This window comes from Meleagris gallopavo, chromosome 1 (assembly GCF_905368555.1).
Source record: "Meleagris gallopavo chromosome 1, MGAL_WU_HG_1.1, whole genome shotgun sequence".
In the NCBI taxonomy this organism is placed as follows: Eukaryota; Metazoa; Chordata; class Aves; order Galliformes; family Phasianidae; genus Meleagris; species Meleagris gallopavo.
This window is the reverse complement of record NC_139404.1, coordinates 97,963,495-98,022,148: the sequence shown is the minus strand read 5'-3', so window position 1 is coordinate 98,022,148 and position 58,654 is coordinate 97,963,495. Positions and strand designations below refer to the sequence as shown.

General features: G+C 37.2%; 1 protein-coding gene and 1 long non-coding RNA gene across 4 annotated transcripts; both read right to left on the bottom strand.

Moving 5' to 3' along the window:
* Nucleotides 1–1,914: 1,914 nt before the first annotated feature.
* CHODL (chondrolectin) lies at nucleotides 1,915–27,858 on the bottom strand. Of its 3 annotated transcripts, XM_085241401.1 has the most exons (8): nucleotides 27,639–27,858; nucleotides 12,848–13,160; nucleotides 11,988–12,145; nucleotides 8,827–8,874; nucleotides 8,376–8,459; nucleotides 6,718–6,820; nucleotides 4,130–4,208; nucleotides 1,915–2,461 (listed from the first exon to the last, which is right to left on the bottom strand). In XM_085241401.1, exons 1-8 carry the CDS (start codon nucleotides 27,715–27,717, stop codon nucleotides 2,459–2,461), a joined length of 867 nt encoding a protein of 288 aa, XP_085097527.1. In that variant the 5' UTR covers nucleotides 27,718–27,858; the 3' UTR covers nucleotides 1,915–2,458. The 3 variants fall into 3 exon arrangements, with proteins under 3 accessions (XP_085097527.1, XP_010720652.2, XP_085097533.1); XM_010722350.3 differs by lacking the exon at nucleotides 4,130–4,208; XM_085241407.1 differs by lacking the exons at nucleotides 4,130–4,208; nucleotides 8,827–8,874.
* Nucleotides 27,859–28,849: 991 nt separating this feature from the next.
* On the bottom strand, nucleotides 28,850–42,243 carry LOC146545531 (uncharacterized). The gene is made up of 3 exons (XR_014887705.1): nucleotides 39,485–42,243; nucleotides 38,308–38,458; nucleotides 28,850–30,074 (listed from the first exon to the last, which is right to left on the bottom strand). It is a non-coding gene; the product is annotated as an uncharacterized LOC146545531 (long non-coding RNA).
* Nucleotides 42,244–58,654: the final 16,411 nt, after the last annotated feature.

Below are 58,654 nucleotides of genomic sequence, written 5' to 3'. Positions count from 1 at the left end.
ACTATTACACCTATCTCCCTTTGGAATGCAAAACTAGGGAAATAAATATGAAAGAATTTGTATACATATGGGATTTATTGGTTGAGCATGCAAAATAAACGCCACCTTAAAGGTGGAACTAACTGATGTAAGACTGCACAGTTTATTGTCTGCACTCTCTTTTACAGAGGACTCTAAGACTGTTTTAATTTTACCTGGTATCTAGGAACTCAGATTCCTTCCTCTTAGGCTGGTGAAATGATATAGAAATATTTTGTCCAATAATCAGTATTTATTATTGATATGTGAAATCTAAGTTCATTATAATTAAACCATAGCATGCCATTTTCCATTCCTCTTTCACACACTTTAAGATTGGCCCACATTGATAAATGCCCAGCAGTCACCTCTGCCCTTTTGGAAAGACATCTGAAGGTGTTTGCATTCTCCTGACTGCAGCATGGAAATGACTCCAGTCACTTCTGCTGCACCAATCACAATATTGACTGCCAAGTGTCATTTGGAAGTACAAAGTATGAAGAAATGGCAGCTCTGTAGTTTTAGATTAAACATTACTCTTTCCTCCCCTATTTTCTTGAAGCAGTTAATCCATAAAGATCAAGTTCTGATTACCCCAAACATTCCCAAGGAAGATGAAGCTCTTGCCCTCAGGTGAGTTATTTAGGTCACGAAGAGAAAAACAACCCTGGTCTTGATGATCATGCAGGACTGTAGTATTTTTGTTTTATTTTTAATCATTATAAAGGAAGTTGAAGTAAGGGATTGAGCAAAAAAAGTTGTGGTTAAAAGAAAATCTACAGAATAGTGCAAGAAGGAATGGCAATGCTTGACCTGAACTACAGGAGCAGCTTCTTCAAAGAGGAAGTAAAAACATGGCATGACTTCAACTTTAAGATGCTTCCAAAAGAGTTGCAGTGATAGCATTGCACAACTAGTATTAGTGCTTTGGAACTTAAATATTTTTTTTTCTTTACTCAGAAAAATTGATACACATTTGTCCATGAATTTCAGAAGCTATAGTCAACATCAGCAAGCACAGTGCAGGCTTCACAAACTGTAATATGCTCTCACTTCTATCCAGCTCCCACCCAGCAGTAATTCTGCATTCCTATTAATGGAAAGCCTGACAAACTTGAACTTGTGCTTTTGAACTCTTGCTGCAAACTGCAGCAAAACCAGTTAGCCTTTCTTAAGCAGCACCAGACTGTCACTAACAAATCAGCTAGAGTGCTTTTGCTAGCACCCTGAGACACCATCCTAATAGCACAGAAAGCTCTTAAGGCATCAAAGAGAATGAACATTAATGATATTAGTAATATTTTTTTACAAAGGACTTTAAATGCATCAGGGTTACCTCTAGATCTACCAATTAACATAATTAACACTCTTCTAGCTAAGCCTCATTAAAGCTGGGATCAATCTCTCAGTGCCGTTTCCAAGAAAAGCCATTTGTCTTCCTTTTGATCCATTATTCCTAAAAAACTATTAACCATATTTAAATAATCTTTAAAATCTTCTTTACATAGATTTACTGAAAAAACTAATTCTATTCTTAAACTCTTGCCCATTGGGTTACTGAAATTTGTATTTTCTCTCTGAAAAAGTTAAAAATATTTTGCTTAACCACTGTAAAAAGAACTGTATTCAAAGGTACTTCGTTATTGTTTTATCATTTGCCAAGTGATTTATGTTGACCTTGGACCAATACGTCAAAAAGATATGGTGGTCACTCCCTGATAAAGTGGATTCACTATAAGTTCAAACCACTTTTGAATCCTTGAATTTTGTCATAGCTGATTAATTTTGCAATATGGCAGAAGTCTCTGCCAGCAAGCATAATTTATGTATACCAAAGTAATTTGTGCCTGAGAGTCAAAAACTGTCATAAGTGTGCAAATAAATACTAAACAAATATTTTGTATCAAACATTTATGCAAAGATAAATAATTGTTACACTGCAAAATTGTCAGTTTCATGTACAGTACATCAACTAGGTTACAATGGATAGAAGATTAAAGAAAACAGGAAGGTTTTGTTTGACTACAAACAATCTATCTTAAAATTGATATACATTATAGATACGTCCTCATAAAAATTTCAAATGCATTTTCAATTCATTACTCACAACTAGCTGACTTACATCTCTTAGCAAAATAAACACATACCCTTTATTTAGCATGGCATATTTTGTTACTGAATTAATAATCAAACATTATATAAAAATGATCTGAACATTTGCCTCAAGGGGGAGCTTACAGTTCATTCTTGTAGATCCTTTGCATTTTCAAGCCATTCCAAGCTAATGTTCTCAGACGACATTATAATACAGCCCAACTGCAAAATGTTATTTTTACTTTGCTTTCAGTCAGTAAATCATTATACCTCCATGCTACTGTCCTTCCTAGGGGTCTTTGAAATCCAAAGTGTGGACTGGTTCGGACTCGTTTTTGTTCTTCCTTTACTGAAAAATAAAAATATAAACTATTCTCAGTGCATATATACCTTTACAATTCTAATTCAGACTTGTGATCAGACCCAGATATTTCAGCCCCTATTTAAAGGCTGTCTTTGTTGGCATAGATGTCCCCTCCAGACAGGAGCCATGCCCATGCTGCACCAAACTTAGTGCCACAGTGGTGGGTCAAGGTAAGCAACTGTTATCAATGTTAGAGGACCACCCCATTTAGGAGAGCTCCTTCTATGCAGTGACATGATTTGGACGTATTTATTTTTCATTTTTCAGTTCACATTCATTCACGCTTACTCATACAGCATAGTCTTTTCCATCTTTGGCCAGAGACTAAAATCTCTCAGAAGATGACTGTGCTCTATAAACAGGTGTGAGTGAATGTGTGGACACTGTTTCACCAGCGCAATTCTCTTGAATACAAGGATGCACAAGGGACAGGAACATACATGTCCCCAACCCTACGTCCATGTGCTCAAGGTCCAGCCCACCCAACCAAAAGTGCTACCACATCCCTGACCATGCGCATGTGGAGGCTGCACCCCTGTGATCATGACACATTAATAGGTGCCAGCTTAGCCAGAAAGCCTCTTCCCTTCAGGGCTTGACCTAACTTCTAATGAAGCAATGGGATATGAATCAGACTCCTAGAATGAATGTCCGGTAGAAAGCTTCCTGAGGCCTTGTTTTCATTCAGTGCCATTGACAGTAGTTTTTGTGAGCTTGGTTTTGTTCTGTAAGTTTTTTCAGTAAAAATATAAAAGTCATCTGAATGTATTTGCTCTGGAACACTGCAAAACCAGTCACACTAATACTTACAGGGAACCCTGAGGTACCCTGTAGGTTGAAGGTAATTTTTCCATGTGGCTAGATCTTCTCAGGTGTGACTGCCACAATGCACTATCATTCCTCATTTAGATGTCAAGTAACTGCAGTCTACTGAAAAGAACAGGAATGGCATGAGCCACTGCAGCTGCATTGTGATCAAAATATTTTAGTCTCTGGCCAGAATATTTCATACTGATATACTGTCTGATTTAGTGAAAGGGAAAGTGGCCTTTGTGGCGCCATGTAATTCTGTATGTTGGAAGCCTGAGAGTCAAGATCCCAACAGTACTATACATTCAGTTTTACTCAGTTATTACTGGTGTGTAAATGTAAGCAAGTCTGGAATGATTTAAAATGCACTTTCAGGGAGCTGAATGGGATAGCAGTTTTCAGTCCCTCCAGACTTACCTCTGAAGCCCTACAAGTAATGCATTATATACCTGAGCCCATTGGAGTAATTGAAAAGCCTCCTATGATTTCAGTGGACTTTAGATCAGGCCACAATGCTATAAACTAAGCAACTGCGATGAATCAAGTAGTTTAAGTTCTTCTTTCTTTAAGAAACTTATTCACTACTGATTTCCAGATTAATAGAGCAAAATCAAGCATATTTTGTAAATTTCTGATGAAATGTTTTGAATAGCATTTTTGCTACACAGCAGGAAAAATTTCTAAATACCCTGGGCCAGATACAAGCTAATCTTCAGTTAACCTAAATTGTTTTTCAAAAGCTATACATCTATTTCAAGAAACAGGTTTTAGTACAGAAGGTGCAATAAATAGCACATTGCTGTTTTGATCATCAAATGCAATTGTAGAAACTGAGAAATATACCAGGTTGGAATTTAAACTTTCTGCAAGGCATTCAGATGATAATGGAGATGGGTCTTTGAAGCAGTTTCTCCTTGCTTCCCTGGAAGAAATGAAAGGGAGAGTATCTAAGCATGAAGCTGATCATTTCTGCTGGCTACAGGGAAGATGTTTTGCTTTGCCTTTATTACTACCCTTTAAGAGCCCAACACCAGGCAAAATTAGTCATGACCTTTCAAGCTAGGCATGTCCTGGTTGGCCATGGATTGTGGCTTTCAGAGGAAAGGTCACCATGTTGTGGAAGCCTAAAAAAGAATGAGAAGTCAAGTTCATTTGGAAAGTTGGGGATCCCTCCTTCCCCAGCAGGATAGTGTCCCTTTCCTAAAACTCCATACTGTCCAACTGATTACTGTAAGTGGTTGACTCTTTCTTTTATTTTCTTTTGCCCAAGAACTGTGTATTTTTGATGAACAAAAATGATTTGCAAGGTAAGTCATATATGGGAAAAAAAAAAAAATAAACACAGAAACTTTTAAAGACTTGTTTCAATTGATACAAACCAAATTGCTTCATTTTTGGTGATACTAAAATATTTGCTTCTGATTTAGATGTTTTTTAATGAAAAAAAAAGAAAAAAAAAGATTTTATTGTCCTTAAAAACTTTGGTGCTGGCCCATCTGGAAAAAACATTTGTTTATTTTTCAAGCTGGACTTCCTATATTTTTGTCATGTGATTTTTAATTCTTGAAAGTTCAGATTTATTACTTCTGGATGAACTTCTATATCATCAAAGGCCTGATTAAAGCCCACTGAAGTCAACACTACAATCTATTGATTTCAGTGGGCCACAAATCTCTCATTGTCCTCTTAGGATTATTTGAGAGCTTCAGCTTTTACAGCCCCTCTTTTTCTTTTTTTTTAATCTTAAAGGGAGAAATTGCTGCTGGAAAAGATGTGAAGATGCTTATCATTACACTTAGCAAGCAATTTAGGTCCACTGTAACATGTTCCAGATTTAAATTGTCCATGAAATTCCTACTGTTGTGCATAAAGTTCTTTTTTTTCACTTTTTTTACACTTTTTCCTTTGAGTTGCTATCTATTTTATTTTTAGTAATAATCTATTTTATATTGCAGAGCTTGTAGTACTTTTTCTATATGTTCATTTCTCTTGAGAAGATATATTATTAAGGATCACTGTGATCATTGGTGTACGTGAATACAGATTCAAACAGACTTTTACATTTGGAGTGTTTTCTCACTTGAAATAATGTATTTGTAGGAATGTACTAAATGAGAAGTAGAAATAAATAAATAAATAAATAGATTTCTAATTTCTAATTTCTTACAACTGTGATGTCAAATTTATCCATGTTGCTGCACTTCAAGAGAGATAACAGAGCCTGTGAATCTGTTCATTGCTCTTCCTGTTATTTTACCAAAATAATTTTTATCCATTAAAAAGTAGAATCATAGAATGGTTTGGGTTGAAAGGGACCCTTAAGATCATGTAGTTTCAACCCCCCTGCTATAGGCAAGGACATCTTCCTCTAGACAAGGTTGCTAAAAGCCCCATTCAGCCTGGCCTTGAATGCTTCCAGGGAGGGAGCATTCACAACCTCTCTGGGCAACTTGTTTCCGTGTCTTACCACCTTCACAGTAAAAAATTTCTTCCTGATATCTAGTCTATCTACCCTCTCCAAATCTACCCTCTTCCAGTTTAAAACCATTTCCCCTTGTCCTGTCTGAAATACTTCAGTTTAAATTTTTCTAGAGTACATTAACTTGAGAACACTCTGTGAAAATAATGCAGAATGAAAAAAGTCCTTGAAAGTTCCAGAAAGATTAGCTGAGAAAAAAATTACTCGCATATTTTCATATCTTGGCATACCATATTTTGAGAAAGAAGAAATGTCGAAAAGTATTTAAAGTGTGATTCAAAACATATCCTTTTCCATTGGCTGAAATATTTCCTATTTACATAATAAGACAGCTGTTTGACACTATCTCTATCAATGCATTCCCCTTCATTTTATCTTCTTTGACAGATCAATGATGTACAAAGAAGTTGCACTGGCATGTGGCTCAAAACAAGCTTTTTGTTTGTTTGTTTTCAATCTGCCTGCACCAGTGTTTCATCTTGATCTTATGGGATGTGCACTGAAGCAGCTCCTTGTCCCTCTCAGAACAAACTACCATTTTGCTCAGAAAGCAAGGTGACTCCTCGAGTCTGCCCTGTATCAGTGAGGATCCCACTGTTACTACTTAAAGCTCAGAAGCTACATAGGAGGTAAATCATGATGGAAAATATGAAGTAAAACTGCTGACAGGGACTCAGCAGATCAAATGGTCAGCAAAGATATCTTCTTCCAAACAAGTGAAGTCATAGGGGCAATATACTTAGAGAGACCTGGAATTATTTCAGCTTATTCTGGAAAAGTCTGAAGGTGAATGTTCAGCTCTAGCAGCTGTAAACTACTTGGATTTTAATAGATGATAAGATGCTTATTTGCATACTTGGAGGTAGATGTAAGCAGTCCTTCAGTATGAATAGCTTGCCAATGGAAACATGAATTCTGCATTGTCAGACCAGTTTCAATTAGTGTATTTTACCTTTTATGAAGCATCTGGAAACAGCAAGTCCCAAAAGCCACCAGAATTAACAGTAGTAATGGTATAGTTGGTATTACGACATAAATTAGATTTGGAATTATACCTACAAGACAAAAAGTTCTCATTAATGCCTCTCTTGTTGAAATACTCTTGACCATGTGAGTAAAAGTCTGGAATAAACTATCAAAATACATTATCTTACACAGAAGAATATTTATGCATTCCTTCTATAGGAAAAGCTAGTAAAAGATGACTCAATAAAATCAGTAATAAAATAGTTTCCCCAGTGAAATGTAAAACATACCTTCAAGTTTTAAATTTTGACATTTCCATTGTGTGTCAGTGCAAGATTTCCAATCTTGTGATTGAAAATTCAAGTATTTAAAAGATTTCTAGTCTATTATTTCTACAATATATATAACTTTTTGAGTTAGTTACTCTTATATATTGGATTCCAACTGCACAGGACTACTAAAGAAACAACCCCTGCTCTTTCTTCCCGTTCCCCTTGAAAGACATACATAAAATGTCCTCAGCTAATATGAAGACAGATAAAAGCTAAAAGTGCTTCCCTACAGATCCCTGAGCAAAAGGAGTGGGAAATGCTACAAGCTGTGACTCTGTTATCTGCCTAGAATAGAACATAGGGCTTACAGCTTCCAGGAAGTGTATGTTTCTTAGAAACTATATACCAATGTTTTATAACAGTATACACCTACGGTACATACTGTGGAGACTTTCTTATCCATTGTGCTCTTTTGAAAATATTTGTACATGCAAGAATAAATGTGAATGTTCAGGTTAGGTTTCTTTATTTGTATTAGTCTTTGTACAGTTTGTAGAAAATACTAGTATCATTTTCAAAATAGAGTTCATCAACATGTCCATTCCCCTGGAGATGCAAACAGTCAGTTAGGAAACTGGCTCAAATCCAGCCAGTAAGTACAGAAAGGGAGTGCCAACTTTCCATAATACCGTGCTGTGTCGTGTAAGAACCTGAGTTGCTCCCTGGAGATGTGCAGTTCCTTGAATTAAGGCCATGCTACAACCCTTCAAGAACAGCAGGACTCTGTTCAAGACATGATTTGCTAAGTGAGCATCCAAGAGCATTACAGCAAGCTCTCACTCAGCATTTAGCATTCCTTAAAACATGAGGTTCTTGAGAGATGCATGACACAGGGCTTATTCTACAGATAAGTGAGAACTCTGTGCCCTATCTGTTAGGAAATATTCCTTAGTGCCTTCTTTGTGATCCCTGGGTATCAGGTATAAAAGATATGTACCATGTGATACTTGTAGGAGAAGAGAATAGGAGACAAAGAACCAAAGCTATCACAGCTCTAGGAGATGCTCCACAGCTGGATGAACATTGGTGAAATCTTGTATCTTGATAGAGATCACTGGTGTCGCAGCTTCACTGCAGATTTTAAGGGCTACTGAACTGCAGGTTTGGATCAAAATTTGGGGATACGTGGAAATATTTTATTTCCAGAGCTACAGACAGGACAAAGTAGAACTCTTGAGCTGTTATTCAAAGTATTCTTTAGGGTATCTCCTAAGACAATAGATTGCTCCTTCTCACTAACAATATGGAAATCATTAATAATTTAAATGAGTCCACTGTTAATGTTTTTAGTATACCATTACATTCTTATTACCTGTTTCGGTAGCTATAACATGATACTGATCTTCTGGTTTGTTTGTGTCATATGGATTTCCTGCTGGCACCGTTGGAAAAATTCCTAAAAAGAATATCAGACCTCTTAGGAAATCAACATGCACAAAATAGACCTGCTACACTGTTTAAAAATTTAACCATAATTACATTTTAATTTATATTAGAAAAATGAACTTTTTCAGGATTAAACTGATAGAAGTAAATCTGTAAATAGGATTTCGTTGCAAAATTGGGATTTCATCTGGAACAGGAATTATGACCTATAATGAATGATAGCCACATTCACTATTAGTCTCCAAGATATATTTTTCATATGTTCCAGTACTAGCCTATACCTGATAAACTTAAGTAATTTTGCAGGTTCCTGTAAGTTATCCTTATCATTACACATTTATTATTGCAATTCAATTAAATGTTTCAAAATTTCTTACCGTAATCTGGCTCTGCTCTGTCTCCTAATTCTTTTTCTAAGACATTGTCTGTTAAATCAATATTTGAAATCAATCGTTGAAGAAAGAATGTGTGTAATAAAACAGATACTTTCATTATTTTGCATGCAGCATCACAGAAATAGATTTATCCTCCAAAACAATAGTTGCTTAATTTTTCAGCAGTCTTACCAATGATTATTTGCAAACTAGAGTCAATTTACTTCTACTTCATACATTTTCCTCTCCTGAGAAAAGGGCTACAGTTCATTCCAGTTCCAATTCTTAATGGCATCTGCTAAATTATTGCAAAATTACTGAGTCTTTTAATACTTGTGCTGAATAAGACTCTTAACATATCCAAAGTTTCACTTACATAGATGATACTAAGAGAATATAAGAGAGGAAATGTTCTTGATTAATACTTAAATCTGTTCATTTTTTAAAAAATAATTAAAGAATATCAGACTTAAAAAACCAGTAATGGATAGTGAATTCTAATGTTACACATAGGGAAGTGAAATTACCAAAAGACAAATGATAGTATCACATTCCTTGTAATGTGTAAGAAACCAGAGGAGAAATTCATGGCTTTGAGCTGCACTGCGGAGGTTTGCAAGTTTACTTATGGTGACCATTACAGCTAAAATTTTATGAAGATTACAGAAATAATAATCTCATATTGAAAGGATGAGCATAGGAGTGCAATCTGCATGATTGATGGAATAAAATAATTAATGTTGTGTCAAAATAATAGTGCTACTAGCCTGCAGTTTCAAGTGTCCTCTTATCACAAAATGCTGAGAGAAATCAAAGGGGCATAAACACCTTCTAGAACAAAAGGTTATGTTTGGCCATAGGTAAAGAAAGAGTGGTATCAAAATACCACTAAAAATTGAATTGCTCACTCTAGACAGTAGACAAAGAGATGAGTTTTTAATGTGATAGCATAATCAAACATACAAGAGATGGATGGGAAAAAATGCAGTTGCTATTATCAACCTATAATGAAATTTAAGATCGCCGAATGATCAATATGATTTAAAAGCAAACCAAACATTGCAACAGCATATGTTTAAAAAATGAATGTATGACTTGAGCGTGAATGCCTAATGAATGACTGCCCTGAACCTACTGCTGGTAAAATTAGGTACAACTTTGTCATGGCCACTTACAACATTTCCATTTTGGCCTACACCATATATTCAAAACAGACGAGAATGTTGTGAAAAACAATACATTCAGATAACGAAATGAAATTCAATATTTGTGTGCCCTTGTAATACTACTAGTAAATTGGCTGTGTTTTGTACTATAAATAGCTGAAGTTGAAGTTATTAGAGTTATTTGGAGAGGAAATAAAGGTTTTTCATAAGTCTTACGTATGGGTTTTAGGTAGCACATGTAGTTTTCTTATACCATGGTATTTCCTTTAGGTAATGAAAGAAATGTTATATACCCATTTATATGCATTTATACATCTATTCTTTTCCTCCATGTGATACAAAAATACATTTCTGGAGAATAGTCTGTTTTGCTAGCAAGCACAATTGCAGCCGCTTGGAAGGTAAATAGCTACAATTTTGCAGTACTGTATTTAGCTACATAACAATGCCAATCTTAGTAATTATGTATACATTGCTTGCCTTATTGATATAATGTTCCTTATTATACAAGAGTAACCTATTTCTATATGGTGAAAGAAATATAACTTCATTTTCATTGTTACTTTTATCATTTTGCTTTCTGCCAACCAAAAACAACCAACTTTTTTTTTTTTAATGGCGAAAGCAATAGAAATTAATAAATCTTTATCACACCATAGTTAGAATTGTAAGTAGTTTGCTATTGTGGAATGATGATTTCATTTACATTTCTGAGTTTTTAAAGTCATGAAATATACTCAAAACTGCACTATTTTAATCCAACCTGCATTTTCTGACACAAAAATATTTTTATTTTAATAACAAAACATGTTTTATTCTCTTATTTCAAATCAGTTGTGATCATCTGTGAAAGTGGTAAGGCTTTATATGACACAATTCCTTGAATGGCTCATGTGACTGAGATGATCACTGATCGCCATAAGACAGCAATAGTCATTACTAATTTTAGAAGCAGTAACAGATTTTGGAGGGTGAAATATGTGGATATATCTAGCCTTCCAAGTATTTAATATCTGCTTACAATATTAATTGCCATTAATAATGTCATTATGGCAATAGCCAGTGAGAGAACTATCTATCCACGAAAGCTGGTGGAAGAAAATAGCCTGGATCAATGACTGTGATCATTACTAGATCATGAATACAGAAAAAGCAGGTAGGAAATTATGCAGAATTGGTAGGTTAAATAGCTGCTAAAAGGAGGATTTTATATTAATTCTGACTTGCAGCTTAGTTTTTGAAAAGCAAAAACACTATACATTATTTGAAGATATGTGCATGATCCTGCTGAAAAACATGGCTTGATTTTCTGTAGGAACCATCAAAAGCAAAAGCCGTTACAGGTTTAACTTCAAAGTTTACTTCTCATGTCTTTTTACTGACTGCATAGTGTTCTAGTTCATAGTTTACATTCCCTCTGCTGAACCTATATCATGCCTGAAGTACATAGCATGACTTGTTTTTTTCTGCCACCATCTGCAGATGAAGATTTTTTTCCTACTGTTCTTTCTTTCATTAAGACAATACTGTTAGAAATAATTATCATATATAAGTTGATACAGAATTTCAGAGGTATGAAACTGCAAAAACGGCTTAAATTTTTGTGGTACGATCAAGAGATGGTTTGGCCATCCTACATGAGAACAAATAGGGGAAGGAGAAAATGGCCATTTAGAATAATTTTTTGAAGAATAAACTAGTAAATACAAGATTAAAGTAAATACAAATCAGTAATCCTGAGAAGGAAAGATAGTGAAGCTAACCTTGAAAAAGCATTCTTCTTGAACACAGATAGTTTCACTTACAATACTACTAGCTTTGATAAATTGCAACTCCAATTAATGTCAGGTCTGTCACTCACTCTCCAAAGGAATCAGTAACATTGGCAAGTGTAATAGTGTGGCCAGAAGACATTTGCAGCTTCTTTCTCAAAACAAGAGGCAATTGATTTTCTAAGGAAGCATCCCATCTGTGAGAGATGACTTTAGTTTCACCTACCTGGGCCATACTTGCAGATAAAATTGTGCTTCATGTTGCATCTATCATCATTCCATTGATAAAGATATGGCCCTCCCAGACCAGGGTTTGCTGTTGGCTGATGATACATGACAACACAGGCTTCACTTCCACAGGAAGGCTCATCTGTATACCAATTTCTAGCAGTAAATAAATAAAAACTTACAAATTTTGACAATAAAATTAATCAGAGTATCAAGGAGAACAGTTAATATCAATAAAAAAATGTGACTTCTTCTTCAACGATTACCAGCATTTCCCACAGCACCTCTATAAAAGGCATTTAGAAACTGGACTGCAAATTTCTGGATCTTGAAGTTCTGATCAAAACTATCTCAATAACATTCTGTTAGAAATAACACTGCTCTTTTACCTGTTTTCATTCCTATTTGGCGGTTTACAGACCCGCTTTGTCCTGAGGCCTGTGAGCTGCTGTTTTTCTGGCCTTATGCTTAATCACAAAATTAAAGCTTTTTCAAAAGACAGAGTAGAAACAGAACAGTTTGCATTAAGCAACCTGCATTAATTTACTTGCTGGCTAGCTGCCTGACTTGTGGTGGCCAATCTTGCAGAATTTATTTGAAATGGAAGCAAAGAAAATTGTAGGCTGCCATCCCCTATGCCATCCCTTCACAGATTAAAATTCAAAACCCTGGCTGCCAGCTCTCCTTTGGCTGGAGAAGTTAAGGAGTTATTCTATTAACTTCAAAGGGCAGCAAGTGGGTCCCTTCCAACCCAACCCGTTCTGTGATTTTACGATTCTATGATATTTTTTTTACCAGACACTTCTCTCTTCATTTATTTCCATTATACCTGCTCAATAAGCAGCTTTAGAGACTTACCTGAAGGGTGAAATACTTCCATCAGCCCAATGGTAGAGGTCAGGGCAAGCACTGGAGGTGGCCAGTCCATCACCGCTTCTCCACAACCCAATCCAGAAATCACCATCAGAAATCCCAGAGCCTGACTTAGTAAGGTTCTGTAACATGTTTTCTATTAGTTGCTGCTCAGCTTCACTTTCCAAGCTCAGTAAAGCCCCGCCATCCATTTCACAAGCTTGGCGGGCCTCCTGAAAGCCCACGCGTCTAGACAAGTCCTGGAAATAAGCTATCTTGTAGCAGGAACGCTTGAAGCCACCATAGCACACCTTTTGACCTGAAAAAAGGTAGACACATGACAAATGTGAAAAAGGAAAAAATAAATAAAATAATACAGCATATCATGAATACAGGGATATAGGTGAGTAGGCACTTATTGTGCCCCCTCCTGAAAGGACTCACAGTAAAACAGTGGCGTTGCTGAAAACCTTAGCTTGAATTTAACATGGCTCATATTGTACAGTTCACTGGAATCTATGCTTTCTTCCCACGCTCATTAAGCCTTCTGAGACACTGAAGATTCCCACTGACTTCAAGAAATGTTTCTCTGCTTTTAAAGAGAAAGCTTTTTTAAAGCTAGAATTTGGAGGGTATTTTTGTAATTAATGGGCCAACTCCACTTCTCATTGCTAAGGAAAGCTATTTGACCAGTAAAGAAACAAAACTTCTCAGTGTTAGAAGCAGGAAGAAGCTAACACGTTCTTGGTTCTGCTATCTGACCTTGAGAAGCTGCTTTCACAAGGACCTCATAGTTACTCTCTGCTACTCTCTGTCATATCCAAATGCAACCCCTAAGTCTGTGCACAGAAGGAGAATGCTCCTTAAAGGGTCAATGTCAAAGAAGTAAATGACTTCTTCAGTTCAAAAAGAGTTAGTAAAAACAAGAGGAAGCAATAAACATATAGGCTCAAGCCTGACAAGTCTAATGTCATGCAGAAAACTAGGAGATAAACATTTGTCTGACACCAACTGGCAATCAAGAAAATGCATGCAAACAGGGCTTTGCAACTCATAAGGATGCAAACCTGGGGGCTCAGGGTGTTGGGGGTTTGCGGAACTGTGTACACTGATGATGGGCGGTTCAGGGTTAATAAACAGGGAGGAATGGGGAGGAAAAGATGGAAAGGGATAAAAAACAGTCACGTAAAATTGGGCCTGGTCAGTACTCTTGACTGACTGAGCCCTGCAGGTAGACACTGCAGTCCTGTCATTATTAATTTTTTTCTTAACTATTTATCTGTTTATTATCACATTTCACTCCAAGTATAGGGATGCTCTTAGCACCAGCTCCTAAAGCAGGCAGGGTTTCCACCTCAGCCAGGCCTCTCTTACCGCCAGCAGCAGGAGTGGTGCCAGTCCTAAAAATCAGTTCTGGGGAGGCACCAGCATGAGACAAGGGCAGGCTCCACGTCAGTGGCTGGAGCTGGGCAGTAGATCCCAGCCCAGGTGCCAGCTACTAAGGGGCTGAGTGTAACTTAACTCAGTGTGCATGAAATGTATGTGTAAGTTGCTCCAAAAGTAATGCCTCCTATTGTAGCTTCTATGGAAACAAATAGATACAAAGAGCACAATGACACTATTTGATACAGCAAATTCTCAGCTATAAAACACTATTTGTCAACATAGCCACCACCATCAACTATGCATTTTCACCAATGATGGAGATTGCTTGTCACGCTTGTAAAAATCTGCACCAGCAGAGGTGACCCACTGTTTCACAGCTGCTATAATGGTGTCATTGCTAGGAAAATGTTGCCTATGCAGTCCCTCTTTCATTGGCCCAAACAGATGGAAGTCAGAAGGCGTCAGATCTGGATTATATGGTGGGTGCGGTAGGACAATCCAGCTAAGTCTGGAAATGTACTCCACAGTCCTCAAACTGGTATGGGGCGTCGTGTTATTGTGCTGTAAGAAAAAGGTTGCCTTCTCCTTTGGGCTGAGTCTGCAAGTTTGAGCCTTCCACTTAGTCAGCATTGCAACATAGCAGTCACAAGTGATGGTTTGTCCAGGTTCCAGGAAATCCATCAAAATCATCCCTTTCCTATCCCAAAAGGCAGTGCACATCACTTTACCCACTGAGGGCTGTGTCTCAAAACGTTTTCTTCATATTTCCTCATTTCATGCACTAACATTTTGACTTGCTCACAGCAGTTACACCACATCTCGTTTCCAGTAATGATGCAATTCAGGACCTTCAGCCTTGAGCCTCATATTGGTTTAATAGGTCTCGACAAACTTGCATATAGTGTTCTTTATTTTCCTGTGTGAGCATCTGTGGAACTCACCAGGTACATACTTTACGATATTCCAATGTTGCCACCATTGTTTCCAATGCATTGAAGCAGGTATCTCTGCTTATCTCTGTCGTCACTGCTGAAACTCAGCACCCATTGCCTCACTGTGATCACATCCACAGTTCAGAAATGTGCAGAATCAATTAACGTCAATAGGTGCAATTTTTTCCACATGGAGGAATTCAGTTCCACAACTTTGCTCCACACATGCTTCCACATCAGATGCCATTTTGTCAGACTGCTCCTCTGCTGCCATGTGTCACACAGCAACAAAACTGAATGGACTGTACAACCTCTACTGACAAACCAACAATGTACACCTCTGAAGTTACAGGCCAACATGAGGCAGGCATTACTTGCAGAGTAACCCTCATATTTACCAGCAAACTTGAAGAAGTTTGCTGGAGAAGTTGGAGAACCAATGACTACTGAGGCCTCAGGTCTTGGCTAGGGTATCAAGCAGGTAGGGAGCTCAGGGAGATTAGTAAATGCAGTATGCAAGAGAGATGAGTGTGGGAGCGCTGCACGTGTGCAGCAAGCTTCAAGCTCAGCCTGTGAGTAGGTGACTCGTGAAATAGGTAAGGAGTCTGGGATCTGGGTGGACAGTAGGGCCCTGCCAGTACTCAAGGAAAGCACAAGCATGCATGCATGTGTCAGTCCCACAAGCGGATGCTGTTGAAGGCAGCACCTTCTCTGCAGCCGTCTGTGTGGTCAGCCTTGTCTGCGTGCCTCTGGGACATATGCTCAGTTTTGCTACAGACTGAATGAATCTGCAAGTAGGAAAATGGCAGCCATGTCCTCCAAGTCCAGACAGAGATCCCAAGCACCAGGCTGGACTTTACAAGTCCAGCAAGTCAGGCAGAAGTCCATGAATCAGAGGTGCTGGAGACGGCAGCCATGACCCTAATGTCCCTTAACATAGCAAGAGAAGTTCCAGACAATAGCAGATACCTCAATGCTATCAAGATACTGAATAATGCCTATGATGCCTTCAAAAAGCACTGGATCTACTGCATTCACAGAAGGTTTCCCTTCTTTTCGTAGTTAGAAGTGTGGAAAAATATCAAAAAGCAATGACAAAATAATGGTTTTTTCGTTCCAGTTCTTTGGCAGAGAAAGACACCCTGTTCCTGAAAAGGAAAAACAATTATCTTCAACAAGAGGGATTCTCTAGAGCTTATTCAACATATACAAAATATGGAATGAACAGACTCACTAAGCAGATGCTACTGAACTCCAGTGAGTTTATTTGGCGGACAGAGGAAGGGTTCAAAAAGTGAACATAAAGACGTGATCACCTCATGACTTTTAGCTAAATCTGAAAGTAACTTCTATTTTTGGAATCTGTTTTTATTCTCAAAGTGCAGTAGGAGTATACTACATTTAATTTTTCAGTGTTTCCTGTGATTCTTGTGAACCTTCCTCAAAAAATCTGAAACCTTTTTCTTTATGACAGTCTATTACAGTTCATCTTGAGCAAACATCCTCACTAAAAAAAGCCTTTTACTTAGGCTTAGCAGACAGACTTCTGACGTCTGTTTATCAAATGCAGGAACAAGAAAAATCTAATGTAAGAGCAAACAAGCCATCAATCAGGTTCAGCGACCAGTAAGACTCTACCTTCTTGGACTTTCTCTGATAATGTCCTGACAACTCTACAGTTTGTCTTTATTTCTTCACTGACATTTTGCTTCATTCAAATAAGTGAAGAGCCTTGATATCAGTGAATCTACAAATAGCTAAAGTCAAGCTGGGCAAGGCTGCTGAAGAATCAAGGGGAAGACACTTCATTAGAGATGCATGTAAAATAAGGGATTTCTTTATAGCACTTCTTTGGGAAAAAAAAAAACAAACACCTATTATCCAAATAACAAAGCAATGTCTGAATGTACAGAAGTATGAAATGCAAGATTGAAAGCTGCATATGAAATAACAGCTCATCTCTTTCATATATAATATAATTCAAATTTTGCTGATGTGATCACAAACCTTCTTGTTTTCCTCAGAACCTTTGTCTCATTGACAAGATGGAGTGCACAGTAAAGGAGAATTCTGACTCTCATCACTGTGAATGAGTGACTACGGCTTACTGCCAGAGTACACATATGTACATAGGAGTGCAAACATCCAAAGGCTAGCACTGAATTATGTAAGACAGTAATAATCATTTATATGGAGATTGGACTCTCCCTGTAACTAAAGATTGAATTCAAAGCTTGAATTCATGAAGTAGAAGCAGATTTATGGAGATTGCTTGGTCCATTGTCTTCTTCTTTTTACTTCCCAGACAGCTTTCAGAAAAAAATCTTTTACAATTCCTCTCTTTCTGTGCATATATTTCTCTTTGATAATAAGTAGTAAGTTATGAGCAAATTCAGGTAACAAAATATCTCTATCATGGTTTCACTCAAGTAGAAATGTTCAAACCACCAGCATGACTAGTTTGGTCACTTCAGATGTCAATGCCTCTGCTGCAGCTCCCTTTCCTCGGAAAGTAACCACCTTTCCCTTCATAGCATCACACTTCCAGCCTCCCTGTTCCTTATGTTTCTCATGTGCCTGAAATGCTCTCTCATGTTCCATTCTCATGCACATTCCCTTCTGTTCTTCTGTTACCTGAATTGAAGGACCTTTCCAACAGGAGAAATGGGTCTTTGCTGGCCAACTGACCAAGCTTCTTATCTTCCAGTTAAATGTGTCATTATCAGTCAGATGCTGCAAGGAGACTCAAGTTACCAAATGGTATGTGATGTTTCTGAGCTGCTATAAAGCCTGTGTCCATAAGCTATAAGCTGCACTGTATACTCATGTAACTTCAATTCTGGACTAGTGTGAACATCTCCATTGCGCCCACCAAGCTGAGTAAAACACATAAGGCTGCACGCAGTGAGGAAAAGGACAGGTATTTGTGATGCACAGTGGCAGCAGAATTGTGCAATCGGTGCTACTGTAGCATTTGGTATGTACCTGCTTTGTGCAGCCCAGTAACTCCGTTAAGTACTCTGAGTAAGGTGCTCTCTTGGGAGGTCCAGAATACAGAAACAAAGGACCAATCTGTACACAAGTGTTTATCTGAAATCTTTAGTGAACTAAAACCTTGAAGGATCATCAAGTCAAACTCCTGGCTCCACACAGGACCACCTAAAAATCAACCCCATGTCTGTCAATAGAGTTCAAACGCTTCTTGAACTCCAGCAGGCCCAGTGCTACGACCACTGCCCTGCCCCAGTGCCTCTTCACATTTGTTACTCTCTACACAAAAGAAATGGTTCCTTCCCTATAGGCTGATCATTTGTGCAAGAATACGTGTCAAAACAAAAATAGAGAAAACAGCAAGCAACCAAGAAATATTTGGGTGTAAGACTTATCCTTTAAGAATGAAGCATGTGATGCAGTGTAGTAAGCTTTCTGAAAGAAGCTCTGAATTTTCTTTTGTTCCAGTTAATTTACTTCCTGTGTTTAGAAAAAATTCAGAGAGGGTCATTGCCTTTCTTCTTTCAAAGGGGACTTTTATCTGCTGTTGCAGATCTAGTTCAATGTGTTAATGGAAATCTGCAGTTGTACGTTAATAGCTGGCAAATCAGCTGACATTTTAGTGTTCTTTTAAAAGCATGCTGAGATGTCAAGCATTAAAGCAACATTTTTTACAGCTTTGTCTCCCTACTAATTTATGAACTACAAAGCAAAAATAATTCACTAGTGAAAATGAGAGAATGGACCACACTGTAAAGCAGATAAGTATGGAAACATTAACTATAGCATTTTTCAAACATCTTTATCAAACATCATTATAGCTGTCAACACCCTACTGTTAGTTCTCAAACAACATTGGCTATTTCAACTTTATAAATTTAATTCCAATTTTCCTATCGCAACTGAATAGAAACTAGTTTTGTGAGTTAGAATTAATCAGGCTTGGATACTGCTCAACATGAATAAACACAGGTAAGTATGGTCTTTGCAACCTTTCCATAAAGTCTACCCTAGGCTGCTTTAGCTGAAAAAACCTTGAAGGAAAGCAATGTTTCATCACAGCACATCCAGAAAGAAAAAAAGATGTGAATGTATTTAGTCTTCCCTTGAGCATGAGACTAAAGATCTAACCAATGCAGTAAACAAAATTAAATAATTTATTCTCACTGTTATCCTTTACAAATGCTCAAATTGGTATTTCAACCAACCCTATCTGACTACCTATAGATACTTATAGATACTTATATCCTTCTTTTCATGGAGTCAGTTGGCTCCTTAACTCTTACCTAACCTCCCCTCGCCCAAGCAGCTGCCCTCAGACCTTGCTCAGAAGTAGGCATATAGACAGGCACTTGAATTGTTGCCATTAACACTCACATTACCTTTTCATCATCACCAGAGCACCAGAAAGTCTGTTGAGGGTAGAGTGCTGCACTGAACTAACAGAAAGAAAAACTGCTCTCCCACTATTGCACTGCAGAACAAGTTTAGGTCTCCCCAGACGTTCTCATCAGGGAACAAACCTGGAGAAGTTTATAATTTTCTCCTTGTCCTGCACACACCAGCCATAAAGCATAGCTCTGCCCCTGGTCCCTCAGCCCTCTCAGCCTTAGCAATTCTATTTGCCTACTGCAAGTTGATTTAAAAATCCCTTTCTTTCACTTAGTCTCACCATTCCTGCAGCTGAAGAAAGCAAGGACACAATATCTATGCTAAGAAACACTAAGCGCTATCATGTTATTTTTTCATACTTAGGTGTCACAGTAGCTCCCTAATAAAATACTTCCATAACAACATTGAAATAAATCTAGCTTTTCGTTCAAATATTGATACGTAGTTAAAACATTTCTGCAGATAATTTAGCAAGAAAGGAGATTTCCCTAAAGAAAAGCAGAAGCAAACAAATACTAGGTACTTCACTCAGGAATATCTTTGTTATGTTTTAATAGTGGCTCCTCATTTAAAAGAAAAAATAGGTTCCTTTAGGTTTATCATGATAGAATTTATAGCAATGTCACTGAGAACAAAGGTTACTGATAGTATCCATCTCAAAGACCCATCTCCGTAAGTGCCAACCACATCCCTATGGGCCACGAGGGGCACAGGGTTTATCCTGTGTCATGAACATGACTCAGCTTGAAGTTTTGGAAATCCCAGATAAAAGACAAGCTCCCTACTTGTAAATCCCATCTCCCTCTTGAACATTTTTGACTAAGGTACAACCCAAGGCTCACTTCAGCTACAATTAGCACTTATCTAGATTTGTGGTAACAGTAGCTGAATGTGTACAGCATCTGTAAAGAGAACAAATGGATGCACAAAGCTTGCTGTAGAAAGTCCATTATGTTTTTATATGGTGACTTATAAGATAACGAATTCAGTGGAAAACACAGAGGAACATTCGGTGCAAACACACGTGGTACTTTCAACACTAACCAAAGTCCCAAAGACCAGAATGAGGCTAACAGAGGCCTCTGAAAGTAAAGTAATAAAGACATGGAGACTTAAAGAGATTAAAAAATAACAGCAGAAGTCTCTGTAAATTAATTAAAATATTCTACTACTTTAATAATACTTTCCTGCTTGTGTTATGAAAACAGATTTTGGTCCAGAGCTTATGTGAGCACACTGACTTTGGAGGCGTGTCTACGAGCCAGAATTTTTTACAATATTTTTCATAGTAAGTGATAAATTCTCAGGTATTAGCATATAAAACCAGTAGAGGCAGAGAATAGAATTTGCCTCTTTTTATATGTGCTTTCTGTTCTCTCTCAAATGTAGATCGAGTAATCTATCTTTGGCTACTAACTATCCTATATCACATGGATCAGAAAAGGTGATGACAGAGGCACTCAGACACCTGCCAAACACCAATCTCTAAAATTAATGCAACTCCTGCACAGAAAGAAAATGGGGAAGATGGAAGTTGCAAGTAAACAGTACTGTATCATACATGTTTGTTCATACTGAGATTTAGTGCACCTGAACAGAATACAAAGTAACATAAGACACATTTGTCCCAGTCCAGTCCAGGAATTCTTTATTTTCTTATTTTGCCATGAGAAGTGGAGTTTTCAACTATATGCCGGCCTTTACTATTTATGCTGTTGAGTTGCCAAGTGCTTTGGGAGACAGGGATTTTTCTGGGTTATTTCTGAATAATGAAAGCTCTCAGATCCGTAACACCTACGCTTTTACAAAACCGAGCAACCAGAAAGGGGACAACTCTGTTTGTAAGGTGACATTGTCCAGTGCTCATTTGATGATTAAAGATCATTACTTGTAACTGCCATTCTCCCTTATACCTGGACTTTGCCGTCTGGCTGAAAGAGAAACAAACAAACAAAAAATTAAATGATTTTCAATAGGCTCCCTGCACATTGCAGAAAGATGCTGGTAAGTAAAATAGGAAGTTAAAGTGTCTATATATAAACACTGATCACAAGTATTGATCTGAATGGATTATTATGGGGAGATTTATTAAACCCAAGTAGTCAGAAGTTCTATCCTCAGAATTTGCACATTTCTAGGTCATGAAAAGATGGAAGCAAAGGTTTCTTGTCCCGCAAAAGATGGGTTAGTATTTCACTGTGTTGGTTAAAGTGCTGGAAGAATCTGTATTTCTCAGAGCAGACAAGTCAGCTTGGATTTTCAAAACTGGGGATGTGGTGTTTCAGTCACTAGCTTGTTCCTGATGTACTCAGGACTGGAACATTTGTCCTCATGAAAGGCTGCCATCTTCCCCAAGCAGTAACAGGCTTATTGACTTCTTTCAGATAAAATAACTGTTATTTCTCATAGTTAGCTTCTCAGCACTGGCACAAATGGCATGCTGCTAACAGAGCCATAAAGAAGTAGCTTGATATCTAATCTCATTAGAAGCTAATCAACATTTTGCCATCCATAATTATCCATGTGGAAGAACATACAGTTGACAGAATCAATACAACGTGTGTTCTATTGGGAAATAAATATCCATTTTTATAGAACAATCAAGTAATATTAATTGCTGGTTTGCATGATATGTCAGTTTTGAAAAAAATATATTTCTTAATTATTTCCTGAATACTTTTTTTTCCACCCCAGTAAAATCACTGAAGCTTTGAAAGTTTCCCTCTCATTAAAGTGAAAAATACCTACTTCTTGGCATCAATTCACTTTCACATCATAAATTAAAAGCTCGAGATGTATTTAGTTTTTCCTATAATAACTTTTTTCTTCTGATCGTGTGAACTTTATGAGCATATATCACAGAACTGATCATAGAAGACAGCCACTTGCTTGTATAAGGAGCCAGTGTACAACAGCACACAGGGATTCATCATGTGTGCAAAGTCAATGTAGTTGCCAAGTGAACCCTCTAAAAGTTTCAACTTGACTTCTCTTTTTCTCTGTTGAGAAGGAAGAGACTGGTATCAGATCTAATTTTCGCCCTTTCTGTCTTTGATAAGTCTAGCAATATCATCACTGCAAGCAACCAGCTTCTTGGCCCCACTATGCATGAGGACAATGCCAACTGAGCATCAGCATCCACACAGGTACATTCAACAATAGGCTTGCATTTCAACATGACACAATGTGAATCGTCTCAACTGATAATAATAAGAAGCTTGTTAAAAAATCTGCAATGCTAGTCAAAATATAATGCATGAGAAGTATTGATCAATCATATTAACTTCCACAGATTCACACAAGGAAACCAATGATGACACACATGTCAGTGAAGTCTACTTGAGCCTGTTCAGAGTCAGAGGAAATTCAAGGTGTTAAAAAGACCCACACATCTACAAGTCTGCTCCAGGATGTAAATTATTTAGCCAAGACTTAAAACACTGCTGAAACTGTTAGCAGTGCTTTGCCTTGATATTTTTATTTTTCTGAAGTCTTTCACAAATGCACAAATCATATATTTTTACACAGAATTATCTAGGTTGGAGAAGAACTTCAGGAATTATCAAGTCCATCCATCAACCTGACCTACCAAGTCCTGTCACTAATTCATGTCCCTTAGTGCAATGTCCATAAAAACAGCTCCAGGGATGGGGATTTCCTTGGGTAGTGTGTGCCAATGCTCAGTCACCTTCTCCATGAAGCAATTCTTCCCAATGTTCAGTCAGAACCTCCTCTGGCATAATTTGAGACCATTTCCTGGCATTCAACCAGTTGTCAAAAGAGATCATTTGCGAAAAAGAGCTTAACACCCTCCTCATTGCAATCTACTTTCAGTTAGTTGTAGAGAGCAATGAGGTGTGTATGTCTCAGCCTAAAGACACCAAGAAAACTCCATTTATTTCAGACATGTCAGCAGTTTAACAAAAAGGCTGAAGTACTAACAGAATCAATCTTGCAAGAAAACTGGCAAATTAAGTCTCTCCATCTATAGTTTTCAGTGTGGCTAAAAAAACAGAAAGGATTTCCTAGATCATGTTAAGACAGGCATAACATGGCAGCTAGTAAGTTGTTTTTAGCATTTTGTGAAATAGACCTGACAGAAACTGCAGGGTCTGAGTAGCTCAAGCTTCATGTCTGCCTGCCTAGGAGAGCAGAGTATACTAATTCCTTACCTCAAACCAACTTCCCTTCAAGCTGTTCCAGCACCTCATCACTCTCTTAGTAAAGATCTTAGTAAAGGTCTATTGCTCATATCTAATCTAAATCTACCCTCTTTTAGCTTAAAATTGTTACTCCATGTCCTATCACAACACTCCCTGTCTTTCCTCTAAGCACCAGTGAGGTGTTCCTGGAACCTCCTCTTCTATAGGCTGAAGAAGCCCAGCTCCCTCAGCCTTTCTTCACTGCAGAGGTGCTCCAGCCTGACTACCTTTGTGGCCCTCCTCTGAACTTTCTCCAACAGCTCTGGATCTTTCTTGAGCTTGGAGGCCCAAGGCCTAGATGAGGTCATTTCATATTATGTAACTTCCTTCTTAGGAGCAAAAAGTGTTTAACAGAAGCATGCATCTGTAACAAAGAATCATCATTTCATTTCCATTTAAGATCACAGATCACTGACTAATCACCAAGAAGACACTGGTCAAAATAGGTGTGTAAAGAAAGAGTTGATAAAGGAATCTATGGGCATTAAGTACCCAACTTCCATTGCAGTTCTCAAAGTCTCAGCAATAGCAATTATCAAAAATAGTATGTTTAAACTATCCCAACAAAACGATCCTGTACCACATGGATATGCATTTCCATTAAAACCTTTTCTACTATGGAACCAAATGCTGAGCATTCACAATTCTATGTTTATTACAGAGCAATCGCACATGTACCTTTTCCAGGTAAGAATGGCAGTGTTCTTTCTAATAATACTTCAAGTTCTGAGCTACCAATGTAGCTTAAAAATAACAGCCCATGTTACTAATGACATCAAAAAATTTCAAAAAAAATACTTAAAGCCTCACAGACAAAACTCAGGTGTGACAAGTAGGCCAAGCCAAGTGACCTGAATTTAATTTTGCCTTTTGAAAAAGGATTTCTTATCAGTTTATGGATATTCAATGTAATACCTAGGAAAATACTTCATAATACTTATGACTTTCTCAAATGTGATTATGAGCTGTGAGAATTAAAACATCTACATCCTAGATGTGAAGCAAACAAGCCTATAGTTTAGTGGCCACCCTTGCTGTTTTGTGATCCAACAAATTATTTTTTTTACTTTATTTAGGATTTCATATAGCCAGTTACTTTTATACCAAAATACTGTATCACTTAATCTGCTACTGATACATTGCCACAGTGAAGAGAAAAATGTTAAAAGCCATAGAAATACAAATGCACAGCAAACAGCAGCCATTAAGGTATAATGTCTATGATTAATACATAGGCTGTTAAATGATTAGTAATAAGATTAGCTTGCATCTTTCCTGCCCAACAGATACTTAAAGTAATTGCATTTTGCAAACTGCATTATCATCACTTCACATTCCTCATGATGTCATGGGGTAGCAAGGCAGACTCAGCAGTTTCTCCAGAGCTGCTTTAATTCTTTTCTCTGACCATCAATTTTTTGGCAATACTAAATACTCTGACACAGAGGCTGTGAGCACTCCTCGCAAAGCACCTCTCTAACTGCATTAACACTGCAAACCACTTGTACTACTTGTCCTTAACAACTGTCAAATTAGAGATGGCAGAACAAAAGTAACCTAAATATGAATGTCTGTATGCAAATAACCAACTTTGCAATTGCCTAGAAAAAAAAAAAAAAAAAAAAGCACATACTTTGAAAAAGAAACAGGAAACTTTTAGCTAAGGAAGTGGCATTTTCAAAAGGTAGACTCCTCCTTCTGTGCCCTCTTGATGCTGAGGGCAAAATGGCTGCAATTTTTGCAATTGTTGCTCAGGCTGCTGCAAACTTACCACAATTAATGGGAATCTTTCCAGAAGCTTCAACCAGCACTCAGGTTAAGGTCAGGAACTTTTTTTTTTTCTTTTTTAATGTGAGTGATGGGGATTATTTTTTTTAACATATTTGGAAAACTGAGATATTTCCATTTCCTACATATTATGAAGATTGAAGCATAAGTTAACATTTTTCTCAGAAACAGGTCTGCTTAGAATGAAGGTTTGTAATTTTAAATGTAAGCCTGCTTAAGTCCGAAAGACAAGCGAGATCGAAGAGAGGTAGGCAGCACACACTGTCCAGTAATTCAGCAGTACTATTTCTTTCTTGAAAAGTGCATATTAATCATTGTACATCCATGTGCATGTGGCAGGAGAGGGTGGGGTTCATGTGAGAAACAATGAGTCCTCCCCGCATATTGCAGAACACATTGATAGAGGCACACTGAGTATCTTCAACTGTTTCTGTCTAGTATGGGTTCTCTTTACCTAATGAATACAAATTTAGCTAATATATCTAATAGGACACAAATGGTTCCTTCTGTAAGTGGCTTTAAATCCTCTTCTGTATTAAATTAACCAAGCATTAGCTAGAATAATAGAGTGGCATGAGACCGACTGCATGCTTTGAATACTGCAGTCTGTATTCTGTCCAAAACCTGAAGTCTTACACACATCTAGAATAGGCGGTACATGTGTTATATGCACTCTTTTATAAGCTGGCTTCTGTTCAGTTTGCTGTGCATGTCACTTAAGTGCAGAAGATCCAGGCAGAAGACAAAGGGATGAGCTTTCCTCAGCCACACGTAGACTCTTACACCAAGAATGCTAATGCAAAATGCAATCTCATGGATGAGCGTCTTCACTGTTCCTTACAATAACAAAGTGCAGTATAGTATTAAAATAAATTGTTGAACTAAGAGCTCTTCTGTATTGTAAATGACTACAAATTTTACATTATAACAGAGATGGATTAAATACTTCTGGGTAAACACTAGGCAGGCAAGCTTTTCCTATCACAGCGCTTCTACTTAGCTATTTTTTCCTGAAACACATACACACATACAGTACATCTGTTGTGCACATGAGCTTGCTTCAAACAAGACATCACTGGAATGGTCCATGACTGTACACCATGAGCAGCTACAAAGAAAACTGTCTGGAATCAGAAATCTAATGTTGGATACCAAAAGCCCTGCAACAAACTTTCCTTGACAAGTTGCCATTGCAGTCTCTGTGACAGCTCATACAAATAATTTGCGCTGTTCTGCAGTAGGTTTATTAAGACACATGGGTAGTGTGGTTTTTTATCTACAGATACAGAGATTTGCACACTACTCATTAACAAGTGCAAGGTGTCTAAATCTTTGCTTCAAGATAGATGTAGGGATTTGGTTTTGCATCCAGCATGCCTCCAGGAGCCTGCTAGCTTTAGCTTGGAGGATGTGACACAAATCCAGTTAAAAACAGCTTCTTCATTACACTTTGCAGCTTCTCTGCAAATGAAGCTGTGTGCTGGAAACGTACAATGCGAGCCCACAGCTTTTAACTAAGCCTAATCTCATGCTTTGGATACATGTTTCTGAAGTACTGTCTTCTCTCTTGAGAGAGCACTGGATGCACCCACACATCACAAAACTACTTGTGTCGTGTTCTTAATAGTTTGCTTCTTCCTCCCACCTGTGTTATAAAGAGAAGAAACATTCCCGCGCGGCCACAAACATTTCAAAGCACTGCTGTTTCTGAGAGACACTGCAACGTGTCCGTGCTCTCTTGTCCCGCAGACAGAACAGAGCTGAGTTACGCAGGCACTCAATCAGCTCACAAAAACACTGTCTGTACAAGAAAACACCGCGGTGGCAAGAACTGCCTTACGGCTACCGCAGAAGTTTGGCAGCGGAACTTTCCGTCTCCCAAGACCCGCAATCAGAGCTGTGCACAGCCTCCACCGGACGGCGGGTGCTCGCCAACTCCGACGCTGCGTGAGAGCGCCCGCAGATGCACTTAGACGTGCGCCAAGTCGCTCCGGAGCGTCGGCACAGCGGCGCTGGCCCGCGGGATTACTTCTCGAGTGCCTTGCCCCCACCTCTCCCCTCCGTCGATTCCCACTCCCGCCTGCTCCCCCCGTTCCCGCTACTTACCGCTGAGGACCCGCCCGCCGAGCGCTCCGCTCCCGCACAGCGTGGCGGCCACCAGCACCGCGGCCAGTCCCAGCCCCATGGCGAAGGCTCCTCGCCCAGCAGCCCCGCTCAGGGCAGGACAAGCCCCGCACACATGCCCGGGAAAAGCAGCACGCTCGCTCCTCGCTTCGCAACGCTGCCTTCCGCCGCCTCCCCGTCGCTATATACCTTTAGAGGCGGGGGCCGGGCCGGGCGGGAGGCCAGCACCGCCCCCCGCCGCCCCCTGCCGCCCCCGGCCCCGAGAGCCGCACGGTGCCAGCGGCTCCAGTCGTGCGCGGATACTGCGACCGTCGGGGCGCTCGAGGTGGGTGACCGTGCTGAGAGCGAGAGCCTGACCCGAGCGCTTTCTGCAGCATTTTGGGGCTTTGTAGGTCTTCTGATCTATGTTTCCCCTGACAAAGGTAGAAATAGGCTATTTCCAACTTAAATATGTACATCTACATATATATACAGGTGCATAAGCTCCAAAGCTCCCTTTTCCCACTGCTCTAGAAGATATTGGCATCAAATTCACATTACCACCATTCTTAAAACATGCTATGGTAACTCTTCTGGACCTGTTCATAGGACTGCTTCAAAGACCTCCAGAGCCAGGTTGTCAAGGGCTTCTTCTGTAAATATCTATCTGTAGATTTCTAAAGACAACAATCTTTTACTTGAGTTCCAGGAATGGCTTAGATAGATTACCATCGAGTTTAATGCAAATTATTTGATGGTTTGCCAGTCAACTTCATCTTTCTCTGAACTCAGCTAGAAACCATATATATACATGTCATACTTGTAAGTTATTTTCCCTCTGGATGTTTATAGCCAGGTTGTGAAGTCAATACATCTCAGATTACTATGGATTTTAAAATACTTGATGGATTTTCTAGTTGCTTTAAAACTACTTGAGATCAGTTTCCTACTGAAAAACCCACATGAAGTATATAAACTGTAATGGAAAATTATTTCCAGTTCTGTTGTATTTTGCCACAAACTTTTTCTTAATAACAGAGTTATTTATTTGTTTGAGTGTTGAGACTTGGTCTTCCATGTGGATTTTAGAGTTCCAAGCCAGTAACTATTATTTTCTAAATCTATAAGTACATTGAGCAATAATCTCAAAATTGTCATACTGAACAAAATGTTCCGGAATAAAGTTACTTAAGATGAGAAATAGTGGAGCCAGCAGAAGCAAGGAAGTGATTAGAACCCTGTCCTCATCTCTGGTGAGGCCGTACCTCCAGTACTGTGTTCAGTTTTGGGCTTTTCATTATGAGAAAGACATCAAGGCCCTGGAGCATGTCCAGAGAAGGGCAACAAAACTGTGAGAGGTACGGAGTACAAATCTTATGAGGAGTGACTGAGGGAGCTGGGATTGTTTATTCTGGAGAAGAGGGGACTCAGGGGGGACCTTGTAGCACTCTACAATAACTTGAAAGAAGGTTGTGGTGAGGAGTGGGCCTCTTCTCCCAAGCAACGGCCATGGGACAACAGGTAATGATCTCAATTTGCACCAGAGGAGGTTCAGGTTAACATATATCTTGTTAACATTTCTTCTCAGAAAGAGTGGTGAGGCACTGGCACAGGCTGTCCAGGGAAGGGAAGTGATGGAGTCACTGTCTCTGGAGACTTTCAAAAAACATATAGATGTGGCAGTGAGGGACATTTTAGTGGGCACAGTGGGGATGCATTGGAGGTTGGACTAGGTAATCTTGGAGGTCTTTTCTAACCTTACTGATTTTATGATCTCCCTGGTATCTGAGATTCAAACATTTCCTCACATAAGTTTGATGGTATGCAGAAAGAGAAGAGCATGGCCAAAAAACTGCAACAAATACAGAAAGTATTGGGGGATGAGGCAGGGGAGGGAAAGTGTGACACAGCCTTTTAATCGCACATGTTTGTAACCTACTCCAGTCTTACATAGGAGGGAGTTCAAGTTTCACTGTATTTGAATCACAAGTGATATCCAGCCAAAAGAAGTGGGAAAATAAGAAAAATGTTAAAAGTTTTCCAAAGTGCCAAGACCCTTTACTGTCTCAGGAATAGCATTCACGTAGTAAGAAATTAATTCCTCACCTATATTGGTGGGAATATTATATTGAATACCTGCCATGTGCAGCAGAAATATCTTCCTCCTTTTCCTTAGGCCTTTTCAAAAATTTGTTTAATGATCAGTTCTTAAAGCAAGGCTGAAATGAAATATATTTGCATAGCTAAAGAAACTCTCCAGGCACACACACCACCATCTCTTTTCCACTGAAATTAAGAGCATGCATAAAACAAATTCTCCCTTTAGTAAATTACACAGCATTTTTTTCAGCTTGCTTTATGTGGGTTTACTAGCCAAGATGCAGTGACAGCTCCTGGCATTCTTCTGATCTTTGCTGCACTTTTCATCATATGGATCTCCTGGGAAAAAAAAAAAGAAAAGAAAAATTAAAAATATAAAAAATAAGAATATGGGCAGTTGTGTTGTGAAATTGCATTTTTGTTGTTTTTATCTGTGGAAATTTTCCAGTCCCTTCATCTTACCTGCAGCCACTTGCTCCTTTTTTTCCTGCAGAAAGAGAGAACTGAGCACTGCTATAAGGCGTTTTCCTTACCAGTACCCATTCACACCAGCTGAGGAGATACCTACTGATTTGTCTTCCTATCTCTTTCGTAATTGAAGTATATTTATTTTTTCAGGATAAGTCAAATTTCACTTAAAAATAATTGATTCCCAGACCTGACAACTGTATAATTTGCAGTTGTTAACCGGGGTCTTTTAAATGAGGAAAAGAGGAACTAATTGGTTGTTCTCTGCTGGGACCAAGTTTATGGTCTTTATTAAATATTCATTCTGCTGATACTCTGGTTTCATCCTTACTATATGTCCCATCTTAGAACTCCGCACAACTTGACCAGCCTAGAATTTTAACAACAATGTGTATTTAAAGGCCTGGTATCCAGGACATACGTAATTCCAGTTTATTAAAAGTTAGGATAAAGCCTATAAAGATTATTGCATCATCCTACAATCTTTTCATCTATGAAACAACTCTTTGAAAGGTAGACTGTTTTTTGTCCAGTCACTATTTTGCTGCATTGCAAGATTTTATTTCCTAATCTAGGGAAAACTAAATAAGAAAGAGGATAGCTTAGCTGAAGATAAAGCTTTCAAAATATTACTATCTTTGAATCAGAGGTAAGCATCTTTCTGAAGTAAATTTTACTCTAAGATAATTTAGACTAAAAGTACAGATAAAGAGTCTGAGACAAACTAGACTAAAGATAAATAAATGTCTTATCGCAGAAAAAGATGGGTAAGCTTTTATTCCAAAAACTGGTTACATCACTGGGTAGCGATGGTATTCATTCTATGAATTTGTGAATAAATGTGATCTTTATGTGATGGTGCTTTTACTGCTTATTCAATACTTTAAAGAACAGATTTAGCCAATCTTTTAAAAAGTGTACTATATAGTAATACTGATCAATTTTAAAACAAACCTAGAAGGGGAAAAAAAGGAAGGCAAATTGGGATAGCTATCCTTTGAGGTGGCTTGTGATTTTCTCTATTTCACCATTAACCAAAGTGGAAGTGCTCTCTATTTCATTTTCTTGAGGTACTGTTTAAAATATGAGTTACAGCTATATACTCTGTTCATTTCTCATCAGTGATTATTTTCATTTTCTTTCTCATTTTCCCACTCATATCTAAAATTTTTCTGTCATTTGCCCATAATCCCAGACGATGCAGTTTCTATAGATGCCCAGTGTACAATTGAAAGTAGGAGGAGAAAAGAGTTTTGTACAATAGTCTGCATACAGATAATTTATTAAATAACATTTCTAGAGCTCTTTCAATTTCATAACCCATTGGCTTCCAAAAACAGTTTAAGCTACTTAGCTTCTCCTGCCAATTCTCTTAGTACTGTAATAGCATTCTATTTTTATGGCTTTTTTTTAGTATTACTATTCCTTAGTTATGCAGAAGTATTCAGTACAGGTCCTAAAAACATTTGAGAAGTTGTCAGATGTTCCAGAGGAGGGAAGGGATTTGTGAAATTTTAAGTTTCGTTCACTCCCCTTCAGTACCATGTGAGGTACCAGCCTGCACTGAAGTTGATGCAAGACAAAAGAAAAACAGGAGCAGAAAAAAGGAGAATTAAGAATATGTACTTCATTTTCTATTCAAGTGTCTAAAAACATTTATCTATCTTTCACAATGCAGTGCCACTTGGAAATTCCTGAATACCTGTGAACAGCATTTTGCACAGTTAGGGACAGCGAGGAGCTTGAGCTATGATACCCTGTGCCCAATTTGAGGGGCCCTGTTCCCACATTAATCTACCCAGCTCTGAAGCCAGATAATTCGGCGCTAACTCAGGTATTTCTGCACAGTGCTGCACTGCACTATGTAAAATACCAGTGTGGTTGTACATGCAATGCAGCACAACTGACAGTTACACCAAGCTCTGCCAACGAGGATCAAAGTAATTTAATTTCGTCAATTATAATCCATTTAGATATAACATATAGCAGAAAAAAAATGAAAAAAACCTTTTAGGTAAACAGGCTCTCTTAAAGGCCATAGGATATTTTTTATGTGCTAGCACAAAACTTGCTAGCTCACAGAATTTTTAAGCATTCTTAAATTGTGGTATCTTGTATCTATTAAAGTAATGCAATTTTTTCTCCTTAAAATATCATTAAAGCTAATTATTCAGCAAAATCTTCATGGCTACTGTCATAATTTATTAATATTTCTTGGTTTTAGATCAGAATAATCAGTAGAATGAAAATTAATTAAGCCCAATTTTCAAATGAGATGCAAAATACTAACTCTGAGCAGCAGAATATTTGCCCATAGAGGTTGTGGATGCCCTATCTCTGGAGGCATTCAAGACCAGGCTGGATGTGGCTCCAGGCAGCCTGGTCTAGTTGTTGGTGACCCTGCACATAGCAGGAGGGTTGAAACTAGATAATCTTTGAGGTTCTTTTCAACCCAGGCCATTCTATGATTCCATTCTATGATTTCTGTCCCAGACTGAGATCAGAGTATGTCCTGTTTTCAATACCAAAATGAGCATTTTGACAACTCTTGAGTTTTATTTTGAAAATGTGTTCAAAGAAAGGAAGTAATTGAAAAGCATTGTTAGAAAATTTGTCTTTATGGGTAAAAATAGTAATTCCTCAGAATTCGCAGCTGAGGCAAATTTTTAGCCACTGATTTCTCTGTCCTCTTCGACAAGGAAACAGCAAGTGCACAGCAAGCACCCAGCTTCAGAGTCCCAGTGGTCTCAACTAGAGGAGATTGTTACATATCCTTGGTTGAACACAAGCTTCTCTATTTCTTTACTTGATTTATCTGAATGAGAACTTAATTCCTAATTACTGATGTTCATCAAGCATAGCGTAGCAAATTGAAGCAGTACAAATATTGAGATTAATACTGTTCTTTCTCTGTGTTAACCTGTTTTTCCTGTGTTATTGGAGCCAAAGACAGGACTTCATTTGGATGCTATGGTTTGTATGTATTACAGATACCAGCACTATTTATATAAGGCATTCCCAGCATGAAAGTTGTACTGTATATTTCCTTTTTGTTGTGACCTTTGTGGCTATCCAATCATAACTTTCGCTCATGTATTTTATCTAAATCTTTGCAGCTTGGAATTTTCTACAGACTTTCTAGGTAATAAGTTCAGTATCATAGGACTCACTCTTGAAATTTCCAGACCTTGGTTTTACTACTTACTCCAAAATCCTATTTTGACAACTGAGCAAGACAGGCTTGCTAGGAGTGTCCATCAAACATCCTGTGAATCAGTAATTACATGAGAGGGAAGACAGATTTTATCTTGGACTTCTTCAACCACAGTTTTATTTTCCCCTAAAAATTTCCCTGTTTCTTAAAGCATGACTACTAGGCCACTCATGCTCTCTTTCTCATCTGCTTTCAAGCATTTGAAAAGAAAATGTGATTCAAAGAACAACTGCTCACCAATAAAGGTTGATGACTATTATGGCTGCTCAGCAATAGAGATTGCCTGACAGTCTCCAGGTCCTTATTTTACTGGTAGAACCTGAGCTATGGGTTGAGCTTTGCTGTATCTTCTACTGGTGGAGGCATTTGTACCTCACAGATGAAAAGCTCTGTCTAGGCTGTCAGAGGAAAAGTGAGTACTTCAAATTAGATTTGATGATATAGAGATGTTGCCTTTTAAGCACTTTCTTGAAACCTATTTTTCAGTTTTTCTCAGCTTTATCAATGCTTATTCTGTTTCTCTGCTCCTTATTCTGATATTCTAATGCAGTAATTCTGAGAGTGTTATTGTAAGCCTGCTTCAGTCTCACTCTAACACTACCTGTTCTTTGAGTATCATTTCTTTGACTTTACTGATACCGAGAACTGCAGTTTATATACTTCTGATAAATTTGGATTAAGCTCCATATACCCTGTAATGCTATGAAAGGAATTCTTAGTGCTGATCTCCTAATAGCAATGATATGACCATGCGCAGAACACTGTTCCCTGTCACACCTTTCTTGTTCACACCAATTCACCAACAAAACTGCTTTCCTTTTCAGGAACTGCTGGCTCCTAATGCTGATTCCTGAGGTCTGACATGTTAGCAGAAGAAATAGGAGCACTCAGACAGCAGTGAATAGCAGGGATGTCATCTCTGTTCTCTTCTCTGGGAGGGACTTAGTTTTTCTTTAGCAGAACAAGGAGGCTTGCCCAGTGTCGCTCAGTGTCTGCTTTTGTTCATGTCTCAGCTTTTTAATGACCCAAGTAACTCTAATGCACTTGAGTAGAAGGAAAAAAATCTTTGTTTCATAGCCTTGCTCTGTGTCTTAATTTGTTCTGAACAAGTTGTGCAATTTGTTACCAAGAACTCTCAAAAAAATTGTAGTGCTGTATTATGATGTTTGTTACGCACCTTCTTCTGTCTCTTCCAAGCAGAAGAATAAAGAGGCAATGTTGATCATGGCAATTTATAATCCCAAATCTACTTCATAAAAGTATGTGTTTCAGTGTGTTCCTCCTAGCTTGGACAGGTCAGTCACATCTCTTAGTTAGCTACTTAATGTCATTTGAGTCCATGTGTCCACTAATAAAGAGTTCTGCTCATGCTCAGGAAGGAATAATTTTGATGATACTCTGTAGTATGGTTTCTCTGATCCAGCCTTGAGTAGAGACAGACCAAGATCTCTAAGTAGGTGACTCTCAGTCTACTCTGCAGTCTAATAGCAGACAAAAGCCCCAGAAAACTGAAGGATAGTGATTAAGGACTTCTCATCTCATGGTTTAGATCTTAACTTCCTCTCTCTGGGAAGTCTCCCATCATCTGGGTTCTCAGGCTTCAGTATTGAGGATTAACAGTTACATGCTGCTACCCTTGTTCTCTGTCTTCTCCTTTATTCACCCCCCACTCCTCTCACATTTTTCCTGAGCATAATTGTCCTTCATTGCCCTGACTTTGTTCAGGCTAGACATCCTGCAAAGAAGAACCTCTTCCAAGCTGCCCCCTGCTGGAAGTAGAAAGTGTGGTGGCAGGTGCTGTGCTTATAATTATACTGGTTCAGCTACTGGAAATTGGATCCCAGAGCAGCTGGATTGCAGCCTTTCTGTCTGAGCAGACAGCGTGTCAGACTTGTATATCTTTGTGCTTTTTGTGGATAGATACAATTTAAAATTAAAGTGTTCCTGGTGGGTTGCTTGTATAAGTACAACTTGAGGAAGGGAAATGGATGTGGAGGGAGAAACACTTGGAGTTCAACTGGCAGTTAGCCACAAACAAAGCAAAACCTACAAAAGTGCAGACTTGTTATTTCAAGCACACCTAACCTTAGGTGTTTAGATTAAGCAAAATGTTCAGTATTTGCACAATATGATGACCACCTTTAATTTGTATCTTACATTTCTGTACCTATGATGTTTCCTGCCTTATTTGCTGTCTTTTTAGCTTTTCATTTGAAATATGAGACACTGTGATTCATTGATGTCATCTAATTCTTTCTCTTACTAGAATCACATAAGCTGTGATTCTAAAGTTCTGAAAGAGGCTAAGCCTAACGTAATGTTACTATTGTAACCTATCATGTGACACTAAAATAGTGATGTCTCTGAATTTATTCTCTTGAACTACAGGTGGTAGTCTTTTCCAGACAAAATGTCTGTTAAGGCTACCTAAATCTTGGAAGATTACTTCTCTAATAAGGGGTAGCGTGGTCATAGATCTCTCTTCAATTTGGAGAACTACCATTGCCTCATAACTTTCTGTAATTCAGATGGTGGTAATAAGGTGTCAGTGACTCCTTACTGTTTCATTACTCTAATTCCTGGAGAGCTGGGATTAATTCTGTTGCAGTTGTCAAGTGTTTTGCTAATTAAACTCTGCAGCTATAAGGTGACTGATTCAGCAGAAAGCAGAATTCATTTTCTTCAAGACACACTGGTATTTCTTTTCACTAGCTAAGCTATCCTGTGATCCTCCCTACGATGCAGAAGCAAGAATGCCAGATATAATTACAGTTCTTGCATTCCCAATAAGATCTGATTGATACAGGGAATGCCAGGAACTCTGAAGGTTTGGCTCTCATGCTCCTGTCCAAACTGAGCTTTGGCCAGTAATACCATGTGATCATGCAGCTTACTCTAAATAGGTTTGTTTTACTCCTCCTTTCATTTCTTCACATTTTCCCTGCAAATTCTTGCAGTGAACCATTTAAATAAATAAATAAATGGAGACAATTAAAAGCAATCCACACAATACACCCTGCAGCAACTTATTTAACAGATAGCATACATGGAATACAAAATCATCCTCTAGAAAGTCTAATCAGTAGGTTTTGTTTCATCTTTAAGGAAAAGAATGGATAATCCCATTAGGCTATGTTATTGATTTAAAGTCTCAATTGTATTAGGAGCGGAAGGTTTTGTTCAAGAGATCTGCTAATATCACCAGCACAAAAATAAATCCAGAAACTTAAGTAATGAGAATTCCTGTATGAGAAAATTGATTAGTAAAAGATTAAAAGATCTTTACATAACTTTATAGAAGAGGATATGATTGTGTTCCTAGAGAACATTTGGCAAAGGTTACTTTTATGGCAAGAGGGAATTACATTCAGGATACCACCAAAAAACAAACAAACAAACAAACAAAATTGGACTAAAATTAAGCAAAAACAAGTAGTGGCATATCAAGAATGCCAGTTACAGTTGCTACACTGAAAGGTCTATGTAGGAAGCTTATGTGATACATTATCTGACTTAAAGTATATGGAATACCTTAAGGACATCTGCTCATTAATATGATTCTTGTCAAACTCCTTGTTTGGCTTCATGGATTTCCTAACATGGAATGCCTTCAGGTAACTAGGATTGCCAAATGACAGAAAGTACCCATGAGTGGACGGAATGAAAAATATTTCATGTTCTCCTCAAGAGAACTCACTGTGGAAAAATGATTTTAAAGTTTATTGTTTCTCTGAAGTCATATGTTTGTAATTCCACATGCAGTGTAAATTCTTATTATTTAATTTTATAGACAGCCTATAAAACAACTCAAATATTAAGGAATTTATGTAATGAAACTGCAGAGATAGTGTCACTGACAAAGTGGATAGGCCACAGGGCAAGATAATTAAGGATTTCTCTTAACCTCTTGCAATCATCTTGTCAAAAAAAAATCACTTCATCAGTCTCTGAATGTATCTGGAGTTCCCACAATCCTGCAAACACGCATGCAGATAAGTAAATACACTAACTGACACTAAAAATTAACCACATTTCATAGTTCAATAACAGAAAATTAGACAAGTAATTATACTAAAATAGAACAAAAATTGTTAAAAGTATAAAATCAGACTGCGGAATATGTTTGGAGTTTACCTGAAAGCAGCAAAAGAAACCCTCACCAATCATCTCTGAAAGATCACATCACTGTGATCCAAATATTCCATTAGAGTTTTTGTTTAATTCCAACAAGTTCCTTCACTGATATTATACTTCATTTCAGGAAGACCCAAACAGCATCAAGAGTTAGAAAATAGATGTTGTATGTGCATATACACGGACACATATTTTGTACTAATGTAAAGCAACATGTTGTCACGCATGTGCACATATATATGTGCACGCATATATATATGTTAGGTACTATAGCATAATACTCCCTACTACACAGGTAGAGTGATGATAGCTATAAAGAAATGAAGTGCCGAAAACATCAGTTATCTATTTTAAAACAAAGAAGATAACTATTGTTTCTTGTGTTCTGTATGAGCTGCTGCGGACATAGAACTTGAAAAAATTGTCCATTTCATTTAGGACATGTATCCATCTTTGTGCTGAAATCTAAAGAGAGTTAGAGATGCTTTTGATATGATAAGGAATGTTAGGTTGTTGTATCTTATCTTTAGCCAAGTGGCTAATTATGGGTAGTTGTGCATCTTTTAAAAGTTTTTCTTTGTTTATTTGGCTTTTGTTCTTTTGTATTTTTTGTTTTGTTCCATGTTTGGGTTGGTATTTTTTTGTTTCTTTGTTTTTACTGGATTTTTTTTGTGGCGGGGCAAGGAAGCTAAAAACTCAATAAAGCTATCTATCCAACTCATCTTAAGTGCATAACTAGTGTTTTGTTATTCCTACCTGTTATGATTTCTCCTGAAATATGTGCATCAGGCTCTTTTCTTCTCCTTTATTTGAAGATTCTTCTTTTTTTTAACCCTCCTCCATTTAAGCAGCTTTTATTCCACCAATGTTTGTTGCATGAAGCTTTCTACCCATGGTCTTCTCTCCTCTTTGTAAAGAGAAAATGCTAATTATGTTATCTTCCTTTACAAATGCGCTGAAAATTTTGAGAATATTTGCCATAAATGAAAGAAGAAAATCATTTAGCATATACAAAGTGTATGTTTTTGTTTTCTGAGAAGGGAGAAAAACTGATGAAAGCATTAAATGGAAAATATCTTAGTGCTTGTGGCTCTTCCATCTGCCTGATATGGAAAACATGAGAGTGTTTCTTAGTGAGATGGACAAAGGGAATGCATCCAAGTGTCTGTGCTGGAACTGTCCTAGAAGAAGTGGTCTCAGTTGGCAGAACTGTCAACAGTTATGCTTTGGTGCCTAATGAGCTCAGGAAAGGATTGGATTTGGTCTGAATGTTAAAAATTTTCAATAAAAGCTATATATGAGCTAGATTTCATGGACAGTGAGTTACTGTATTTTAAAAAAGTTGCTAAGCATGTTAAGGAGAATATAATAACAACAAGCCATCTTTATAATCAGTGAGAATTTGCAAGTGTTTGTAAACACTGCCATAGCAATATTTGACTGGAAATAGACTTTTTATTTTTTCTTGTCTCTCCTTAATACCAATTGTTCATTCACTCTCCATCCTGAAAGCATAGAGTTTAAAAATGAGTGGTTCTGTGCAGAGGGAATTATACTTAGGAAGATTTCAGTATCTCAACAACCTAAATATAAGGTGTGTTGATGTGTTGTTGTTTTTGTTTGTTTTTTGTTTTTTTTTTAAATCTAAATGCTATAAACAAAAACTGAAAATTCTCCAAACATCCTATAATCATCTCATGTATATTGCAGATCTTATCCCTCTTACCTTGAAGGCAGTGAGAGGCATAATGCTGACTTGACTTCCTAAGACATGGGAATCTTCTTTCTACTATATTTCTTTGATCCCAGGCTGCCACGACATCGTGGAGCCATATCCAGGATTGCCCTGAGCCACGTGAGCTGTCCAGAATTAAAAGTAAAGGAAGGAAGCTGACACTTAATTGTGTGGACTGCTTTAATAATAGGTAAGTACCTCAGAGTGGTGAAGTACCAGAATTATTCCACAAATATCTTTGCTGATGCTCCCAGATGAATAGACATTATGTGTATGGGTATGTTCTGGTCAATGGAAGAAAGCTTTCTGGAAGCAGATCAGTTCCTCTGTAGAGAATGTAAATAAATTCATGACATAGATTTCATATAAAAGGAAAGAATATACATTTTTTATGAAAATTGAACGAAAAATGTTATCATACTCATTCCTGAAGAGTCTTACACTGCCATCTTCTGGGGGTATAAAGAGAAGATAAATAAAAGCAAGAAAGAAAGTCAAGCTTAAGGAAAACAACTCTCTTTTCAAGAACTGGGAAAACTCCTTATTGACTTTTCAAACCAGCTTGCAGATTTCAGTAAACAAGGAGACTCTTGAACTTCATTTTGATCTTCTTGACCTCTAAATGACCCATTCACTTACATGTCTGTTGTTTGAGTGCTTTTCCATCCTTCAGCTTTGTAATCTGACTATGACATATACTCAAATAACCAAAATGGTCTTTTTGCATCTTTGGGCCTTTATTAATAATACATTGTGGTAGTTACTATAGAATCTGACCAGTGTAACTTTGGAAAAATACTCTCCTTCTCTTAAAAACTAAAAAGAATTATTTGAGTTATAAGTTTGAGAGTTTTTACTTTTGTTTTAAATCAAATCATTTTAAAGCAAAATGATTTTGTAGAAACAAATCATTACTAGAAACATAGATCTGTGGAGACACTGGTTGAAAAAAAAAAACACAAAATAAATTCCTAGGAATTTATTATGTAATTATTATATTACTTTTTTTTGGTAAAATGGTAAAGTGACTCTGGAAGCTGATTGTCAAGTTCTCATTTGAAAACAGGAGATACTTTCTTTTATACTTCTTCATTCTTTTCTATTGACCAAAGTTTCCAATTTCACATTACTACTTTAATGTTGATATTCTTCATTTTGTGACAAATTGGATGTTCCACATTAGGGTTTTCTGTGCTTAGAGTCATGGCTTCAGTGAATCCTAATGGCACAAGGATGTTTGGCAACCTGTATTTGACAACATCCCTGTTGTGGTAATGTGTCAAAATAAACTTCTGAAGTGTAGCATACTTTCTTTAAGTAATGGACTTTTTATCCTATTATGAGATCATCAGATGTGCTCCATACCCCAGAATTTATATTTCATTGAATTTTCAGATTTCATATCTACTTGCATATCCATGAAAATCAATATAATTTTGGTATTCATTTATGAAGTTGTGATGGAATGGACATGAACCATTACTGGATGACTTTACTCTGTTCAATATGGTACAACATCAACCTAATAGTTTCTGAAAATCTTTGTTACATTTAGCTATACACCTCTACTCTGACATGTACTTCTCCTTCAGTAGGGATTTGTATACTCTACCCCTGCTAGCACTTCTAATGAGTTTCAGTCCTTAATAGCTGTGTAGTTCTTCAGGTGTTCAATAGGTGCACTTGCAGATGTATTACTGCAGGAAAAAAAAAACGAACAGAAAAATGTCAGGACAACAGTAGGTTCCATATAAGGATAAGTAAGATCACTTGTCTGTATAAGAAGTAGCCAAGTGTACAAATGTTGTGATTTTGTTAGAAGAAGTACAAAAAGGCTGAACTCACAAAGTTAATTTGTTGTAGAAGAATAATCCTAAGGAATTACCTTTATGCCTTTTTTTTTTTAACCACACTCATTATTTTTGTTCTACTTTGGTGCCTTAAATACTCTTTCAATTGATAAACTTGAGAATTTAGTGAAAATTTTTCAATAGGAGTAGAGTCAACAGTGGTTAACTTTTCTGCCTTAGGGAGTGTTTAGTGAGAGAAAAATCTTCTGTGTTCATCTAAATAATAAATTTAGTTATGAGAAAGAATTTTCAAGTGTGCTGATAAGTCCTTTGTGAAAGATATTTGTGTTTTTGCATTAACAAGATCTAAAGTTTTCTATTTATTTCATTGAGGGACACACCAGATAAAGAATAGTATCAAAAGTAAGCTGGCCAAGATGAACAGGAAACAACAATTTTGCAGTCTGTATATGCAACTATCAAGTCAATTCAGTTGTGGATGCTGAAAGTTGTTTATGAAAAGTAAATGAACTGCTAAAGAATTCTTTTGTAAAATGTATTTAATGTGCCTTTATTTTGATTTTCTTTCTAGGGAATGTGATCAAAACTCTCATATCCCTCGTGCAAAGGTCTATGCTGAAGACTAGAAACCAAGTGTTTTGAAGCCAGTGAAAATGCTATTATTTATCTATTTTACCTCATCAGCATTCATTAGCATAACACTGGTACTTGTAGGCAGGTGAAATCTAATCTAATAAAGAGGAAGGAAGATCTGTGTTGTGACAGACTCATATAGGACCATACATTACATCAACTGGATAAATCCTTACCTGCTAACTGTCTTGCCCTTTTATGGTATGAAGGAACCAGTCCCCATAACTGTAGAAAATTATACCATGTGGATGGCATTCTTGAAAATTATATCATAATGAGTATTCTGCTTTTTAAAACATACTTCCTGAATAGTATTATATGAACTGTAATTAATTCTGGTAGGCTCAGAACAGGATTATGAAACTACTGTCTAGTCTATCTAATCAATTTATTGCATCAAACACCAAATAAAGAAACAGAAACGGGGGAAAATATTCTGTTCACAAACTTGGTTTTCTTGTACTGTGAATAAAAATACCAATTCCCCAAAGAGGAAGAAAATTATGCGGCAGGTCTGTTGTAGCACTCATGGTACCAGAGCTATTATAATAATAATTACTCACGTCATCTTTGAGAAATAAAGGAAGAGAACAAAGGTGAACTAAATGGTCAGAATATGTACATGGGTTAGGGAAGATTTTCTGGAACACAAACTTCTGTGTGTGCTGGGGATTTAATTTTGACAGTTTGAAACAGGCTTGATCAGAAAGCATAATTTTTCATTGGAGTGTAATTACAATGTAATTTTTCCAAAAATGAAATCTGAATGAGATGATTCAAATAAAAAAAATAATAATAACTTACAGCTTCAAGGTTTGTTTTCATTTCAGTACTGAATGATAACACCTTTCTTCCATTTCATTAATTAAAAAAAAAGTGTAATAAACTATTGACGTTTTTAACCTGAAATTGAACACTGCAGTGGAATCATCTACTAAGAAAATCTGAACTATACTCTCAGGAATTTTTTTAACAATTTTTAGCATTTTTGAGTCTCTACTCTTGCCAATGGACAAATTCAGGGGACAGAATTATAATAACAAAGATTTCATATTTATACATATATATATGCATATATATATATCATAACAAAGATAACAACAATTGCAAGGGAGAGGAAGATTCTGTAGGAAACTAAAACTGCTTTGATATTGATATATAATGTATGTAGCCCTTTTTATAAAACTTTCAGTTTCAGATTTGTTTCAAATGGAATTTTAAGGAAAAAGAGTCTAGAATTTGGAATGGAAATGAAGATTGGGAGTCTGCTATCCCAGCCTGCAAGGCAAAACTGCTGTTGCTGGGTCAAATTTTCCTTGGTGTTTATTTCCCAAGTGTACCCTGGAACTGCTGAATACCATGAAAGTTACAGAGGTTTGTTGCACATCAGTGTTGCAATTAGTAGATAGTCCTGACTTTCTCTTCTCTTTCTTGTTTTAAATTTGCCTAGAATGTTCAAAGTGTGCATTTCATTTTAAGCCACCATAATTACTGACAAACTGTCCATAATCAGGTCTTATTATGATTATTCCCTTCTGATACTATTTCTCTCTATTGCCCTTTGTCCTCCTCCTTTTCTGTCTTGCTTATCTCTGCAGTTCACTTACACAGTTCACAAAGCTGAAGGCCTGGATGCCTGGAATATCTGGAACCCCCAGTACAAGAAAGATGCAGAGCTCCTGGAACAAGTCCAGCGGAGGACCGCTAAGATGATCAGAGGGCTGGAGCACCTCTCCTGTGAAGAAAGGTTGAGGGAACTGGGATTGTTTAGTTTGGAGAAGAGAAGGCTCCAGGGAGACCTCATTGTGGCCTGCCAGTACTTGAAAGGAGCATATAAACAGGAGGGGGAATGGCTGTTTATGAGGGTGGATAGTGATAGGAAAAGGGGGAATGGCTTTAAACTGAGACAGGGGAGGTTTAGGTTAGATATTAGGAGGAAGTTTTTCACTCAGAGGGTGGTGACGCACTGGAACAGGTTGCCCAAGGAGGTTGTGGATGCCCCATCCCTGGAGGCATTCAAGGCCAGGCTGGATGTGGCCTGGGCAGCCTGGTCTAGTGGTTGGTGACCCTCCACATAGCAGGGGGGTTGAAACTAGATGATCATTGTGGTCCTGTTCTATCCAAGCCATTCCATGATTCTATTATTCTATGAATGTTACTTGCATTTATGGTCTGAATCCAGGAAAATATGTATGCCAGATATTTTGGCAAATATCTGTTGATAATTTTTGAGTTTAAACATCCTTACATCTGCCAAAGAAGCCTTTTTTCCCTAAGTCAGCTGGGCTAATGTTTATTTCTAAATTGGTGTCATATAATGGAAGTTTTTAGGTAGTGTGTGCAATCCTGATAAGTCAGTAGTACTGCATACATTTTTCTCTGTTTTGATAGGTAATCAAAGCCTAACCTTAGTAATAACCAAACTTCCCCTGTTCTGCATTGCAAGTACATAAAAATTCCCTATGGGACCCTTGAAACTTGAAATCAGTCAACTGGATACCTAACTCCCCAAGGTGTTGAAACCTTTTGTTAGCATTCAGAAGGGCAGCTGCCAGCCAGGTTTCCGCTGTTGATCTTGTTCTATCAGCAGCAAAGTGTGAAGAAACAATAATTTTGCCACCAAGGACAGGCTTTTGGAGATGCTTCACTTCTTTCTGATGGTTTTCAGCACTGAGGAATTTACCTAGCTGTAATTCGAGTTCTAACCTATAAATTTAACTGTACTTGTCTTACACTGATTATCTATGTTTTCTCTTTAAAGCAGTCTTCTCTCCATGGCAGGCATAATTTTCTTCTAGAACATACTAGCATAGGTGCTAACAATAATGAATGGAGTTTCTGGGCAGTTCATCAACACAAACAATAAAGCTATGCACAAATCATTCCAGCAAATAGCTGATGAGTAACTTAGCTTGCATGAAGATGATTTTGCTTCTTTTTATCATTAGCATCTTGAGTCCTTTGTCTTTGCTAATGCATTGTACTTCACTGCCGGAGTTGAGGCAGAACATTAGAATAAAATGCTCCCTTTGATAAATTTCATCTGCAAGATAAACAGCCTCCTTTCTCCTGAGAAATGAAAGTGTCTGCTTTCTGCTACCATTTGAGGTGGCTGATAATTAGCCTTTTGACCTGTCTGTCACTGGGACATCAGCAGGCACTTGGAAGTCTTGGCAAACTCCTCAGCGGATAGACAAAGCAGTAAAACTCTTCTGTTTTTCTATGGTTTTCAATGTTGAGAAAACCTCAGTATTCTGTATTCAGACATTTTTACCATAGTGTTAACCACTTAAATGGAAAAAAACTTCTTTAAGTTTTATACTCTAGTTTGTGCAGCACGTCATTTGACCAAGTAAATACAGCCTAAGCAACCTGAAGGGTTCAAAAGAAACAGAAATGGTAACAACATAAGTTATGTTCTGTGCTAAAAGAGGTGCAATTGGGCCATCAAAGATCTCATTGCAACTAGAAAAATACATGAACTGGAAAAAAAAGTAGCTTGCTTTTCAGATTTAAGGATGGTCTGACAGAACTAGTAGTAATAAAATCTAAACAAAACACCATTTTGCATGTGAACCGAGCAAATTCGATTGGAAAGTTACTGATTCACAGCGTACACAGAAGCCTGAAATCAGTGTGCTGTGGCATGGACATATGGCTTCAAGCTGTTTGCAGTACCCTCGTCTGGCATTCAATTCCTTATGTACTATTACAAAGAATAATCTAAGAAGTTCTATATGAAAAATGAAATAAAAATGTTCACTTGGCAATAGAAAAAAAATTGAGGTGAATCTGTCTTATCATGATAATACTTCAGAAATACATCTATACCTCTACATCTGCCTATTTTTGATACAACTGAATGCCCACTTCATTTGGTATTTTGTTCCAATGGATAACGTGAAGATTCCTTCAAAATTTTTGACAGAAGCCAGTCTGAATGTTGTCTAGCCAATCATCTAGTGCATGCACTGAGACCTAACTCCACCATCTCTTTGCTGTCCCAGCTTTTTAATTTCCCAATAAAGCATTTGAAAAAACTACAGTTAAACCTTCCAGCCAACTGCATTAGGTAGTCAAAAGAATACTCTGATAATGTAAGATTCTGGCTTGAACGCAGCTCATTCTGGCTTAAGGTAGGCTGTCCAGATAACCAAGAGGATGCAATTCGTAAATATCTGTGGGTATCCATTTTACCTCTACTACTACCTTCCAAAAAAAATTTTTATGTAATCATAAGGTTTCAGTAAGTCTGAGTCTGTTAGGAGGTTGAGGTCTTCATTACTGATTTTCTGTGGAAGCTGTACTAAGTGTAGACACTTTTTTCTATCATCTTTGAAGAAAAAAAAAAGATAAAATATATTTTTAACTTAATTCAAAGAAGAAATTAATTCAAAGGTTAAAAGAATCTAGGATGCCTTAGAATATTTTAAAACTGGCCTTTATTAGAGCATAAAAGCACAGTTTTATTGGCTTATTGCAGAAATTAACAGTTACTGTTAAAAATATTGCCTTATAGTATATTTCAAAGAACTCTATTACCTGTACTATAATACCTTAGCTGGTAAAAAGTTTATTTGATATATGTACATTACTTTATTGACTTGCACATTACTCCAGGATAGATTTATTCATTTCAATGACACCAAAATGATAAATATAAAATTTCAGATGAAAAAAACATTTTTTATTGGCACAGTGGAGAGAGGGGAAAAAAAGCAGCGTATAAAATCTGGGCACAAGCAATCTACAGTTGTGAAATAAGGCCAAATTAGTGAAGAAAAGCAGTCACTGGAGTTTCAGCATGCCGTTCATTTTCCAGTCATTAAAAATAAAATGGAAGACTGAAAGCATTTTTGGGAATTATTCACTGAAGTGCAAGCAGTAGTATATTTTATTGCATTGCAGAAAAGGGAGGCTTTCTCCTGCATCCAAAGAAAACACACTGCACTGTTTGCCGTAGTTCTATATTCTTGTGTGCAGTTCTCAGGAACACAGATGCGCAATTCATCATAAGAGTTCATCATACTGTGTAGGCGGGTTGAAAAAAATGCAATAGATGTGTTTTTGAGTGATATTTTTCACGCAGCCTGAATGGCTTTTCGAGTTAAATTTCTTCAGTTTACTAATAGAGACAGAGGCCAGATCTTCCTTGCATGCATAACAAGAAGCTGAAGAGGTGTCCAGTTGTGTCAATAGAAATTAGTGAAAAGAAACGTATGTCAGATAACAGCTAGAGATGTATGAAATACTGACTTCCTTTACTTTTCTTCCAATTTTTTTTCCTCTTATATCTTTCTCCTCATTTTCTGTCACCACTCTGCACTTCAAGAGTGACTTTATGGTGTCATTCTGCTTCCTTACTAACTCCTAGCTCCCTTCTCATCCTTAAGTCCTTCTCTTCTTCTTATTGTTCCAGGGATTTCCTATTATTCATTTCTAGTCTGCCATGATGCAAACTAGTCAATGAAAGTTTTCAAATGGACAAATATCTGTTGGCAAGCAAATATATCTTGGCTAAAAGAGATAGATAGATAGATAGATAGCTTCTAAAGAAGTGAGTGTTTCTACTTCTACTTTACTGGTAATTTGTCTTTCAGTAGCCAGGCAAGTGACATTTAGGAGATGGTCAAGAAGGAAGTATAGACTTTTGATGTGTAACAATGAATAAACTACTAGAATCAAATACAAATGTTCCTTATGTTTACAGGAACAGTACAAATAAATACATTCAAAAATTATATCCTTTTCTTCAGGTGATCAGATCAAATGCACAAAAGAAGTAATTGGTTGTTTTTTCTATTTTTCTCTTATTTTGTGTGTGTGTGTTTGGTTGTTTGTTTTTTTTTTTACTAAAAGTAATGATGAATCTTTCACCAACAATTGCTTTTTCTATTCATGGTTGTCACTCAGTATCTGACTGAAATATCAGACTACTATATCACTGGTTACTTAGTTGACATTTAATTGTGAGTCAGCTGAAATAGTCAAAATATTGAAGCTTTATCTTATAGATCAGAAATTTCATGGCAGTTTTCATTGGACACAATGAAGTATTTTGTTTAGAATTAGAATAGGTTTTGTGGCTGAAATGGTAAAAGCAGATAGCCTAGAGGTTTAGAAGTATCTTGCATTATTGTTCCTACATGAACTTCCTGTCTAGGCTACATCAGATCTGATAAACCAAACTGTATCAGTGGGAAAGTATGGTACATTATGGTTGATTTGGCATAGCACACTAGCAGTGGCTCTTTATTAGAAAATCTTGTCTCATATGAAAATGAATAGGTTGCACCATCCATTACCTTGTCCATGATTTCAGGTAGCGGTAGCTTAGAAGATACAGGGAAGATTTCTAATCTGTGTTTATTGTTAATAGAACTTTGCATGGGAATAAGTTTATAACATATTCAGAGTCCACACAGATAGGAATGCATCAATCAAGATACATTTTTCCTGTTGACATCTCTGAGCACCTCTCAATTTACATCATTCTTCATTGACTTTTCTCCTTCTTATGTGTAATCAGTTGTGGTCTATCCAAACATAGGTTTGCAAGTCTAATGGACATGTAACCTTGACTTCTATATATAGATATGTGAATAGCACATGCTTCTGCTGGAACATCATAGCCATAGTCAGCAGTCAGCATTTAATGTACTTGCAATGAGGAAGACAGAAATTTATTATATGAATTGGAATTAAATCTTGCAGGTGCCAACCCGTAGTTCACTGAAACTTCATGGCCAGCAGCCATGGAAATTGAATATCTCCTCAATAGGATGTTAAATTATCAGGGCTGCTGAAGCAAGCTTGCTGATACAACGTTGTCGTATTTTAGTCTGTCAGAACTGTTTTGTGAGTGCTTTTGACAAAAAAAAAAAGATGAATTTCACATGACAGATCTCTTGTTTGGAGAGATGTAGGGTGATTAAGCTGTTAATACAGGTTTTTTTTATTATTATTATTCCTTTAGAAGTATTCAAAGAGTACTTCTTTAAATACAGCTCAACATTATATGGCAAAGGTTGAGGCACCTGTGCAGCAGTGAATGAAGACTATCTAAATATGAATAACTAATTATGAGGGAACAGGAAAACACTAGTTTTCTTTCATAAGTAAAATGGCTTCATCCTATTCAGAATAATCTGTTGGGAAAATAATTAGCATAAAGAAGATGGAGTTTTGATAAGTAACTTTGATGTTCATAATTATAGTAATTTTTGTATAATTTATTTCATTTATGCTCATGTTTTATTTCAGCTTTCCCTTTCAGTAGTAAAAGCTGATATTAAAATTTAGACTAAACCTATCTAGCTGTAGGCAGAAAAACTGTTCTTTGTATGGTAACAGTAGATTTAGTACTAACTTGCTGCTAGTATTTCTTTCCATCTCTCTGAATTTGTCTTCTCTACAACAATAAATCATGCAGATAAGTGTCAGGAAGAATCTAGAAGTATCAAATTTAACATGGCATGAAACCAAACTCTTTTCACTTCAATTGTATAATTTCAATATTTTTAATTTTATTCTAGATAGGAATGCATTATCCAAACTATGAACAAAGAAGAGATGCAAAACATAGACTCTTGTGACATCAGAACAACAAAGAAGAATCTTCCTGGCTTGATTAATATGTATGAAGAAGTGATGTCGGCCACAGGGCTCTGAAGAATGCCAGCCTGTACTCTGTGCATTCTTGTGCTTAGTGGAAGAAAAAGCTTGTTATTCTGTTCTTTCTGTAAGGCTCTATAACTTCTCTCAATTGAGAAATCTAATTTCTTACACAAAATTTCTTTACCCAAGAAATGAAAAGAAAAAAAAATAGTTCAGATATTAGTAATGCTTTTCAGATTCATTTAAATATGAGTCTATTGAATAATTGCCACATACCTCCTCCTGTTTGCTATCTAAGGAATTAACTACTAGGTTCTTCTATTAGCTAATTTGGTGTTAAATGGCTCATATTGTTCCTCCTGTCAGGGAACAGCAGTGGCAGCAAGGCTTTATTTCTCCTCTTTTCTGTTTTTTTTTCTGTTTAATTCTAGTGTTTGCATGTACATGTTGTTTAGTAGGAATGCTTGCATTTTGGGGTGCTAGGATGCACTGTTTTAAAGCAGTAAATAGTTGTGAAGTACATTCTATCACTTTTTTCAGAATTCTACTATGTAGAAGAGGTTAACACTCTTCTCATAGATCATGAAGGTAAATTATCCACCCAGTTGTTCCAAGCAACTTGGGAGATACCTCTTTAGACGGCTGATTATGCTACAAGAAATACAGAAGTATTGGAGGAATAACTGTTGTATGTGTCCCGTTGAAATAAAGTTAGATTTCTATGCAGTAATAATCTCTTTATGCAAGAGGGACCACACACCTTCAAATTCAAACAAAGCAGAGAACTCATGGCAGAGTTCCATTGCACACAGACTATATACCGATGATGCAAGCAGAAACGGGTTATAAGGAAGGAACTTAGAAAAGCTGCCCAGATGTGAAGGGGTGGTGTCAGGAAAACTCAAGTTCAACTAGAGCCAAGACCCATGAGGGGCATAGGACAAAAAATATTTCTACAACTACGTTACAAGGTAACCCAGACCACTGCACTTAGTGCCAGGGCTCAAGGAGGAGAGTTACTTCTGGATATAGATCAAGCCAGAGATAACTGGAACAATACAAGTTCATGGGAGCATTCAAGGGTGATGATTACTTGGCCTTCAAAAAAGGCCAAGTAGAATTTCTTCCCAGTCACCCTTACTTCAGTCCAATGGAGCAATTCCCTTAGATAGTTTCTGTCTAGAGAAAGAAGAAGCTGCTGACGGGGAACAGTCATTGTGGATTTACTAAGTAAAAATCATTCCTAACTAGTCTGATTACCTTCTAAGATAAAATGCCTAAGCGTGTGAATTAAGAGTAGCAGATGTTATTTATCTTTAGTAAAGCTTACTAAAGCTTAGTGAGGACTTCTGTAAGGCTTTTGACAGTCTCCTGCAATATTTTTCTGGCCAAATTAGCACATTATGGTCTGAACAGCTGGGAAAAAGGTTGGATGATTAGACTCAGAGTGATATTTAATGAGTCAAACTCTAATTGGAGGCCAGTAACAAGTGGATTACCATTGGGTTTCATCCTGGGGTCCGTCCTATTTGACATTTTTGTCAGTGGCTCTTAGGAAATATGCTCAAGTTTGTAGATGACACCAGATTGGGATAAGCATTTGATACTCTTGAGGACAAGGCTTTCATCTAGAGAGATGTAAACAGTCAGGAAAGCCGGTCCAATAGAAACCTTATAAAAATCGACACAGACAGACAAATCTTGTCCATTGGAATGAAAAAATGCCTAAAATATAGGCATGAGACTGATAGTCTGGTGGAAAGCAGCTCTGCTGGAAAAGGTCTGGACCTCTGGGCTGTGAGAAAGCTGAGGATGAGCCAGCAGCCTGTCCTGCCAGCAAAGATAGCCAGCAGCATGCTGGATTGAGTGAACAGGAGTACTGATGGTAGACAAAATAAAAGAGTTATACACTTGTACTTGATTGATCATATCTAGAATACTGCATCTAGTTTGGAGCTGTCTGATACAAGAAACTGTAGAAAGTTCAACAGAGTGCCATCAACATGGTCAAGAGTTGGCATGTTCACCTGTGAGGAGAGCCTGATGGTCTAGGGCTTGTGCAAACTGAAAATGAAAAAAGACAGCTGTGTTGTACTTAACAGCTGCCTGCCTGTATCTAAAGAGTGGTCACTGAGGAGGCAGATCCAGGCTCTTCATAGAGCCTGGAGAATAAGAAGCGATGGGCATGTGTTCATGAGAGTTTCAGACTGGACAGATGTGAGAAGAAATATTTTCCTTGTGAGAACAGGCAGCTGGTGGAGCAGTTTTGCATGGAAAGACTGTGCAGACTCCATGGTTCAAAGTTTTCAAGACCCAGCTGGACCCTGAGCAGCCTGCATGAGCTTGTATCTGACCCTGCTTTGAGCTGGAGGTTGGATGACAGACCTCCAGTGGTACCTTTCAAACTGATTTATCTTATGATCCAAAGGACAGAGTTTAGAAAACTCAATCATAGGAAATCATAGGTAGATTGGTTTGTTAATAGGTGAATTCCATGAAATTCAGCATTTCTGTGATCTCAGTATAGCTTTATTCATTGCAAATTGAGTACTTCCCCAGAATGTATTAGGAATAACAGGAGGCTAGAAAGATGTGGCAAATTTTGATACAATTTCAAAAGTTTGATCCTATTTCTGTTCTTTTTTTCTGATTAATTAGCTTTTTGGACATCACAGATTAGGAAAATAGATCTTTTTATTTGTTACTGAAGACAGATTCTTTATAATTTACTTTACAGGATAAAAAAAAAAAACACAAAACAAAAAAGAATATTTTCTTATATTCTGTTTCCCATGTATCAGAATAGAGGACTTTCTGTCACTCCTCATAGAAGTCTACTGTAAAAAAATAAGTTCATGGAAATTAATTAACATTCTTATTAATCAGAACAGTTGCTTTTTTTTTATTTTTATTTCATTTTTGTTCAGTTGCTACTGTTAGCATTTTGCAGTGACTTCTTAGGGACTTTCTACTAACCTCTAGCTCTTCCCAATTCAAAGCTGTCTTCTCAGCAAATTACCTGGTCCTTTAAAATAGGAATTTCCCCCCATTTCTATGCAAAATGCATTTTTAACTTTCTCTTGAGGTATACATACTCAGAATACTTCTCAGAACATTCAGTTCCATCTTGGCATTTTTGATGTTTGAGACAAGAATGCTTTGATAGCACAGCTGTTTTCTTAGTTGTTCCAAATTCAGAACTCCAGGGATAAAATAAAAATTTTGGAAAATATCTTCAGGGTAGTAGGCTGATTTCAGGATTCTGTTTAGTAACAAATAATAGGTGAGGTCCTCACTTTATTTTCTGTAATGAAGAATAATCTCACAGTTTTAGAATGAAAAATCAAAACAGAAAAAATCTTTATCTGATTGCAATTCAGTCAATTTCATTTGACAATTCAATAACTTTTGTTAAGAAAATTAATGATAAATCATCAACTACATTGTTTTGTAATTTCAGCTGATTAAGTTATTGACACCAGTGTAAAAGCAATACAATGCAAAATGTAAAGATAAAAATTCTGTTCATTTTCATCAGTTGTATTGAAAAATGAAAATGTATGACAAATTGACACATGGGTAAATAAAAGCATTTTCAGAGCAACTGGTTAGTGAGTCTGACAATGATATTAGAGAAAGAAAGATAAGACAAAATGTTTGTAACATTGACTAAGATAGCAGAAAGAATTAGAAACTGATGTGGCAAATGGCCTTCTCTAGAAGCTACTTCACCACATCCATAATCCATTGCCTTCATCAGCTGTGCATACTGAACCAGAATCAATAGTTGCCCCACAGCTGAGACTAGTCTTCAGTCACACAGTGTTTTGACTGTCAAGAAATCCAATAGGTAGGAAAGGGACCTGTCATGTCTGTTCATTTTCATTTGTCAGATTCTTCACCCTTTCTCAATATCCTAACAATTCTTTCTCCTAGATACATTTTATTTCTTCCTTCACATAATCTCTATTTCCATGTGTCCATTTTTCTATTCTCCCTTTCTTTGCTTACAAATCTCCAGCTTGTCCAAGACACTTGCACAGTAATTACCACCTTGATTTCTCTTTTCTCCAAATCCTCATATTTTCATATTTCTACATCAAAATTATCTCTTTTCTTTAATTCCTTCTCCTTATCAGCATTCTAACATCATGCTTGTAGCAGCACTTCAAAATCTGAAATGAAAGCATTATACTCCTTTAATCTACATTGGTCAAATTTAATCATATTATTTGATTTTAGGAAATTTTTATTGCATATGGCTTTTTAATGCCATTTTGTAAGTAGGATAATGTCTTTTAGACTATATTGAGACGTCAGAATGCTCGTGTTATTTTATCTGTCAGGAAAAATAATGTAAAAGACTGTGTAATGTAGCTAGTCAATATAATAGCTGTTAGGTTTTTTTTGCTTTGTTTCACTGCAGTTTGTTTTTTTGTTGATTTTTTTTTTTCTGTGCATTGTTTTAGTGTTACAAAAAGTGATATATAACAAAGCCCACACATTTAAGGGCTATGAAGGTAAATAAAATGGCATGTAAAAAAGCTAAAATAGCATTATGCAGCAAGGCACAAACTTGAATACTTCTTGCCTAGATTTATTCTTCAGGTATTTTGTGCTCCAGAGATTCCAGAATATTTTAGTTCTGTTACGGAGAACGTATTCTGGAATAAAAAGGAGTGAATTTGAAGTAAAGCTCTAAGTTCCAACCCTCACATCGTGGACGGCCACCAACTAGATCAGGCTGCCCAGTGCCCCATCCAACCTGGCCTTGAATTCCTCATGGGATGGAGCACTCACAGCTTCTCTGGACAGCCTGTGCCAGTGTCTTATCACCCTCTTGACTAAAGAATTCAGCTAATCTAAATCTCCTCTGTACTAGTTTAAAGCCATTCCCCCTTGCTCTACCACTACTGGACTGTATACAAAGTTAGTCTCCTTCCTGCTTATATACTCCCTTTAATACTGGAAGATCACCATAGAGTCTTCTCCAAGCTAAACAAGCCCAGTTCCCTCAGCCTGTCACCATAGGAGAGATGTTCTTTGATCATCTTTGCAGCCCTCCTCTGGACCCATTCCAACAACTCAATGTCTTTCTCATACTGGGGGCCCCAGGCCTGGACATAGTATTCCAGATGAAGCCTTATAAAGACAGTAAGGGGAGCAATTACTGCCTCGCCCTACTGGCCACTCCAAAATATACGCAGGCAGGAAAGACACTGTCTTTGACTAGGAGATGCTGAGAGGATTACCTGTCAAAAATGTTTACCAATTAGCCATGCTGAATATCTGAGATAATAAATCATTGCACAGTATAACAATACTGTAATCTCGTAGCAAACCATTATTTGTCCTGATGAAAAAAGATAAGAGATTCTTCTACCAAGTATCAATCACTATAATTTTTGTCATGCTAAAACATCATTAATAGCATATCTTCAATATATCTCCTCTAGTTTAAACTTCCATAGAGCTGTATTTGAATCCTTATGATAAAATTGAGACAACTCTTCTCTTAAAAGCAGCAATATTTTTATATAAATAGCTGCCAGAAAGCCACCCCATTTTGATGTGTTTGTGTACTATTAATGTCATAGCCTGTGTGCTGAATCTGATCATTGTGTTAGTGGTTATCTTACTGGTGGTGAATGCCTTTTTCTCAAAGAATCTTATGATTCTTATATATGAAACCTAAGAATTTTCACCTAGGTGAATCAGTTTTCTGTTCTTCTGTATGTATATTTGTCACAAATCACAATATGATTGTCATCAAATTCATGATGCACCAGGAGACAACTTCTGTTGCTCTAACTTGCACAACCCACAAACAGACAAAACTGGTTGTGTGAACTCCAAGCTTGCATTATGCACTTAAGCTCAGAAAATTAATCAAGACCCTGTAACAGTAACCTGTCCCTACACAGAAGCTATAAATTTGGAGATGCATTTCATATTAGAATTTGACTCTACCTATCTTTCAAAGCAATTCTGAGTTGCATGCTGTCAGACTGAACAATCATTTCAAATTACATGATTTATTATTCCTCAGTCTTCCTTGATACAAAAAAAGGGATCTATTGATTTCTTATAGGCCAATTTTTATTGTGGTGTAAGGCATCATGATTGCTATTAACTGTGATATTGTATGGTCAGTGAAATAGCCAGTGTTATTAGTTAATGTGCAAGCAAATATCGACCAGTAATTTTAAGCAATAAATGTAATTATATGAGACATGAGGGTTTATTCAGCATTTGATTTTAACAATCCATCAATTGGAGAAGAACTGGAAGCAGGAATCCAGCTATCCATTGAAATATATGGTGTGATTTCCATCCATCTAGGATTGGCAAAACTGATCTTGAACCAATGGTCTAATGTATTTAGCTTTAGGAGAAAATCAATTATACGCAAATGTTTACTGAGTTGTCATAGACTAAGCAAACACCTGAAAGATTTAACAACAAAAAAGGACAAACAAACTAACAACAATGATTTTAATTCAAAGAGAAAAGCCTTTCTGCTATTTCACTATAAATGGAGTTTATAGCTGTGGTCTTTTAGAAATAAAAACTTGGAAACTGAGCATCAAGCACATATTAAGACAGCATAGCTATTTCTTTTAACAGAAGCCATGTAAATTGTCAGACAGGGAGAATATACTTTATTCTGTGGTTGTGAGAGTATCTGCAACATTTCCTCTACCATGCATCACTGCAGCCAGCAACAGGCCTGTCAGCCTCTCTCAGTTGAAACTTGCAACCTGCTGGTTTTCAGTGACATGATGTTCCTTTGCCTGAGTGAAGGCAGTACCTCATGGGTTGCACACCTAAGGTTAACAGTGATTATCCTTATTATTTATTATTTTAACAGAGATTAATGCAGTTGGTAGCCCAATAATAGGATTTTCCTTTTGATACCAGAAAGCCACCGGACTCAATTTGCCTTGGACTAATCTAACTTTCAGAGGTGCTTTGCTGCCAAGTAAATGGTCATGGCTTGCTCTGGTAAAAAAAGACGTAGACCTAAAGTAAAATAAGGAAAATCATATTTTTCAGACCAGATAATTATATACTTATGTAAATCTTTAATACTAGAGGGATTGTTTATTTGATGATGGTCTCCTTTCAGGCATCAGTAAGGTCCTTTCTCAAGTCTGAGTATTAGATTATGTTGCTAGAGATAAGCAGACAAGTGAGAAATATTTGATACCTTCCTTGCATCACACAGAAAGTGGTGAAATAAAGCAAAAGAACAGCTGACCTCTTTATTGAAAATGAAATTATTTTTCTGATAATGTTTGTATATACCATAAAAAGTGAAAGATTTATTATGAAATTACTAGGAAACACAAAGTACTCAATTAAGATCCAAATCTGTGGTTGCATGTTTTTAATTCTTCATCACAGGCAACTCTTTCATGAATCACTCATAATTTACAAAATACTTATGAGACTATGCATAATATTCATTTTCTCAAATAAAGAATTAGAAGGAAGTCAATTATTGAAACAGAACTTATCTTATTAAAGAAAATTATTTCCCATCAGTTCTGTCAGTATTTCTGGGTGAATTAGATACAGAGTAGACTTATTCATTTTCTCTTCCTTTTGTTTTAATTAATGATGTCACATTGTAACACAGTCACTGAGGCTATATTTGCCATTGGAGGGCAGGGTGGAGACTGTACCAGGCACTAGGGGCAGCTGGGTTGAGCTGGGTTTTGCAGACGCCCCATGGCCAAGTGTCCACTGCATAGCCTGGCTGAGCTTCAGTTCTGGGAGTGCCACAGGGGGAAAGGCTGACAGCCCCAGGCCGTCTCTGTGGGGGACAAAGCCCCAGGAGCAGAGGGGTTCAGGGCAGCTACCACTCTGCCCTGGGAGCAGAGAGAAGGCAGCAGGAGAGGATGGAATAGTATGTAATGGCATTCAATGGTCTACAAGATTGACAACAATAGACAGAAGGGGTAAATACCAGGAAGATATTTCAGTACGTGTAGCTACTCTGAATTATTAACGAGGCCTTTCTGCATTGGATAGCTGGAGATATTTGACAGCTAAGATGCTAATCAGGCAAGCAATGAATGACACATTTCCTTTGCCCATACCGATATTTTGAATGTAAGAATATTTACCCCAGGCACTACATCTAATTTACATTACACTAATTTGTATAACTAATCATTAATTTGTTAGCAAATTTAAACCTCAATTTTAGAAAGTGCACATGTTGTGATAATTCTCCCTTTGTGCAACTAAATGGTTAAAGCAGCCTTGTCCAACAGATAAGTAATTTAGTAAGGATTCTTCAGACATATCTTGCTGCATGTTTCCATGTATTCTTTGAAATGCAGCAAGACAAATTTTTTGTAAGTATTACAAATATTTGACTTTCTCAGTGATTCCAGAGCATATATCCTTGGAATATGCCTGAGAGACAGGAAAACTACTTAATAACATAGAATCTGAGGCACAGAAACTGTGATTTAAGAGTTCATGGAATTTCAGTAGCTCAGTAGTTTGTGCAACAGTATGGAGAAATGAAAGCTTGATACTGCAAGACTCAAGATCAGGTCAGTACTGTCCTTAACAGAGAAGCTTATTGATGAGGGTATGCATTCATAACAATATTCATGATCAGAATACTAGCCAGGAGTTTTGAGGAGGAGTGGATCTTGAAAAGATGTTGCTTTTGAATTGCCGATTGCTCAAGAGAAGTTCACAGTCTGCATAGTCAACTACAAATGCAACTACAATGCATCTGTCTTCAGAATCCTACATGTGAGATGGCTTATGTCCAAATAATCATCTGCTTCTCATAAAGAGAGATGTTTTGTGCACTGAACTTTGATAGGTTTTTTGTAGCGCTATGGAGGTTAAAAAATATCTAGGATCGACAGAAGCATTAAGTCACTGTTGATAAGAGTACATAATATCCTCATGCTGACAAGTCTCCGGTGGTTGTGCATGACTTCATAGTTGACACTATCACTCTTCATCCATCCTTTCACTAGATTGCTCTGCTGACTGCACAGAGAGAATAAAGTGTTACTTTTTTTCCCCTCGGAGTGAAAGGCACCATTACAGTGAAGGAAGCAGATTCTCTAGGAATCACATGATGAAGATTATCAAAGGTGACTTTCTATCAGACCCCCACACACAAATGCAGAAGATATACTAGTAGAATGCATTTGTTAATAGAATATTCCTTCTTTTTCAGTTTGAAAGCTATCAAGTGTAACAGATGGCAGTACTATCAAACTAATGTAAGATAAGGGACAAAGGCTCATACTGGAACACCACTGAGCTG

Excerpts from the sequence above, each read along its gene's own strand:
- CHODL (XM_010722350.3), bottom strand. The coding sequence starts at position 27,717 with ATGGGGCTGGGACTGGCCGCGGTGCTGGTGGCCGCCACGCTGTGCGGG. Across the intron at positions 6,821-8,375 it reads TGTTATAGCTACCGAAACAG|GTATAATTCCAAATCTAATT; the intron begins GTAATAAGAATG and ends TTTGTCTTGTAG. Across the intron at positions 2,462-6,717 it reads TTCCAGATGCTTCATAAAAG|TAAAGGAAGAACAAAAACGA; the intron begins GTAAAATACACT and ends TTTATTTTTCAG.